The sequence below is a fragment of the Symphalangus syndactylus genome, chromosome 24, assembly GCF_028878055.3.
Source record: "Symphalangus syndactylus isolate Jambi chromosome 24, NHGRI_mSymSyn1-v2.1_pri, whole genome shotgun sequence".
In the NCBI taxonomy this organism is placed as follows: Eukaryota; Metazoa; Chordata; class Mammalia; order Primates; family Hylobatidae; genus Symphalangus; species Symphalangus syndactylus.
This window is the reverse complement of record NC_072446.2, coordinates 52,466,337-52,537,413: the sequence shown is the minus strand read 5'-3', so window position 1 is coordinate 52,537,413 and position 71,077 is coordinate 52,466,337. Positions and strand designations below refer to the sequence as shown.

At 44.4% G+C, this 71,077-nt stretch overlaps 2 protein-coding genes across 3 annotated transcripts; one reads left to right on the top strand and one right to left on the bottom strand.

The window, feature by feature from the left end:
* Positions 1 to 14,080: 14,080 nt before the first annotated feature.
* LOC129474148 (cystatin-13-like) lies at positions 14,081 to 37,402 on the top strand. Of its 2 annotated transcripts, none has more exons than XM_055265104.2 (4): positions 14,081 to 14,514; positions 15,779 to 16,132; positions 29,641 to 29,751; positions 37,070 to 37,402. In XM_055265104.2, exons 2-4 carry the CDS (start codon positions 15,905 to 15,907, stop codon positions 37,151 to 37,153), a joined length of 423 nt encoding a protein of 140 aa, XP_055121079.1. In that variant the 5' UTR covers positions 14,081 to 14,514; positions 15,779 to 15,904; the 3' UTR covers positions 37,154 to 37,402. The 2 variants fall into 2 exon arrangements, with proteins under 2 accessions (XP_055121079.1, XP_055121078.1); XM_055265103.2 differs by having other exon boundaries at positions 15,776 to 16,132.
* A 5,512-nt stretch (positions 37,403 to 42,914) lies between these two features.
* On the bottom strand, positions 42,915 to 46,447 carry CST9L (cystatin 9 like). The gene is made up of 3 exons (XM_055265109.2): positions 46,201 to 46,447; positions 44,493 to 44,606; positions 42,915 to 43,233 (listed from the first exon to the last, which is right to left on the bottom strand). The coding sequence occupies exons 1-3, from the start codon at positions 46,438 to 46,440 to the stop codon at positions 43,144 to 43,146; spliced, it is 444 nt and encodes a 147-aa protein (XP_055121084.1). The 5' UTR covers positions 46,441 to 46,447; the 3' UTR covers positions 42,915 to 43,143.
* Positions 46,448 to 71,077: the final 24,630 nt, after the last annotated feature.

Genomic DNA, 71,077 nt, shown 5'->3' with positions numbered 1-71,077 from the left:
TGGCTCACTGCAACCTCCGCCTCCCAGGTTCAAGCAATTCTCCTGCCTCAGCCTCCCGAGTAGCTAGGACTACAAGTGCCTGCCACCATGCCTGGCTAATTTTTTTGTATTTTTAGTAAAGATGGGGTTTCACCGTATCAGCCAGGATGGTCTGGATCTCCTGACCTCGTGATCTGCCCACCTCAGCCTCCCAAAGTGCTGGGGTTACAGGCGTGAGCCACTGTGCCCAGCCGCAAGAAGTATTCTTGATTGAGGCTTCTAAATGGACAAAGATATATGGAACAACTGCTAATTTTAAAAAGTAGGAGAGGAAAAAAAAAATCACACACCAGCCAAGGGCTGCTTTTACCGTGAAAACCCAACCCACTTTTGAAGAACGAGAAAGAGTGGGGTTGAGCATGGGGCCACACGTCGTCTGATTTGCCCCGATTCTGGCTCATTCCCTGAGGAACGCCCTTACTGAGGTGGATCCGGTGGAAAATGAGATGTCCTCCCTTAGACTTGCTGCACAGATGTTGGACGTGGATCAGCAGCATCGGTGGCACTGAGAACTTGCTAGCAATGCTGAATCTTGTGCCCCATCCTGGACGCACTGACTCAAAGTCTGCATTTTAATGAGATCCCAGGCGGTTTGTGTGCAGAATTAAAGCTTGAGAAGAACTGCCCTCAAGTCTTAAAAATTTCTGCTGAATGTCAATGGTAAACCACCTAATTCTGTACATTAACATGCAGAACGATCGACATGTTAAGAATATTTAATACATTAAAGTATTTAAATCGCCTAGATTTTTTTTTTTTTTTTTTTTTTACAAAGATCCTGTATACCATTTTGCTCCTAAATAGCTTCCAAATGGTTTTTAGTTGTTGCTGTAAGTAGAAATTTTCCCCGGTTGCTGGTAGTTTGTACTGGAGAATGTTGTGAATCTGATTACATTATAACATTTTGCCACTTTTCTTACTTCCTGGAATAATTTAAGTGAAATATTCATTGACTCCTTTGACGGTAAATCAAGGGGCTTAGGGCTTACTGGGAAACAAGATGGACACACCAGGAAACACAGCATGCCTATGCGAGGACACCAACTCAGACATGGTGAGGATGGGTGCTGTGAGGGTCCTAGACTCCTCCTTCAGGTGCAGGCTTGCCTGTAGGTGTGTGGACAGTGACAGAGGTCCACAGCTTCACTTTCCTTTGGGACTTACCAGTTTTATAGAAAAGCATGGTTTGAAGAAGCCCCATTCCCCATTCCTGAAGCTTATGAGGATTCCATAGTTCTAGGATTTTAGAACTTTCTATACCCCATGTTCTGACTTTCAAGACACCTCCTCCTTTTGTCTATGCTATATTCTTCAGAAATCCCTGATAATCTGCACTAAAAGAGCATCATGGTATCACACAGATATTTTTTTTCTGTAAGACAACACATAATAGTGTAGCAAAAAATTAAAAAATAAAAGATAATTTACAAATCTTACATGCTAAAGTTCTGACTATGTATCATATATAGCCAGGGAAATGGTCCCTTCATAATGCCTGAGTCTTACCTCTGGTTTTTCTTTCCTTTCTCTTTCAGTGCCATCAGTGCAGGGTCCCAAGAGTTCTCAGCCACATCAGCTCCAAGAAGAACTTGCTTTATTGAGGATTTAGGGGAGCTGTCTCATTGACAATGAGAAGTTATCCTCCCCCTGGCCCCGATGTGGCCCGTTAAGGTTTGGGGTGCCCTGGCTCTTTGAGCTTTCATCTATGGTCTAAACCTTGAGCACCATAAACATTAGGTTGGCAGTTCTTGGAGCTTGCGTAAGTGCATGCACATGCCTTGTTCACACATGTCCCAGTATTTTTACTTACCCTGTTGAGGGAGTTTATTCTTTCCTTTGAATACATTTCACTCCCACCTGTAGGAAACTCCCAATTGGTCTTTCTACTTTTGTATCTTTAGGTGAATTAAAAATTTCATTTTTAATAGATATTTCATATTTGTGCTACATCCTTCTGAACTCCAGAATCATATATATGCATATGTGTATATGTGTGTAGATACATATTTAGATTATATATGTTTTATACATATCTATAATAAACTCGATGTTCATTTCCACTCTGGTGTTAGGCTGCATGGTTCTCACTGACAGGCAGCTCTGGGTCCTGGGAGTCTGCCATTGTTGGACTCCATTAACAGGCTCCCTAGCCTTTCCACTGATGGCTGCATTTGGCTAATTTTGGGGAACGGGAGCAGCAGGAAACATGAGGGCAGCTGGAGCAAGTGTTGGGGTATTTCTTCCTGGCTGTTGGAACCCAGTTAACAGAAGCTGCATTGTTCCGCCAGGGGCCAGCACTTCTGCTGGTAAGTCCCTCCCCGCCACTTACAGCAACCCCCAGTGCATGTGGCAGGTAGAGCAATGCTTCCAGAGGTGTGTACATCCTGAGCCCTGAAATCTGTGGATATATTATTCAATCTGGCAAGGGGAAGTTCAGGTTGCAGAGAGAGTTAAGGGTGCTAATAGGCTGACCTTAAAATAGGAAGACTATCTGGATTATCCAGATGGGCCTGAATTCCGTAAAAGACAGTAGAATGATAGAGGAGTCAGAGCTGAAGTCATTCAATATGAGAAGAAATCAACTCACTTCAGGCTTGAAAGATGGAAGAAGGCCGTGAGGCAAGGACTGTGGGCAGCCTCTAGGAGCCAGGGAAGGCAAGGAAATGGGTTCTTTCCTAGAGTGTCTGGAAGAATGAAGCACCCGCCCCACCGCCCCCACACTGCCCAGAGCCCAGTGAGCCCATCCTGACTCTTTCAGAGCTGTAGGATCACAAACTCGTGCTGTCAGCTGCCAAGGTGGTGGTATTTTGTTCAGCAGCCATGGGAAACTAACACACTGGGCTTGGCAACCACTGCGTTCTTCACCCGTGGGCTCTAGGGATGGTGCACGTGCCCCTTTCACTGACTGTGGGTCCTTTACCCTCCCTTGTTGATTTTCCTTGGCAAATATCCTTCTGTTCCCTTTCCTCAGATACCCTGTGGAATTTGTCTCCAATTTCCTGGCAGGATCGGGAACGAGATGCACAACTAAGGGGGGAAGGGTCAAAACGACCTCATCCCCCTCCAGCGTCCTCTAGCTCAGTCAGTGCCCACTGTACACTTATTGTCACAAAACCACAGCCAGATAATTCCCTATTTCTTCTCATCATCAAAGGGCCATAAAATAGATTTAAAGCATAACACACTATATCTGTCATTACTTGGTGCATTTTGCTCACTCTCAAAATTAGCTGATTTTTTCTTCATAGACCAAAGAGAAGTAACAAAAATAAACTTGTGCCGAGTTCACAAGCTTCAGCTGGATGTGCTTGGGCTGGGTCAACTCAGCGCCATCGACCTCCCACAGGGTGAATGGGAGCCCCTCTTCAGGCCCACCTAAGCATCTGCTCTTTCCCATGGAGGGACTGGTGTCGGGCCTCCAGAAGGGGAGAGGCAACTTTAGTGTCTGGACAGCCTCCTGTGCGGACCTGGCAGCACTGCTGGTGGTGGTGATGGCTGACAGTGCCTTTGTGCTCCCATCCTGCCCAGAGCTGTTAGATGCTCTCCACACAAGGCCTTCCACCCTCCCTTGTTCCTACACCCCGACGCCAATCACACAGGAAACATCCCCATCCTGGGTTCGGTACCCCCTTTTCAGAAACTACACACACACACACACACACACAACATTGTCCCTCCTGAGTCAGGGCTGCTCCCCAGTGACTGGCAGCCTCCCATCTCCCTGGCTGAATACTGGCAGGCTCAGCCCAAGCTGTGGGAAGACCAGTGACTAAGGCAGCCATGTGGAACGAAGGACAGAGGGAATGACCAGGGCAACGGGGCATGATCAAAGGAGCCATGTGGTCTGAGTAACTGCCCACAGCTGTGGGGCCAGGTTTGGGTAGTGGGAGGCGAAGAGGCTGAGGAGTGCAGAGAAACACTCTCCCCTCAGTATTCTATCCATCTTTTCAGGCAGGCAGTGTCTGGCTACCTGGTGGTCAATCCCAGCTAATAGCTTTCTTTCTTAGCCATGTTTTAGCACAAGGAAAACAAGTTTCAACATCTTGGCTGGGCCATGGGAGCCAGACTGGCCAGTGGGAAGTGAGGTCAGAGCAAGGCTGGCTCTGCAGTAATCTCACAGACCCTGCATCTGAGTTCCAGGTCACTGACCCGGAAAAGGGCAGAGGTGTAGCCACAGGCCAGCTCGGAAGGCAGCTGCAGTTTCAGCTCTGCCATGTTCTGGCTTTAAGCCTTCACCATGCAGCTCAGCCCTCAGTGGCTCACCTGCAGCTTGGGAGGAAAGCCTGCCTCCATCCTCTGACAGGGCTGCTGGCATCCTGGGAGTGGGCAGCATGGGCAGGCGGAGCAGCTTCAGTGGCCTTGGTATGGGAGGGCAGTGGCCTTTCTCCATCTAGGCTATGGATGTATTTGGACACTTTTGTGAGTCACTAACGGGGTCAAGCTGGGGGCCTGGGACAGATGGAAGAGCAGCAAGGTGCCCATCCTTGCCTCTGTTGCCCCCTCCCATGGGCTGGCTGCAGACTTCCTTTCACCAGAGTTGAGAAATGTTGCTTCTCAGGTCCATTTTGTTCCTGAGCTGACCCAGAGTTTGATTGTTGCAACTTCAAAATAGGCCAGGGACAAAGAGAGACTGCAACTCTCTTTTCCAAAGAACAGAGGGTTCTCAGATTGCGGTATAGGGAGGGCTCGAGTTCGGGAGCCCCCAGGTGTTGCCTAAACATGGGGAGCATCTGTGGCTCCCATGCTTCCATGGATGTGAAGATGTGTGTGAGTCCGGGGGCCTCTCTGAGGAAGACAACCATGGGAGGGTAAAGATGCTTCTCCCTTTCCTCCCCAGGGCCCTCATCCCGTTTCAGTGATCTTGCCACCAGAGACACTGCAGTGATGGGCCTCCAGGACTTTCACACAGCAGGCTCGCCCCAGCAGGTGCACATGTGCAGGCGACCGGCATCCTCTGCTTCCAGAACCCTGCCTGCGCTTCCCTCCAGGAGCCTCAGGGCTCGCACCTGGGCCCTTGCAGGAATAGGTGCACATGGGAAGTGTGTCCTGTGCCTGCTGAAGCTCACTCAGCCTCACCTTGCAAGTAGGAAAAGCACAGGACATGGAGACGCTGCTCACTGCAAAGGAGGAACGTGACCCTGTGGTGGGACCAGCTTTAATTGCTAAATGTTACAGCAAACTTCGACTACAAGACAAAACCCAGTGCCAGGCTGCAGTCAGAGAATTGCTCAAAGTCCCCCCATGCTTCTCTCTGACAAAGGGAGATGTGATGAAGAGAGAAGTTTCTACAGGGTCTTTCCTAATTCGGCAATCCCTGAAGCAAGACTTGAGGGCCCTACTGTAAGGAGAATCACTGAATCAGACCATCCTGTCTGTTCCATAGAGATAGCTGAGTGCCAGAGAGGCTAGACAACTTTCCCAAACACGAGCTACAGCCCAGGGGTGCTGGCCATAGGCCAGTGCCCATGCTCACAGTGAGCCTGGCTGCGCTGGGTGTTGTCCCCAGCTTAACGTCTGGCTTGGGAAGTGGCCAGTAAATGATGGGTCTATGAAAGAAGGGGTGGTGGAACTGTTTTCTCTCCCAGGCTCATTTGCTTTGAAAGGGAACTAATCCAAATGTGACAGAGCTCTCCAGGTATGGACTTGGCAGCCTCTTGGGAGATCTGCCTCTCAGGAGACCCCTAATCCTACAGATGGAGAAGGGCTTTAGGTGGTTTCTGGAGAAATTTCGGGGAGGTCAGAGGGAAGGGACTGAGGCCTGGAGACAGACAGAGAAATCAATCAATCAATCAATCAATTAATCACTAAACAACTTATTTCAGTAGCTTCATCTGGGCCCTCCAGCCCGAGGTGGCTCCAGAAGTTCTGCAGAGAAGGGGCTCTCCCACAGCAATCCTGGGAGAAGTTGGAGGTCTTGTCTTGATCTGCTTTTCCACAGTGTGTATAAAAGTGAGAGAGATACAACTGTTCACATGCAGAAGTAGAGGCTCTGCTGATGTGTGCAACCTGGGGAGGGAGGGAGCCCAGGCCCTTGCTCATACCATGAGCCCGCCACGCTTCTGACATGCACCAGTTTCAGTGGAATTCGCTTCCCTATGTTCAACTTGTGATGCAGGTTGTGAAGCTTCCCTCACACCCACCACCCACTGTGTGTTTTGTTCCTTCTCCCAAGCCCTGCCTACTAGGTCAAAATCGATATGTGCTGGCAAATCTGGTGATGATGGTGGCTGTCATTCTGTATAACAGTCCTGCTGTTCCTGATTCCAACAGAAGCCTGCTCTCTCCAGCCCAAGGCCCAAGGCAGGACTGCCTTCTTCCATCCTCAGAGCCAGCAATGCAGCATCCTCACATCTCAGCCTCCCTCTCTTCTCTTCCTTCTGTCCCACTTTCTATAACCCTGTGACCTCCCTCTTTCCTGTACAAGAACTTTTGTGCTTGTATTGGTCCCATCTAGATAATCCCAGATAATCTCCCCATTTCAAGATCCTTAAGAGTAATATTTCTTAATGCATGAGTTAAACTAATAGAAAAGAACTGGAATGGAGAACTTCCAGTTTACTAGAAGAGGAAGAGAAAATCAATTCTCCAAACATCAGTAAAGGGAAAAAAATGATAGAAATCATGATTACAAGAAAAGAAAATAAATGAGTTGTGAATGGATTAAAAGAAAATACTAGTGACCACAAAAATGTGAGTGGATTAAATTTCCCTACTAAAAGACAGGTAATTTCATATTTGTTAAGAAACCAAGGTCCAGTAATAGAATGTTTATAAATGATAACTGTAGAATGAAATGACCATAAAAGATTATATGTAAGTAAATTGATGAAAATAGGTCTCAGGAACTAAAATAAAATGCTGTTCTGAAACGTTTTAGAAAATGCATTAGGGCCCAAAAATGAAAGAACTGATATAAACATTAGAAAAGAGGAGGTAAAACATCTCTTTGCATATAGTTGCTCACCTGGAGGACTTAAGACTCAGGTGAAAAGGCTGCCTGGTCAGTGGACCCCCAGGAGCAACCTGAGCAGGTGGCACCCCTACCTTTTATGCTCGGTGGAACCCGGCACTGACCACTATGTTTAGAACAGCCCAGCCCCACGGTAGGCCTCAGAAAATATTTCTTGACATACTAAATAAAGCCACCATTTAATGTCATAAAGAATGATTCATGTGGAAGATGTAATAATTCTGAACCCAAATGCACCCCAAACTATATAGATGCCTTAAAACAGAGCAAAAGTGGACAGAATCATCACCAGGTGACAGGAAGGCAGCCCCAGTGACAGCAGGCATCTTTGCATGCACCTCTCCCAGTAAGTGAGAGCTGGCAGATGCCAATCAGGAAGGACTGGAACAGGAGGGGCACACAGGCAACACCCTCATCACGGGGATGCCCGTGGAGTCCCTATCTGACCCCAGGGGGGTTGAGGAACAAGGATGGATTTCCTAGGAGGCTCCAGCCCATAATTAGGAATTGACTGTGCAATGAAGAAATCCACCTGGGCAGGGGAGGAGGAGGAAGGGGGAGGAAGAGCACAGCCCAGGGAGGAGGAACACGCAGAGCCTCAGAAGCCCAGGGTGTGGGAGGGTGGGGGGTGCCTCCGGTGTAGGAGGCATTCCTTCCTTCCCCCTCTGTCCCCCAAGGCCAGTTTGCTGGCTTCACCTGACCCCTTGCCTGGCCTCAAAGGCAAACTTTTGTTACTACTTTGTCCTCCATTTGGCTTATACTTTTCTTCTTGTTTCTTTCTCTTCTCTCATTTCCTTTTCTGTATCCCTCTCATCTCTCTCCACTGGGCTTGTTGTGGGAATGAACTACAGTCCTGTGCTGCACAGGGACGCTTCCATCAGCGACAGCCCACATATACAACGTTGGGCCCAAGATATAGTGCCGTGTTTCCATTGTACCTTTTCTGTGTTCAGAGATGTTTAGACATAGAAACACTTACCATTGTGTTACAATTGTCTGCAGCATCCAGCAGTTACAAGCTGTACAGGTTGGCAGCCTAGGAGCAATAGGCCATACCATACAGCCTAGGTGTGGAGTAGGCTTTATCATCTAGGTTTGTGTAAGTCACTCTATGATGTTCACACAATGACAAAATCACCTAGTGACACATTTCTCAGATATAGCACTGTTGTTAAGCAAAGCATGACTGTATATGTCAATCATTAGCTCTATGTACTGGTTTTTTTTTTGGTTCCTCATTTTAGGAATCTAATGAACTACATATACTGCTCCTGTATTCTCTCCGTCTCCCTCTTCCTCCTTCTTTCTCTCTCTTTCTCTCTCTCTCTCTCTCTCTCACACACACACACATATACAAATGAACAATTCTTAACAGGACTGGGGTAGCTTGTTGCATTTGCATGCTTGTTGACTATTTGATTTTCTGGAATTTCTCCCAAGCAAGACATTGGGTATGTACAAGGAGCTATACACAGAATAAGAATTTTGCTGTTGATAATAATAGCAAATGATGCAGATAACACATATGCTCAGAATAGGGACTAGGTGAAATCAGTTATGGAACATTATTCAGCATTACAGGTAAAAATGGAACTCTTTATATAATGGCGGTTGGAGGGTGGCAATAACAGGTCAATGAGCAAGTAAGAGTATTTCTGGTATTCCCAAGAGCCAACAGAATGCGAACTGGGGAAGTGGGCTGCAGACTGGCTGGCAACCAGAGGCAGGGTATGGGCCACCTGATACAAGTGCAACTTGCAGGTACTTGACACTCCATTTAGCCAAAATTCAACCCTTCACATTTCCTGCCCAAATCTGCTTCTCCTCCACTCCCTGTTTCAGCACATCCCACCACTACCTGCTGCTGAAGCCATTTATTGTCTGTGGGTCACCTTTGACTCCTCCTTCTCCAGCCCGTGTTAACTCAATCAGCTCCATAGCTCCAGGCATGGCTCATTTTCCCTTTTGCCTGTTAATGCTGTCAGGCCTCTGAGCCCAAGCTAAGCCATCATATCCCCTGTGACCTGCACGTATACATTCAGATGGCCTGCAGCAACTGAAGATCCACAGAAGAAGTGAAAATAGTCAGTTCCTGCCTTAACTGATGACATTCCACCATTGTGATTTGTTCCTGCCCCACCCTAACTGATCAATTGACTTTGTGACAACACACTCTCCCTGCCCTTGCGATAACGTACTTTGTGATATTCCCCCCGCTTGTGAATGTTCTTTGTTGTACTTTGTACAATACACCCTCCCTACCCTTGAGAAGGTACTTTGTAATATTCTCCCCACCCTTGAGAATATATTTCGTAAGATCCACCCCCACCCACAAAAAATTGCTCCTAACTCCACTGCCTATCTCAAACCTGTAAGAACTAATGATAATCCCACCACCCTTTGCCAACTCTCTTTTCGGACTCAGCCCGCCTGCACCCAGGTGATTACAAAGCTTTATTGCTCACACAAAGCCTGTTTGGTGGTCTCTTCACATGGACGTGCATGACAAATCCCCCAGCTGAAGTCACCTTTGCTCACATTGCAATATTCCAATAGCCTTAAACCCAGCTCTACCACCTTGGCCAAGATTAAGTCAATCATCTCTCATCATACAGAGAATTATACTGAAAAAAATAAAAATCTTGCCATGCCAAACCTGTGTGTTTAAACATCTGTTTTCTTGGTTTTCAATATTTTAGGTCAAATGTTGGGCAAAGTATACAGTCTTGAGAAAAAAAACAAATGAGGATTCTGACAACAGAAGGTGGCACACAGGCATGGGGTGGTGAGGGCGACAATAGGGCTGTGCTGACATCCTCATCCTGAAGAGAGAAGTGCCAGGAACTCTTGGGAAATGTTGATCAATTAGTCAAAACAGTGAGAGGCAGAGGAAAGAATAATAAGCTACTGTGTGAATGAACCTCTCATCTTCTATATCCAGGACTCCACATCCTTTAGGATCCCTGGTAAGTGTAATTGGGAGGTAAGGAGTGGGATGGGCACTTGCTTTTCATCATCTTCAGGCCTCTCTGCATTTGACTTTTCCTATAGGAATTCGACCTTTTTAAAAATAACTTTGTTTTTGAACAGAGTGAGTACTACAGGAATAATTCACTTAGAAAGTGGAATTCCTGCATAACATCATGCCTCAGGCACAAAGCTGCAAATGGTTGGAAATACCCAGATCTCCTTTCTTTGACCTTAAGAAATCACTGTTTGCATTCTTAACAAATGCAAATTCTTCTCTACTTAATGTTTTACAACTAGCTTAGAGCATTTTATATATGACAGATCTCTTTCAGTGGACGCACATATTTTGGTTGATGTTTTAAATCTGATTTCACAAATATTAAACATTTTATTTAAAATTTACTATTGGGCTGGGTGTGGTAGTTCATGTCTGTAATCCCAGCACTTTGAGAGGCTGAGGCTGAAGGATAGCTCGAGGCCAGGTGTTTGAGACCAGCCTGGGCAACATAGCGAGACTTCATCGCTATGAAAATAAATAAATAGATAAATCTATTATTCATACATATTTGGGCTGTTTCTCTGATTTTCTTTTCTTTTACTCTTAGAAACTATGTTGCAGTGAATAATTTTTCAGCCAACTTTGTGCACGTAGGCAAATATTTCTGTGGGATAAAAATCCTAGATGTGGAACATTGTGTTGATGAATATGTAATTTTTAAATGTTTAACAGATTGCTAAATTGCTACTAAGAAGGGCTATTGAATTCCCACTTTGCCAGTGTGGCATGAAGGCCACATATCAATCCAGCATTGTTGTTGTGTTTAACTTTTTTCCAATGTGTAAGAAAATAGTGACATTTCCTTGTTGGGTTAAATTTTTATTTTTGAAGAGCTTAACCATATTTTCACATGTGTAGCAGAGACATTTATATTTATTTTCCTGTGATTTGTGTTCACGACTTCTCCCCAGATTTTTTACTGGATTGTTTGTCTTTTTAAAAAATTTTCTTGCCGGACCTGGTGGCTCATGCCTGTAATCCCAGCACTTTGGGAGGCCGAGGCAGGCCGATCACCTGAAGTCAGGAGTTCGAGACCAGCCTGACGAACACGGAGAAACCCATTCTCTACTAAAAATACAAAATTAACCAAGCATGGTAGCACATGCCTGTAATCCCAGCTACTCAGGAGGCTGAGGCAGGACAATCGCTTGAACCTGGGAGAGTGGTGAGCTGAGATCGTGCCATTGCACTCCAGCCTAGGCAACAAGAGCAAAACTCCGTCTCAAAAAAAAAAAAAAAAAAAATTTCCTGTAAGAGCCCTTCGATATTATGAAAATTAAAATTTTCAGTGTCACACTTGTCAAATTCTTACCATTTGTCTCACTCCACACCCACTAGCATGACTATAATAAAAAAGACAGGTAACAAGTGTTGGCAAGGATATAGAGAAACTGCTGATGGGAATGCAAGATGGTGCAATTGCTTTTGGAAAACCATTTGGTAGTTTCTCAAAAAGTTGAACATACAGTTATTATATGACCCAATAATTCTACTTTTAGGTATATGCCCAAGAGATAGAAAAACATATGTCCACATGAAAGTCTGAACAGGAATGATCGTAACAGTATTTATTAAAAACAGCCAAAAAGCCAAAACAATAGCCAAAATAACCCTACTTCTCATTAATTAATGAGTGGATAAATAAAATATGGTATATGCATACAACAGGTTATTATTTGTAATAAAAATAAATGAAGTAGTGATACATGCTACAGCCTGGAGGAACCTTGGAAACATGCTAAGTGAGAGGAACCAGACACAGGAGATAGAACAGAGCGATTCTGTTTATGTGCAATGCCTAGAAGAGGGACATCTGTGGAGAAAGCGCGTTAGTGGCTCCCTAGGGCTGAAAGGGGATGGAGAAATTGGCATATAAAGGCTAAAAAGTTTGAGGTTTCTTTTGAGGGTAACAAAAATGTTGTAAAATTTATTGTGGTTTGGATATAAAATTCTATGAATATACTAAAGTCATTGACTTGTATGTTTAAATGGGTGAATCCTACAGTGTGTGAATTACCTCTGAATAAATCCATTATAAAACCACCTCCTCATTATCAGGGAGCCCAGTCGTGGTGTAGATGATGGCGGTCCCAGCCACTCCCGGCCTGCACCTCCTGGGACCTTCCTAGCTGGGTCACTTCCTAAAATCCTCATTATCCTGAGTCATGAGCAAAGTAAAATGCTTTCTATGAGGCAGTTGTTCCTGGAGCAACCAGTGCCTGTGGTCCTGATGACCCCGCCATAGACAGAACGTGTTTGGTGATGTGAACATTGACAGGGAGGAGGAGCTATGCCAAGAGGAGAGGAGGGCTGCCTCCTGTCCCTATGCCAAGGGAGCCCGTGCACAGGCCCTGGGACCTCTAAGAGGCCCCACTCCAGCCCTGAAGGAGCCCATGAGAGTTCTGGTTGCCCTGTGGGCTTGTGGGTCCACACCCACCACAGCGCTCAACAAACACTGCCTCCGTCCGTTGTCTTTTACCAGGCCCCTTCCCCTGTGGAATGCTCAGTGGAGAACGCAGGCATCTCTCGGCTCTGTGTTGTGCAACCTCCCATGGACACTTGTGTTCTGCTTTGGACACAGGTTGTGTGGATCAGCGTGGCAGTTGGAGTGAGGCATCGCCACAGGCCAACTGTTTTCAGACAACTGATGTGTGGCCAAGAGGGGAAATGGATTCCTTTTGGGTAGATTATCTGCTTGAATTCTTGGCTCATTTTGAGCCAAGATGACTGAGGAAATTGTCTTTTTCTGTTGGCTTTTAAAGAGCTGTTTCCATAAAACGGAATTTAGCCCTTTACCAAATATGTTCTAAATGACTTATTGTGTGTTCCCTTTCCTTTCTGGTCTTTGTGGTGTGTGTGTACGGTGTGTGTGTTTGTGCGCATATGCACACTGTACAAAATGTATAGCCAGATTTATTATTCTTTACTGTTGGCCTCTGCGTGTTGTACCAGCTTAGAAAGGGCTCCCTAGGCCGGGCGCGGTGGCTCAAGCCTGTAATCCCAGCACTTTGGGAGGCCGAGGCGGGCGGATCACGAGGTCAGGAGATCGAGACCATCCTGGCTAACATGGTGAAACCCCGTCTCTACTAAAAATACAAAAAATTAGCCGGGCGTGTTGGCGGGCGCCTGTAGTCCCAGCTACTCGGGAGGCTGAGGCAGGAGAATGGCGTGAACCCGGGAGCCGGAGCTTGCAGTGAGCCGAGATCGCGCCACTGCACTCCAGCCTGGGCAACAGAGCGAGACTCCGTCTCAAAAAAAAAAAAAAAAAAAAAAAGAAAGGGCTCCCTAATCAATTGGGCAATTCAGTTTCAAACACTTGAAACTTTAACCCAGGGATTCTCAGGGCTGACTTTCTGTTTAGAATTGGACCTCAGGTCTGATGTACTTTGGGCTGATCTGTATTTTATCTTGTAAAGAGAAATATTAATTTCCAAACTTGTGAGTTCTTGGGAGCTCCCCACTGTCGCCGAGGCAGGCCCTAAATGCAGAGTAGGATGAAGTTCTGCTCCTCTATGGAACCTGGCTTGAGCAGACAGGTGTCAGGTCCTGAGATCACAAACAGGGGAGAGAACTGTGTCCCAAGTGAGCAGAATCAGGAATGCTTTCCTGGGACATGTGTCAAGTTGGAGGAAGACAGGGCTGATAGGTGGGAAGGATCTGTGCTGGCTTTTCTGGACTATATTGTTCACTCCACAGAGGTAGCTTAGGCCGGCATGGCCATTGCCAGCTGACACCTTCTACCTGACGTGTCTGGTGGCAACTCTTGTCAGCTGGTGGCCCCTTAGCTCCTGGCCAGGCACATTCCCAAAGGCCTGTTGGTCCCAAAGTCCTTTAGCCTGGTTCTTTGATGGTTCCTTCTGATTCTAGGGCCATGACATCACACAATGGGGCTCTGAACGTCATGGCCGTCAAGGTGCTGTCACGTGTACCTAGCACAGTCCAGAGGACAGAAGTTTAGAAAGTCAGCAGGTGTGGAAAAAAGGTGAGGGACTTCTGTGAACTGGCAGCCCTTGGTGAGCCCATGGCCTTCTGAGGGCCAGTGGTCAGAGGCACCCTTCACTTGAGCAGCATCAGAGGGCCTGGGCTGACCTCACAAAGGGGCCATGGGTGTGACTACCTGGATGGGGAGTGAAGCCAGAGGGCAGAAGTGCCCTGGAGTGCAGACCCCAGCAGATACTCTGACCAAGCACAGGAGCATGAACTGAGCTTGCTGGGGACAGAGAACAGCCAAGGGGCAGCCGGCAGTCAGCTCAAGTCCTCACAAAGGAGGGCAATACCACCTGTGGGCCAGGACAGTCGGCTCGAGGGCCAGCAGCCAGGAACGTGGTGAAGAACTTGGACCTGAGGTGGGCCCATGGTGTAGCTGTGGTGTGCTTGCCAGAGTGGCCTCCAAGCCCACCCTGAAAGGTGATCCAGAGACCATAGAACAGAAAGGCTTCCTTCTCAGAGTGAGCTGCTGGAAGCCCACCTGTGTCAGGTCAGTGTAAAATAAGGAGCGAGAAGAGGGTGGAACAGGTCAATGTGCTTAAAACACAGAGAAATGGGGTGACAGTGAAGAGACCATCTGCCTGGTCCTGAGTCCTCCATGTTCACACCCCCCATCTCTCTCAGCTGCACCAGCTCCCCATTAATGGTAGGGTTGGGGGACCATGGTGGACGTTTGGGCAAGAGTCCTAGAGATGGAAGGTGCTTGTCAGTCACACACACTGGTTTATGGACAGATGCAGGCAGGGCTGCCCCAGCCAGCTGATGAGCCTCCTGCACAGCTGAGGACTTGATTTGCATTTCTAGAGGAGAGCATGTAGGGTGCCAGAATGATGTCACCTGAGGGTGGCCAGATTAAGACCTCATGAATCTTCTGGCTGTGTGTATCTCGTGTATATTTAGTGCCTGATGGATATCAGGTGTCTCTTAGTTTTGCCAACACGTTCTGTGTTCAGCTTAGATATACACTACCTCCACATATCTTTCATTAACACAACTTATGATTTCTGCCTACGTCTCTATTTGCCCACTCTCTATACACATCTTAACTGGTTTGCCTGTTTTACAAACTACATGCTCATTTATATTCTATAGTAGAATTGGATATCCTCAAAAGCAAGTGTACATTCCAAGCAGTTATCTACATATGTGTATCTCTTAGATTGGGATAGGTTACAAGTTGGGGGAAGGGCAGACCCTGAGTTAAAGAGCGGATCCTTCCATCAAGTATGCTTAAGCGCTGTCTTGACCTCTTGATGAGCCTCATTTTCCTCCTGTATAAAGGGGTTACTCATAAAACAGCCCCATGGGGGATGGCAATGATTACATAAGACACATGAAGTGTTTATGGAATTCTCTCAACCCTATCCTTCTGAGGTTTTAATGGAGGCTCCACTTCACAGGCATGGTTGATTAACTGGTCATTGATTAACTTAATCTTTGGCCCCTCTTTCCTCCCTGGAGGTGGAGGGTGGGGCTGAAAGTTCCAATCCTCTAATCACACTGCAACCAGCCTCTATCCTGAGGCTATCTGGGATCCCACCAGGATTCAACTCATTAGCATACATTCAGGTGTGGTTAAAAAGGGCGTGTTAGAAATAACCAAGATGATGCTGTGACATCTCAACCACTCAGGTGATTGTAAGGGTTTTAGGTGCTTCTTGATAGAAACCTGGGGTGAAGACCAAATGTCTATTTCTAATTCTACTACAATATCACCACTGTGTTAACAGAAGTTCCTTCCTTTCAATCAGCAGTGCCAAGAGGAGCTGGGGTGCCAGTATCTGTGCATCTTCAGAGGCAGCAGGGGCCAGCGTGCCACATCTGGCCCCCGTCCTGAAAGGATAGATGGTACTTGGCCTGTGACCCTTGGCTGAGGCGCCATGGTCAGGCTCTGCCAGGCCCTGCTGCTTCTAGTGGCCACTGTGGCCCTTGCATCCAGAGGAGTCCAAGCCTGGGGCTCAACGAAGGTGGTGAGGACATTCCAAGATATCCCTCAAAACTATGTCTATGTGCAGCAGGCACTCTGGTTTGCCATGAAGGAGTATAACAAGGCCAGCAGAGACAAGTTCAGCTTTAGGGTGCTGAAGGTTCTGAAGAGCCAGGAGCAGGTGGGTGGGGTGCTTGTTCCTTGCCCTTTCACTCCCCTCCCTCAGTGTCAACAAACAGAGTCAAACTTGGTAAAATATTTAAAGGTGTTTATTCTGAGCCAAATGTGAGCAACCAAGGCCTGTGATACAGCCCCAGACGGTCCTGAGAATATGTTCCCAAGGTGGTTTATAGTTTAATATTGTACATTTTAGGGGGATAGAAGTTACAGGCATACATCATTCAATACACGTAGGTGTACGTTGGTTTGGTTTAGAAAGGCAGGACAACTTGAAGTGGGGGCTTCCAGGTCATAGGTGGATTCAAAGATTTTCTGATGGTCAATTGGTTGAAAGAGTTAAGTTGTTACCTTAAGACCTGGAATCAGCTGGGCGTGGTGACTCACTCCTGTACTCCCAGCACTGTGGGAGGCCGAGGCAGGCAGATCATCTGAGGTCGGGAGTTTGAGACCAGCCTGAACGACATGGAGAAACTTCATCTCTACTAAAAAAGAATACAAAATTAGCTGGGTGTGGAGGTGCATGCCTGTAATCAGAGCTACTTGGGAGGCTGAGGCAGGAAAATTGCTTGAACCAGGGAGGCAGAGGTTGTGGTGAGCCGAGATCATGCCATTGCACTCAGCCTGGGCAACAAGAGCAAAACTCTGTCTCAAACAAACAAACAAACAAACCTGGAATCAATAGAAGGGAATGTCTGGGTAAAGATCAGGGGTTGTGGAGACCAAAGTTAACCATGCAGATGAAGCCTCCAGGTAGCAGGCTTCAGACAGAACAGATGGTAAATGTCTCTTATCAGGCCTTAAAAAGTGCCAAACTTTTAGTAAATTCTCTCCTGGATCAGGAAAGGGAAGAGTATTCTCTACGGAATGCAAATTTACCCCTATAAGAGCTGGCTTTGCAGGGTCATTTCAAAATTCATCAAAGAAATATATTTTGGGGTAAAATGCTTCTTTCAGGACCTGCTATCTGTCTTGGGATGCTATAGTAAAGTTGGAATTTGGTATCTTATTGCTACAAAGATCTGTTTTGTCAGTCCGAAGACCTCTGTTTTAATGTTAAAGCTGGTCAGTTGTTTCTGAATTCCAAAGGGAGGGGGGTATAATGAGGCATGTCTGACCCCCCTTCCCATCATGGCCTGAACTAGTGTTTCAGTTTTACTTTGAAATGCCCTTGACTGAGAGGGGGCCCATTCAGTCACTTGAGAGGTCTTAGAATTTTATTTTTGGTTTACATCAGTCTGAACAGAGCCCATTATCTGTGGATGGCTATTGAAACTAGGAATGGAAGACACAACTAGGAGATGCCTTTAGCCACAATATATTTATTTTACTTTAGGAATTTTTGAAGGAAAACAAATTATATTTCATTCTTTGTTATACTGGGATGGAGATGAAACATAAAATATCTATTAAAATCACTTAAAAGTGGTTATAGTCACATCAAAAAGTAAAGATAAGAGCCCAGAAGGCAATTTGAAGGGAGCAAGTTTGGACCATTTGTGCATCATCAATGTGGGCCATGGCAAGGATGGGTTACGACATGTTGAGCGAGTGCAGCTGATGCTGGGAAAGGAGCCTGGACAGAAGGGAGGCTCCTCTTTACAGGAAAATGCCAACTCAAAAATGTGAAAGAAATGGCCTAACTAGAAAATTATGCCATCTTCTAATTGTATCTTCTCACCACTACCACGGTGATAACTATTTCAGGCAAAGGTCATCAATGAATCCTACAATCACTGGGTGAGAGTGTTTGGTGTGAACCGTTGCAGGGATTGCTTATTAGTTACAAGGGGAAAAGACACCCTTCTAATCAGGAAATTTGATAAACACCTTTCTTACCAAATGCTCACCACCAACACAGAGACAAATTGGCATCACATACTTCTGACATGATGTGCGCAGAGGGGATGCCAGCACCTGTATATGGTATTCTTGCCCAGAATGCATACTTCAAATGTAATCAGAGGATAAATTAGACAAATCCATAATTCAGCACATTCTATAAGACTATTTAAAATACCAATATCATGAGAAACAGGGGAAAATGCTAGAAAACTGTTTCCCAACAAAGGAGACTTACGAAGCATGATAACAAAATGCAGCAGTTGGTCCTGTGTTATCTGAGTGTCAACTAGAGATTCAGTCTGGTTTATAAATTTGAAAAGGAGAGCTTTGTTTCTCTAAAGGGTTGCAGCCTGCAGGGTGGCCATTCTGACAGGCTAGGAATTCTGACGGAAGCTGGAAAGAGGCACTTTGAGGGGAGAAGCATAAGACAGGAATCTGTGCTGAATGGGTTGGCTAAGTAAACATATTTAATAAGCTATAGGAGGAGTCATGAAGATTCATGAAAGAAAAATGTATGCATCCACCATTGAGCTTCATGCTTCTTCATGGGTTACATCTTCAAAAAATGATGGTATTAGCATTATCCAAAGGTGGATTTTCAGCCCTCTGATGGCAAAAGGTGAAGTAGAGTCACAAAAACCCACACTGTGCATCCTCCACACGTCAGACAAAACCAGTCCAGAGATGGTGGCCAGTTTTCAGGAAGGGATGCCATGTGAAGCTGGTGAGCTGTGACATCAAAATGCAAAGATGGAAGAGGGAGTCTGGTCTTGGCCTCAGATGATTCACTAATGGCCATAAAAAAATGAGTCGTTTATTTCTTGTTTTCCAGTGTTGGTTTCTGCTTACTCCTCAGGAAATAATACAAATTAAAGGTTAGTGAGGAGAGGACACACGGAGGTATGTCTGACATCCCATTCCATCATGGCCGGGAATTCAGTTTTTAAGATTTCTCTGAGGTCCCCTTGGCCTAGAGGATGTCTGTTCGGTCCATTGGAAATTTAGGGTTTTATTTTTATTTCTCAATAAAAGAAAAGAAAAAAATTATAAAGGATGTTATTGGGACAATTGATGAGATTTTAATCTGGGCTATATAATAGAAGAGAACCTTGTACCTGTGTTAAATTTCCTGAGACAGGTGATTGTCCTGTGGCTTGGCAGGCGCCCAAGACAGGACATGGTGGCACACCATGAAGGCCCAGGAATGAGATCAGTCTGCTGGAGTCTGAGGAGTGAGAGGGTGGCAGAGGTGGAAGGCGACACGGAGCTTGGGTCATGGCAGTGATGACAGGAAGTGCCACGCAGAGATGCCTCTTTGTGCTCCTCCTTCTCAAGCTCATCTCTCTGCTGCCTTCCCTTTGACCTTTCCTGTTCATGTTTCCAGGCTGCCAGGCCACCTGCCCTACTTTCCTGTGTTCTTATCTGATCAGGAGAGAAGGTTCACTGAGAGGCTACATGCCCGACAGTGCTGGGACTTTAGGCCCCTTATGCATCTTGCCATGCTCTGTGGGACCTTGGCTCCCTCTGGTTCTTTCTGTAGGTCTGGTTATGTTGCTTGTGTTGCTTGAGTAGAGGACACCTGTGACCAGGAATGTGCCACCAATGAGCGAAATTAAAACCTTAGAACACAGGCAGCCGGCTGCCTCTCAGGCATATTTAACACATGTTCTCAGTAAGTTCCTGCCCCCATCCAGAACTATTCCACTTTCTTGGGTTTCTCCGTATCTAAGCTTTCCTACTTACACCAATAAAATAGTGTTTTTGCTTTATAGGCAGGTGTTTAATAATACAGTACACCAAATACCTGGATATATAGAAAATTATATACCATATTGTACTGTTTCTTGTTTTTGTTTTTTTTTTTTCTGTGAATGAATGTTTTATTTTTCAGTTTGCTGTGAGCTTTTGAATGCAGGCAATAATTCAAAAGAATCAGGCAGAAACAGATTCAATAAGAGACTACAACACAAGTATTTAAAATTCCTTGACCTTACAGCTACATACTGCTGCAAAAGAGTACAGAAAGAGATTTTTTTTAATGTATCATCCCCCAAACAACACATGACAAAAGCAAAAAGAAAAATTCTTCATAACAACTCAGCTTAAACTTAATAATATACACATATTTTATGTGAAGAGACCACCAAACATTACATCTTTCTTTTTTTTTATGAAAAGAAAACAGCCATATCTTATTGGGAGATTTAAGTTAAGAATACACAGATTTGTATCAGGAGTTGGCCAAGTGTAGCCTGCTGCAGGCTTTTAAACAGAGTAGTTACAGAGACAGCTTGGCCTGCAAAGCCTGCAATCTTTACCATCAGGCCCTTTAAGGAAAAGTTTATAGATGCTGTTCTTTTCTTTTCTTTTCTTTTCTTTTCTTTTCTTTTCTTTTCTTTTCTTTTCTTTTCTTTTGGATATTTGAAGCAATTTTATTAATTTTTTCTTGACATATTAAATGTTTCTATTTATTTTTAAGGTATACAACATGATGTTTTGCTCTATACATTGTGAAATGACTACTAAAATCAAGCTAATTGACATACCCATCACCTTACATAGTTACCTTTTTTTGTTTGTGTATGGTAGGAATACTGGAAATCTACTCTTAGAGCAAGTTTCAAGCATATGATACACTTTTAATAACTGACGTCATCATGCGGGACTATCTCTTGGTAGGCGGAGTTCTGCTGCAGAGTTTGTACAATGTGAGTGCTGGCGCAAGGAGCATCCCATCCCCAGCAGCCTGGAGCCACACGGCAATGAGAGAATTCCAGTTTACTTGGCACTAGGGCTGGTTGCTTTCTGCAGGTGCACTCAGGTCTCATAGCTCATTAAGTTAGAACTACCTTCTTCTACACTACAGAGGAGGAAACAGTCACAGAAAGGTTTAGTAACTTGCCCAGAGCCACACAGCTAGTAAGTAGAAGAGCCAAGATTTAAAGCCAGGCTGAGCCAGGCGTGGTGGCTCACACCTGTAATCTCAGACTTTGAGAGGCTGAGGTGAGCGGATTGCCTGAGCCTGGGATCAGCTTGGGCAGCATGGCGAGACTTCATCTGTAAATTAAAAAAAAAAAAAAAAAGAAAAGAACAAAGAAAAAGAAAATTAGCTGGGTGTGCCTGTAGTCCCAGATACTCCGGAGGCTGAGGTTGGAAGATTGCTTGAGCCCAGGAGTTCGAGGTTGCAGTGAGCTGCAGTTGTGCCACTGCACTCCAGCCTGAGCAATAGAACTATACCCTGTCTCAAAAAAAAAAATAAAGGAAAATAAATAAAAATAAACTCAGGCTGCTGTGCTCTTCTTCATCAGCACTCGTCTCTGAACAATGCCCAGTGAAGCGAAGGTGGTGGGAAAAAGTGCAGCCGCAGGGGAGGGGAGGAGAGGGGCCTTCAGATGGCCAGGAGTCAGAAGGGCCTGTCTGTGTAAAGACTGAGGCGCTCCTCAGCAGCCAGGACCCCACCTGCCTCCTATTTCCTGAGCAAGTGTGGGTCAAGATAGGATTAGTGCTTGCTTGGTAGCTGCTAAGTATGAATTAGAGCTGTTAGCTTTTTGGGTTTTGTTTGTTTGTTTGTTTTTTGTTTTTTTTTTGAGACGGGATCTCGTTCTTTCCCCCAGGCTGGAGTGCAGTGACGCAATCTTGGCTCACTACAAGCTCTGCCTCCCAGGTTCACGCCATTCTCCTGCCTCAGCCTCCCGAGTAGCTGGGACTACAAGCGCCCACCACCGCCCCCCTACCACCACTTGGCTAATTTTTTTGTATTGTTTTTAGTAGAGATGGGGTTTCACCGTGTTAGCTAGGATGGTCTCGATCTCCTGACCTTGTGATCCACCCATCTTGGCCTCCCAAAGTGCTGGGATTGCAGGCGTGAGCCACCGCGCCCGGCCTAGAGCTGTTAGTTTTTTATTGTAATTTCAACTTAGACCTATGACTCAAATATACAGCAATGGTTTGCAACTAGGGGTGGCTTTTGCTCCTTAAGGGAGTTTTGGCAATGCCTGGAGGGATTATTTTGTTGTTATGACCAGAGGGGGCTGCTCCTGACATCTAGTGAGTGGAGGCTCAGGATTCTACTAACCATCCTGCAAGGCACAGGGCAGCCCCCAAACAAAGAGGGATCCAGCCCAAAATATCAATAGCACTGAGATTAGGAAACTGGATATACAGTCGCCAGAAAGTTCTAAGAGTACAACTGAAAGTTGTTTAAAAAAATGAAAGCAAACCCTCAATTTCTTGCATTTCCAGTCTGGCTTGTCATTCTTGAGGGCACCACTACAAGCAGCGTGCTCTGTCCTTCTAGATATTTTCTATGTACTTACATATGCATCTGAAATATTTAAAAGCATATTTTATAGTCATAAAATCATGCTTTCTATGCTATTCTCTACTTTTTTTTGCCACTTGAAACATGTCTTGAAAAAGCTACATAAATACACTTAGATCCACCTCGTAGTTGTATTTCATGAGATGATGTGCCATAATTTTTTTTCGCCCATCTCCTAATGGACCATGAGGTTTGTTGATAGGAAAAGTGAAACAATGAATATTCCTTTGTATGTGTTGCTATGATATTGTGAGGTTAAAATCAGGTGTCAACTGGATTGAAGGATGCCTGGATGGCTGGTTAAGTCTTGTTTTCGGGTGTGTCTGTGAGGGTGCTGCCAGAGGAGATGGATGTTTCAGTCGGTGGACTGGGAGAGGAAAACCCATCCTCAGTGTGGGTGGGCACCATCCAATCAGCTGCCAGTGAGGCTAGGACAGAGTAGGCCAGGTGGGAGAGGAGGATGGCTTTGCTTGCTGAGGCTTCCGGCTCTTTTCTTCCTGGATTGGATGCCTGCTTCTCCTGTCCTTGGATATCTGACTCCAGGTTCTTCAGCCTTTGGACTCTGGGACTTGCACCAGTGGGTCCCTGGGACCTCTCGGGCCTTTGGCTGCACTGCCAGCTTCCCTGGTTTTGAGGCTTTTGGACTTGGACTGAGCCACTGCTGGCTTCTCTCTGCTTGCAGACACCCTACTATGGGATTTTTGCCTTGTAATCGTGTCAGCCAATTCTCCCTAGTAAACTCCTTTTATATACAAACTTATTCTATTAGTTCTGTCCCTCTGGAGAATGCTGACTAATACCGATAGTATCCTGAATTTGAATTCATTGGTTAAAGAGTCCATTTGCAAAATAATGGCAAATTGCCCCTTAAAAGGGCTAAATTACATTAGACTTTTGGCAATGCTGCAGGTCTCAGTACCTCTTGCCTCTCATTTTCACCAGCTGTGGTCTCATTTTGTGTTTCAGATGTTTGCCAGTCTGATGGAGGCAAAAATAACACTTTTTAATTCCCCTATCGAGTGAGGAAATGTCTTTCATTGAATTTATCTACAATATATGTTTACTTCTAAGAATTGTTTCTGTTTTTCTTTTGCATTGCTTGTCTTGCTCTTTCAGAATCATAGATGTGCTTTATGTACTATTCATATTAAACTATGGTTCTCATATATTTCACTCACGTCCATATGAAGAGACCACCCAACAGGCTTTGTGTGAGCAACAAGGCTGTTTATTTCACCTGGGCGCAGGCAGGCTGAGTCTGAAAAGAGAGTCAGCGAGGGGAGATGGGGTGGGGCCATTTTATAAGATTTGGGTAGGTAAAGGAATATTACAGTCAAAGTGGGGTTGTTCTCTGGCAGGCAGGAGTGGGGGTCACAAGGTGCTCAGTGGGGGAGCTTTTTGAGCCAGGGTGAGCCAGGAAAAGGAATGTCACAATTCAGTTAAGGCAAGGACCGGCCATTTTCACTTCTTTTGTGGTGGAATGTCATCAGTTGAGGCAGGAACAGGCCATTTAAATATCACTTCTTTTGTGATTCTTCAGTTACTTCAGGCCATCTGGATGCATACGTGCAGGTCACAGGGCATATGATGGCTTAGCTTGGGCTCAGAGGCCTGACAATATATACTGCCAATATTTTGTGCTTTCCTGTCTGTTGCTTGTAGTTTAATTTTGCTTACAGTGTCTTTAAGATATTTTTTAAAAAATACTGACACATTAACATTTATTATTTCTTCCCATATGTTGTTTGGAGTTTATATATTGCTTAAGAAGTCGTTTTCTGTTCTTGAGTATAACAGCTACAATTGTTATAAATAAAGTTTTGGTGCTGCAAAAGAAATAGCACTTAAATATAAAATTTTCTATTTTTCTTCTCAGTAAGGCAATTTACTTCTATAGAAGGGTGCATCCTCACAGATGGAGCAATGGTGAGCTCACACCTGGACAAAGGAAGGGAAAGGGTTCTTATTCCTGATGCACGTGGCCCCTGCTGCTGTGTTGTTCCCTTATTGGCTAGGGTTAGATCACACAGGCTAAACTAATTCTGATTGGCTAATTTAAAGAGAGTGATGGGGTGAGTGGTTTGGCGGGGAAAATAGTCATGGCAGAGAAGGAAATCAGAATGAATCAGGGTGGAGAATGAGTCAGGGCAGAGCAGGTAATCGGAATGAGTCAGGGTGGAGCAGGTGATCGAAAAAGGTTGCTTTATGAGGAAGTTAAGTTTAAAAGTAGAAGGCAAAGAGTTGAACGTACTGACATATTGATTCTTTGAAGAGAAATTTAGAACTCATATCTAACACAATTCTTCTAAGACATTTATAATTTTAGCTCAGTAATCTATCTTGGAATTATTTTTATTTATGGTGTGGAGTTAAAGTTATCCAGTTAAAGTTACTGGATCTAACTTTAACTTTTTAAAATAGTAAATTTCCCTAACCGTCTCTATAAAAGGCCTCTGTGTTTTGAAAAGCCAGCTCACCATAGACTAAGTATCCAAATATAGTTGAGTCTGTTGCAGGATCGTTGTTGATTCTCTTTCCTTGATTATTTTATTTGTTCCTGGGTGGGTATTGTAGAGTTGCTATTGAGTAGGAAAAGTCCTTTACATTATTCTTTTAAAAATATTTAAAAAATAGGCTGGGCGCGGTGGCTCACGCTTGTAATCCCAGCACTTTGGGAGGCCGAGGCGGGCGGATCACGAGGTCAGGAGATCGAGACCACAGTGAAACCCCGTCTCTACTAAAAATACAAAAAATTAGCTGGGCGTGGTGGCGGGCACCTGTAGTCCCAGCTACTCGGAGAGGCTGAGGCAGGAGAATGGCGTGAACCTGGGAGGCGGAGCTTGCAGTGAGCTGAGACTGCGCCACTGCACTCCAGCCTGGGCGACAGAGCGAGACTCCGTCTCAAAAAAAAAAAAAAAAAAAACAAAACAAAACAAAAATATTTAAAAAATAAGAATTCCCATTTATTCCTTAAAACCTTTTCATTGTGAAACCAACACAAACACAGAAAAGTTCATAATGCATAGATGTCAAGCAGAATGAATCACTTTAAAATGAATGCTCATGAAATGATTCCTCGTATAGTCTGGAGAGAACATCTCAGGCTCCCTGGAGTTATGCATGCCACTCTTCCCTGCTCTGCCCTGGAAGAACCCGTGAACACTGCCTAAGTGTACAGCCCTCGACACCACAGTTTTACCTGCTCCTTGAACTTCATAGGCGTGAGATCTCACATGATGTGTTATTTTGGTTTGGCTCGTGTCTTTCAATATTATGTTTGTGCATTTCATTCATGTTGTGGCATGTAGCAATAATATATTCCTTTTATTTTTTTCAAAATCAAGTGTTTTATTTTTAAAAAAATTTATTGTGTATATTTAAAGTATACAACATGATATTTTCATATACCTGTAGATAATGAAATGGTTACTACAGCTGAGTGAATTAACATATCCATTATTACACGTTGTTACCTTTTTATGGGGATCAAGATCCCCAAAATCCACACTTTTAGAAAAATCCCAAATACAATACAGTAATCTTGACTTTGTCCTCATGTTGTACATTAGAACTCTAGACTTGTTTGTTCTACATATCTGTGACTTTTTATCCTTTGACCTATGTCTCCCCATTTCTTCCCTGACCCACTTCACTTTTTATGTTAAGTAAGAAACCAGATACAGAAAGAAAAATACTACATGATCTCATTTATGTGTGGAATCTTAAAGAAAAAAAAGTATGTTCGTTCTTACTGCTGCAGAAAATTTCGTTATATAAGCACACTACCATGTATTTATCCTGCTATTGTTGATATGTATTGGGGTTGTTTTCCGTCTTTGACTGTATGAGTAGTGACGCTATGCTTACACAGGCATACCTTGTTTATACTGTGCCTTGTGGATTCAGTTCCGTAATACAATCCATTGCATTGTATTCCATGCAATACAGTGAATATCACACTAAAGTGAGTCACACACATAATTTGGAATCCCACTGCCAATAAAGTTATGTTTACACTATAATGGAGTCTATTAAGTGTACAATAGCACTAAATCTAAAAATATATACCTTAGTTAAAAATATTGTATTGTTAACCATGCAAATGATACCTAAACCTTAGGCCAATTGTAATCTTTTGCTGGTGAGGGATCTTGCCTTGATGTTGGTGGCTGCTGACTGAGCAGGGTGGTGGCTGCTGAAGGTTGAGGGGACTGTGGCAATTTCTTAAAATAAGACAACAGTGAACTTTGCCACATTGATTGACTTACTCTCATGAAAGCTTTCCTGTAGCATGTGATGGTGTTTGATAACATTTTACCCACAGTAGACTTTTTTAAAAAATTGGAGTCAACCCTCTCAAACCTGGCAGCTGCTTTATCAACTCAACTTGTGTAATAGTCTAAATCCTTTGTTGTCATGTCAGCAATGTTCACAGCACCTTCACCAGAAATCAATTCCATCTCAAGAAACCATTTTCTTTGCTCATCTCTAAGAAACAACTCCTCATCTATTCACATCTTATTATGAGACGGCAGCAATTCAGTCACATTTTCAGTTCCACTTCTAATTTTAGTCGTCTTGCTATTTCTACCACAACTGCAATTACTTCCTCCACTGAAGTCTTGAGTCCCTCAAAGTCATTCATGGCGGTTGGATCACATTCTTCCAAATTTCTGTTAATGTTGATATTTTGAACTCCTCCCATGAATCACACATGTTCTGAATGGCGTGTAGAATGGTGAATCCTTTCCAGGTTTTCAACTTACTTTGCCCAGATCCATCAGAGGAATCACTGTTTATGGAAGTTACAGCCTTATGAAATGTTTTCCTTAAACAACAACACTTGAAAGTTGAAATTACTCCTACAGAATGGATGTTGTATTAGCTGACATAGAAACAATATAAATCCTTGTATATTTCCACTAGAGCTCTTGGGTGACCAGGTGCATTGTCAATGAGCAGCAATACTTTGAAGGGAATTGTGCATGTGCTTTTTTTTTTTTTTTTTTTTTTTTGAGCATTATGTCTCAGTAGTAGGCTTAATATATTCAGTAAACTGTGCTGTAGACAAAAATGTTTTCATCCAGGATTTGTTGTTTTATTATATGTAGAGTAGATTTAGCATAATTCTTAAGTGCTTTAGGATTTTCAGAATACTAAATGAACATTGGCTTCAATTTAAAGTCACCAGCTGCATTAGCCTCTAACAAGAGAGTTAACCTGTTGTTTGAAGCTTTGAAGACAGACATTGACTTCTCTCTAGCTATGAAAGTACTAGATGGCGTCTTCTTCTAACAGAAGTCTGATCGATCTACATTGAAAATCTCTTGTTTGTGTAGCCACCTCCATCAATGATCTTAGCTGCATCTTCGGGATAACTTGCTGTAGCTTCTTCATGAGTACTTTGCTGCTTTACCTTGTACTTTTACGTTATGGAAGTGGGTTCTTTTGTTAAACCTCATGAACCAGTCTATGCTAAATTCCAACTTTTCTTCTGCAGCTTCCTTACCTCCCTCAGCCTTCACAGAATTAAAGACAGTTAGGGCCTTGCTCTGGACTAGACTTTTGCTTAAGGGAAAGTTGTGGTTAGTTTGATCTTTCATCCAGACCATTAAAACTTTCTCTATATCACCAATAAGGCTGTTTTGCTGTCTTATCATTTATGTGTTCACTAGAGTAGCACCTTTAATTTTTTTCAAAAACTCTTTCTTTTGCATTCATAGCTTTGTTAACTGTTTGGTGCAACAGTTCTAGCTTTCAGCCTGTCTTAGATATCAACATGTCTTCCTCACTAAGCTTAATCATTTCTAGCTTTTCATTTAAAGTGAGATATGTGTGACTCTTCTTTTCACATTACAATGAGGCAACAGTAGGGTTGTTAGTTGGCCTTATTTCAGTATTACTGTGTTTTAGGGAATAGGGAGGCCTAAGGAGAGGAGAGAGATGGGGAATGGCCAGTCTGTGGAGCAATAGGAACACACATCTTTATAGATTTAAGTTCACTGACTTATATGGTCATGGTTCTTGGTGCTCCAAAACAATTACATAGTAACATCGAAGACTGCTGATCACAAATTACCATAATAGATGTAATAATAATGAAAAAGTTTGAAATATTTTGAAACTTGCCAAAATGTGACACAGAGACAGGAAATGCACACGTGCATGTTGGAAAAATGGTACTGATAGATGCTTGACTCAACATTGCCATAAACCTTCAATTTGTAAAGAACACGGTACCTATGAAGCATGATAATTCAAAGTACAATAAAATGAGGTGTGCCTGTATTTGTACATGTGTGTGCCTTTGAAGTTAGGTATACATCCAAAAGTGAAATTGCTGGATCCAAGGGTGTGCACTTCTCTCTCTGACCTCTAACCCAAGATTTAAAGGGCTCATGTGAATAGGTCAGGTCAACCAAGTCAATCTCCCTGTTTTAATTCAGCGCTCCCCTAGAGGATAGCCTAATCACAGAAGTAAAATCCATCCCATTCATAGTCCTAGGGATCCCACAGGGCACACACAATAGGGAGCAGGACTCCTGGGGGCATCTTAGAATTCTGCATACCACATTCCCTTTGTTCAATGCCTAGGAAACTTTTCTAGAATTTCTAAAAAATTTTGTTAATATTTTGTCAGTTGTCTCTGATCCTTCTGGGACCAGTTATTGTGTTTAAACTTGATCATTCTCTTTAATATGTTCTCTCCCCCAAGTCTTTTAAACCTTGTTTTCTTGTTCATTTTTAAATAAAGTCCACTTTTGCCATTGAGCTGCTCCATTTCCCCAAGAGGCTGTCTTTGAACAGAAGGGCTGCTAGGGGCTTTGTGCAGGTAGAATGCCCTGAGAGACAGAAATTTGGGAGGAATCCGCATTTCAATAAGGTGCGGATACTAAGATTCGCAAAGAATAGGAGACTTTAGAGAGAATCAATACAAATACACACTAAGCAAGTTCTAGTTCTAGGTCATAGTTTTATTTCCTCAATATCTATTGATCAGGCGTGAAGATGCTACAAGCTCTGCTGTTTCCCAAGCTCTAATAAGCAAACCATTAACTTCCCCAGGCAAATAATTTTGGGGGGAATCGTTTTCTTGCTTTATTTTGGAGACAGTTACTAAACTTTAAAATTAAATACTATGATGAGAGAGAGAGAGAGACAGAAATATCAAGGTAAGAAAACTTCCAAATTACCCCAAAACTTCTGGACAGAAAACAGTTGAAGAGGGGGAAGGCAAAAAGACATTCTTTGCCTTGAGTACTCAATGACATGTTTATTTACCAGACATGACAATTGATATTATATATTCTTTAATGATATATGATTTTTACATTACTCATTGACAGGTGACAGATAGTTTGGAGTACTATATTGAGGTCAAAATTGCCCGAACAATTTGCAAGAAAGTTTCAGAAGATGAAAACTGTGCATTTCAAGAGGATCCCAAAATGCAAAAGGTATGTGGCTGAGACAAGGAGAACCCTTTGCTCTGGTAAGATTTGTGTACCAGATCATATTCAGGACTGTGGATGACCAGGTTCTAGACACAGAGCATCATTTCTATTATCTGTTGCTGATGCCAACCTTCCCTTCCCGAATGTTATGGGATCTTTGGGGTGTTGCTTTTCTGGCTGGAAACCTCTATGGCTGGTGGCACCTTTGCCCAAGTTCTTGTCCTGTTTCTGGGAAGAATGAGGTACACAGACAAGCAGAGGGTGAGCAAGACAAAGAGGAGCTTCCTTAAGTGTTAGAACAGCTCAGAGGAAACCCCGTGGTGGGTAGCTCCTCTCTGTAGGCAGTTCATCCAGAGTGTTCAGCTCTCAGGAGAGAGGGTAGCTCCTCTCTGCAGCTGGTCATCTGGTAGACTTCCCAGATCTCAGCAGAGAGAATAGCTCCTTTCTGCAGCTGGTTGTCTGTCCTCTGCTCTGAGTCTGGGGGTTTCTATGGTCTTCAGAGGGGGAAGTGTGTGCTGATTGGTCTATGGTCAGCCATGGGTGGGCCGAGCAATAAGTACAAGTTCCCCCTCTGGTCTGCAGGACTGGCAGCCCAGCCCAGAGGCCTCAGGCCTTCCCCGGCCTGAAGGTGGGGCTTCACCCGGGACCCACCCCCTTCTGCCCAGGAGCCTGTCTGCCTTCCACCACCCTTCACGGCCCAGATTGTTCATGCCAGTGCTGAGCTGTCCTCAGCACCCCCCTCAGCCTCCCTCCCATGCTTCTCGGTGCCCAAAGACTGGAGGGGGCCGAAGCAACAGGGGGCCAGAGTATTACAGCTGCCCTGAGCGTGCGTGCACCCGACTGGATTGCGACAACTCCGGGGTTCTGCCCCAGCCTTGCTCCATGATCAGAGCAGGCGCCAGGAGCGGGGAGAGGCCAGGCAGTGTAAGCAGGCATCCCAAGCCTGTGGGGGGCAGGGAGAACTTCCCAGGCCCTCAAGAGCACAGAGATGCCCAGGTCTACCCCCGGACCTGGGCAGCTGCAGCTGAACCCAGGGGCTCCTGCCTCCCACAGCTCAGAAGTTGCATGGCTCCTGCTTATCCCGGAGTCCTGGAACCACTTTCCTGCTGCAGCTGGCATTTTGGCAGTGGCCACTTTCCATGTGCCACTGCTGCCATCACCGCCAACACACCGACACACACACCAACACACACACACACACACACACACACACAGAGTTAGTGGCTTAAAGTAAAATGAACCCATTATTTCTCGCTATTCTGCAACCTGGGCTATATTCTACTGGGGCAGGAATATTCTAGATAGCTGCTTTACTCATCTGTCTGGCACCTCCACTGGGATGGCTGAAACAATGGGGGGCTGGCTAGGCATCCTTCTCATTCTGCTCAGGGACTCCCCGTGGGGCAAACTTGTAGGGTGATCAGTCACCCTGGTTTGTCAAAGGCTGTAGGCTTTCCTGGGATGTAGGCCTTTCAGTACTAAAACCAGGGAAATTTTGGCAAACCAAGATGTGTTGGTCATCCTACACTTGGACATTCTCACAACATGGTGCTTCCAAGAGAGTCAAAATTCTTAATTAGCTCCTAAGAGGAAGAAGCAGAAGCTGCCATCAGAACTGATAGAGAAGAAAGTGATGGCTGCCATCTTGGTGCACTGTCAACTCCGGCACCCTTTGCTGAGGGGTCCTAGCCCAGTAAAAGGTACAGCATGACCTTCCTCCACCTTAGTCCTTGAAAGACCATTCCTCTCCTGCTGGAATTCCACAAGCCTGTGATTGCTTTGAAGCAGGGGATGTTGGAAACAACGCTTCTTGGCTGATTCTGATACCAGTGGGCTAGGGCAGGTCCCCAGATGCCAGCGGGACCTTGACCCTGGACGGTGTCCAGGCTCTTGACACCTTCATGAGAAGGAATTCAAGGACAAGTTTGAAAATAGTGAAAATACAGAGATTTGTTGCAAAGCAAAAAGAACACACTCAAGACGTGGGGAGTGTGGGTATGTACTTGACAGAGAGAGTCATGTGCAAGAGTGTTTGGTGCTCCTACCTTTACGGGTTTCTTTAACCAAAGGCTGGAATATTCATGAAAATTCCTGGAAAAAGATGGAGATTTCTTGGACGAGTGTGCCACCCATTTTTACACCAAATATGGGTGTTCCCAGAGCTCCATGGTGCTGATGGGTGTGTATTTAGTATGTTAATGAGGACATAATGAAGTCCTAGGTGAAACTTAGGTCAAATCCAGTGCCATATTGGGTCCAGTCAGTCTTACCAGCTTGGTTCACACCCTGGTTTTCAGGGTATCATCAGCCCCTAGCTTCTGCAGCTATTTCAACAGTTTCCTTTTGCTAGTCATGCAAAACTGCTGACTGGAATGTTCTATTCTCCTGCAACCACCCTGTAGTATTCCTGTCTCAATTCCACTAGTCCAGCTGCTGCATGGAAGTCCTACAAGGCTCTGGGACAGTCCCAAGACTCCAGCCCAATGGCCCTGCATGCTCCCCATAGTCTCAGAGGTCCAGGCTGCTGCTGCTTTAGGCCAAGATGGGGGACAGCCCCAGCCAGGCCAGGGTGTTGTCAGATGGAGACTGTCACAAAAGCAAGTTCATCACAGAGGAGCCAGGCTTAATAAAAAAGTCTCTTACTCTCCTCATTGTTGATTAAACAGGGATACATTTCAGATTTAAATTTAGTATTTTGAAATGTATATAAATATTTTCTAAAGGTATATTCTCATAAAAATATATGGGATAACAATAAGGTCATGCCCCTTGGACTGCTGGATGATGCCCCATTCTGCCCCCTGCCAAGGAGTTTCCATTGGGATCATTTGTGTGGACAGCCTTAAGATAATTTCACTATAAACTTACAAAAATGACACAGTCTTTTTTCTCTTTCCCTTTTTATTTAAATAACTGCTGTCATATTGTATGTTTTTTGATATAACTTCCTCTTTTTCACATTTGTCTTGGTAATCTTCTCATTGAAATTATTTCCAAATTTTTTCTTTCATAAATGAAACTACATTGAAAACCCTTACATATGCATATTTCTGTGCCCTGTGTATTTTTTCATCTATTTACTAAATAACTAAAGTAGGCACAAGACATGGATAGGCGGAAATAGTGGCAGATAAGTCATTGGCAAAAACTGCTCAGACATAATGCCAATTAAAAATATCCTCATATTTAGGCCAGAAGTGGTGGCTTACACCTGTAATCCCAACACTTTGGGAAGCGGATCACACCTGAGGTTAGGAGTTCAAGACCAGCCTGGTCAAGAGGCTGAAACCCTGTCTCTACTAAAAATACAAAAATTAGCTGTGCATAGTGGCATATGAATGTAGTCTCAGCTACTCAGGAGGCTGAGGCAGAAGAATCTCTTGAACTTGGGAAGCAGAGGTTGTAGTGAGCCAAGATCACGCCGCTGCACTCCAGCCTGGGCCACAGAGCGAGACTCCATCTCAAAAAAAAAAAAAAAAACCTCATATTTTAATGAAGAGCAGATATCATAGCAGAATGCCAAGTGCAAGCAGGTGGCTAAATCTAGAGAATGAATTCTTATAAAAGATTAGAAATAATTTTAAATTAAGTAATATTTCAAAAATTCAAGAAAGTACTAAGAATGATATATCAAATGCCCATCTGCCTACCACACAAATTTTACAACTATTATCATTTTATTACATTAATTTTAGATATCTATTTTTTAAAATTTATTTTTATTTATTTTTAAAAATAAATTTTATTGCGTATATTTAAAATATATCACATGGTATTACGTGATTCATATAGATAGTAAGATGGTTACCATAGTGAAGTAAAATAACATATCCATAATCTCACATAATTATGCATTGTTTTTGTGACACGAACAATTAAATCTAGTCATCTAGCAGAAATTCCAAATATAGTATAATTTAATTAACTCGTGATGCACATTAAACCTCATCCTATATCTGCTAATTTGTAGCTTCTAGCCTACATCTCCCAATCCCCCACAACCCGCTCTGTGGGTAACCATTACTTTATTCTCTCTCTGTATATTTGGCTCTCTTTTTTTTTTTTTTTTTTTTTCAGATTCTACGTATAAGTGTGATCATGCAATATATTTATTTCTGTGTCTGGCTTGTTTCATTAGTACAACGTCCTCCAGGTTCATCCATGTGGCCAATGACAGGATCCCCTTCTTCTTTAAGGCTGAATAATATTTCACTGTGTGTGTGTACTGCATCTTCTTTATCCATCCATCTGTTGATGGGCACTTAGGTTGTTTCCACATGCTGGGTATCGTGAATAGTGTTGCAACGAACACAGGAGTGCAAATATCTTTATGAAGTGATGATTTTATTTCCAGAGGGAATGCTGAGTCATATGGTAATTCTATTTTTAATTTCTTCAGGAACCTCCATACTGTTTTTCATAATGGCTGCGCCAGTTTACATTCCCAGAAATAGTGTACAAGGGCTCTCTCCTCTCCACACCCTCACCAACATTCATTATCTCTTGACTTTTTGGTAATAGACATCCTAATGGGTATTATTATTTATTTTAAAAAGTAAAATGTTACACATCTATTATGCTCCCCCCTCAAAGATAACCACTCTTCTATCATTGGTGGGTAACATTTCTACCTATGTTTAAAAACTTTTGCCTATGTAAAAGAATTTTGTGTGTTTTTCAAAATTTACATAAATTTTGGAACTTTCTGTTTTGTTTTGTTTTTTATTTATAGGACTTGCTTTTTAATATCCTTCTTTTTGGGAGCAATAAGGCAGCTCCTGTTGAGGCCACAGCCTTAGGTGGAGGAACACAGCCAACCTGCTGTGACTCCCTGACCTCATTCTCCTCCTGCTTCCCACTTTTCTGATTTTATCCCTCCTTGGCCAAACTCAACTGGAAGCCAGAAGGGGCCCACTGACACTGTCCATGGTGGTCATAGAGCAAGGGTGCCCACTGGCATGGTCCAGAGACGTCAGAGGATAAGGATGCCCATTGGAGCAACCCACAGAGGTCAGAGGGCAAATGTGCCCATTGGAGCAGCCCATGGAGGTCAGAGGGTAATGGTGCACATTGGTGTAGTCCGTGGAGGACAGAGGGTAAGGGTGCCATTGGAGCAGCCCATAGAGGTCAGTAGGTGAGGGGCCCACTGGTGTAGTCCATGGAGTTCAGAGGGTAAAGGTGCCGATTGTAGCTGCCCATGGAGATCAGAGGGTAAGGGTGCCCACTGGAGCTGCCCATGGAGGTTGGAGGTCAAAGGGCAAGGGTGCCCATGGGAGTTGCCCATGGAGGTCAGAGGGCAAGGGTGCCCACTGGAGCAGATCATGGAGTCAGTCTTCCAAGACAAGCCAGGTAGAGACAGGAGGAGTGCAGACCTCGGGGGACAAATGGAGAAAATTTAGCACAGGGGCGGGGTGGAGATGTGAGAGCCATATGAGTCCATTATTAGTCTATTGAGATACCTCAAATGAGAGATGATGTTGGTTAGGTTGGGGAGGTGCTCAGATTCTGGGTCTATGAAAGTTTGTTTAGAATTTGCTGATTGATTAGCCATGGAACGTGAGCGGAGGAAGATCAGGATGGCTTCGGGTTTGAGAAGTTGGGAGGTGGTTTGCTGTCTTTGTTTTCTCTTATGATTGCATCCTCTATCTTGAGTACATGGCACTCAATAAACTTTTTTCCACTTGCCCACATCTATTTATCATGTGGAGACTTTTATCTGTCTCTGTCCTTGCATGGGATCCTTTCCTGTTTCATAAAGCTTTTATAGATTGGACTCTATCTGTTTTCTTCATTTATTTATTGGTATTTAGAAAGGAAGAAAGTGTGGATATCTGGGATCTTTGGAAAATAAATTTTAAAACAATATTAAATAGTTATTGGCCTGATTCATGCAATGTAAAAAATTTAGAAATTTTCAAAAATATTAAGCTTTTTCAAATCAACTATTAATACCCTTATCTAAATCTTACCACTGTAAATATATTTGTATATATTTTAGTTTAAAAATATTTTTTTTTTTTTGTAATTGAGACCATGATGAATACTGTTTCATGATCTAGAATGTTATTCAATAATAAAACCTAAGCATTTCCAAAACTGTAAAATTATTAGAGACCATCATGTAATGAAACCATTTGATATTATTTTATGATGCTTCCATATATTATTTAGCTAATTCCTGAGAATTGACTATTTAAGATTTTCCCTAATTTTTAGCTACTATGGACAGTGCTATAATGAATAGTCTTATTTCTATGTGTGTATATATCTGATTATTGTTTCCTTATAGGCAAGGTTCTCAGAAATTGAATTAGTCATCCAATATTTTTTCACCTCTTAAAAATTTTAATATACATTGCTAAAATATCCTCTAGGGTTGATCTTGATAATTGGGTTATTCAGGTCCTCTGTTTCCTGATTGTCTTCTGTCTACCTTGGCTGGTCCGGAAGTTAAGCAATTACTTAGTCAACTCTCTGGCAAACCCGATGCCCACTCTCTCTCTTTGCACCACTGGCACACACAGGCTCCCCCGTTCCTGGATCCCCCTCTCGCCCAGGTGCAGAAGCCTGGACTCAGTTCTGCAAGGTGCTGTCTGGATTGCTGGTGGCATGTCCTATTTTCTCCCCAAAACTGTTCCTACACCTTTATATCTTATACAACTTCTTCTCTACTTGATGCTGTCATTCAAGTTTACATTGACTTCATGGAAGTATTCTTACTTTATATTTTTATTCTAAATGAAGATTTTAGGAGAGAGAGGAGGGAAAGAGTGTTCTCATTCCCATGCATGGATCCTGAAACCCACATGTTCTTCAGGACTCTGGGATGAGAGCTACTTGTTTCCTACCAGCCCTACAGCTGCAAGCTTTCCTCCTTGGTTGCTGGCACATTTTTATTTCCCCAAGGGGTGCAGGACCTGGTAATATTCTTGCAATGTTGCATTCCCTGGGTAGGACTGTCTGTGCAGCCTGGGGTCTCTGTGGGCTACAGGGAGTCCATGTGGCTGGATGAGAGTCAGGGCTGGAGATGGGGATTTTCCAATAATAACCCATCCTTGGGCTCTGACCCTTGCTCTCCTGGAGTGAATGAAGCCACACCCATGATGGCTCAGATCACAGCAGGTGAACTGATGAGGACTCCTCTGGTGATGGGGCTGGATCCTCTGTTGTCTGATGAGGCGTGGCTGACTCAGACAGATTAGCCCTGCTGAATCCAGCAGATTAGCCCTGCTGAATCTAACTCCTGCCTGGAAATAGGAACTTCTGCTTTTGTTTTTTTCCTTTTAAAATAGAAACTGACTATTCTTTTTGTCTCTTTCAGGTGGTTTTTTGTACTTTTATTGTTGCATCTAAACCATGGAAATTTGAACTCACCATGCTGAAGAAACAATGCAAAGATATGTAGTTATCTTCTAGCGTGTTCTGCCACACTCATTTCCATTTTAAAGAAGACACTTGCAAGAACTAGAACAACACAGTTAACACATTGACTTCATTTGTTTGGCCTTTTTGCATTTTTGTGTGTTCTTCATGGGCTGATGTTGAAAATCCATGATGTGTTTTGACAGCATTGCACAGCCTATTCTAGCTGGATACTTCACCTACTAGCTGGGAAAATCTGCTACCAATAAATGGAAGTGGTTTCTATACCTCACCCAACTCTGAGTACAAATTACTTTTCATGGACAAATCTTTCTAGATAACCAGAAGACCCAGCCCTCAATTGCTTCAAGCATGCTGGCACTTTCTGTAAGGCTCTGAGAGTCTGGCTGCCTTGAGAGTTTCCGTGCATGGATTTCTACAGAAATCTCCCTTCCCAGGACTTTTTGGAAGACACAGCCTGTTAGCTCAGAAACAGTTAGTTTTAACCAGATCCAACCAGAGAGACAGTTGGGCCGTTTAGAGATTTTCATTGGTTTTGAATTGAAGCAGAAAAGTTAATGATGCAGGGAGAGAAGACTGCATTCGTGTGTGTGTGTGTGTGTGTGTGTGTGTATGCATGCGTGTGTATGTCTGTGCATAAGTGTGTGCTCACAATTAGATGTATCAGTTAGTTAATGCTGCATGACAAGTCACCTGGTCACTTAACAGCTCAAGCAATTGATTTATATGTCTCATGGTGTCTGTGAGTCAGGCATCTCTGGATGGCCTGGCTGGGCAGCTCTGGTTGTCACGTCTCATTGGGTTACACTCTGATATTGACTCTGCTGCCATTATTTGAAGGTTTGGTGGACTCTGGAGAATCCCTTCCAAGGTAGCTCACTCCCATGGCTGCAGGTTGATAATGGTTATTTACTGAGGTCTCTGTTCTCCACGTGGCTTCTCCACAAGACTGCATGTGAGCTTGGTATCCTGGTTGACTTGCTCCAGACACAGTGTTCCCAGAGACCAAGATGGAAGCCACTGTATCCTTTGTAAACTAGACTCAACCCGGAACAGCCCTGGCTCAGTGTGGACTACACAAGGACATAAAGATAGGAGATTAGGGTCACTGGAAGCCATCCGGGAGGCCAGCCACTACAGTGTGTACACATGTGTGCATGTGTGTGCACGCATGTGTATGGTCAGGTGATACCATGACCATAAAGAGGCACTTTCTGAAATCCTGATGCTTAGACAGCAGCACCAATGTGCAGGCTGGGGCCAGGAGACAATATTGTTTAATAGCCAGTAATAATACAGGGTCAGGTTCTAACTTAGACACATGACAGCAGGATGGTGACGCTCAGAGGCCACCTGCATGACAGCTCTCCTTGAGGGCTGTTCTCTGACAGGGCTGACTGCAACTTTCTGAGCCTCTCTGCCTGAGGGCTTTCTCTGCCAATGAAGGGCAGGCTGGAGTGCCAGTGGGTAATACCCCTGAGAGGAGCCCTCAGCCAATGATAGAAGTTGGAGGATAAACATCCTGGCCTTTTGTCCCCTGGGATATAACACCAAGTTGTGTCTACCCAGTCACTGAGGAGTGCCCTGCAAGACTGAGTCCTAGCTATCCATATTGCTAATCTCACTATCTGTGTTGCTTCTGCCCCTTACCATTTCCACTTTTCAACTGCCTTTCTGGAATCACTTCTAAATAAGCCACTTATACTTGAATTTTTTGTCTCGAAGTCAGCTTCTGGAGGAGCCAACCTGATAGTGGAACCCAGATCTACTGTAAGTGGCACCCTGAGACCCCCAGGGGCTTGCCTGGCTGAGATCAGACATCAGGACACCCTTCACCTTGACAATGGAAAAACCAAATTCTGCCAAAATATTTAAAGAGGTTTATTCTGAGCCATATGAGTGACCAAGAAAGGGAAACAGTCTCAGGAGGTCCTGAGAAAGTGTGCCTGAGGTGGTCCAGTTACAGGTTGGTTTGAAACATGTCATGGAGCCAGGAGTTGCAGGTAAAATTATAAATCAATACATGGAAGGTATATATTGGTTTGGTCCCCAAACGTGGGACATCTCAAGGCATTGGCATTGGGTTTAGGGATTCTTTAGTTGGAAATTGGTAGAAAAAGTTAAGCTTTGTCTAAAACATGGAGTCAATAGAAAGGGGGTCTACTATCTGTCAGGTGATGCCATGCCAGCGTCAGGTTGGAAAGCAAGTCACAATGTACTGGGTCAGAAAGGACCTTTTTGATGAAATTTTATGGTTTGTAAGGCATGATTCCTCAGGTCCTTAAACAGGAATTTCAGAAAGAAAGAAAAAAAGATAAGAGTTCAGTCCTCAACCTGCACTCTGTAACATCTGCCAGCAGTTGAGCTCTTGGGTGGGTTGGGGGCAGGTGAAGTGGCGTTCTTCATGGCCTCACCCAACCCTGGGCCTCCTTCTTTCCGTGTGCTGGCAAGGTTGTGGGGACACTGTCAGAACAGTTCTTGTTCCATTCTCTCCCCACCTCAGGAATGGGATCCCTATGCTGTTAGCTGCAGCACCTGAGGACACATCTCTCTCATCCACCCCTGCCTTCATCCCCAAGCTCTGTGGGTATGCAGCCTGTCCTTCTGGGGCACTTGGTCTCCCTTGCTTCTTGGCCTGAGCTGGCCAGCCTTACATGGTCTCATGAGCAGCCCATGGACAAAGGTGTTCTTTGCTGAGCCCTGACAGTGTGATTGAACATTGGAGGGACCTGGGTCTTCACACGTCCCTGGCTGCTTGTTTCCATCATACTCATAACACCTGTTGTCTTGGGGCCAACCAAACCCTACTGCCCACATCTAAGGTCAGTTTTGTTAGTGTGATCCGTGCATAGGTTCAGGTTTAGCTCTTCAAACATCTGGCCTCTGTTGACCCATTGAGTCAGAGTCAGGATGAAGAATTAAGATCAAGACAGTTCCACTGACTCATGGAATTTTTGAGTTTATTGACTAACAGCAGCATTTTTGTGTGAGCATGAAAGGAAGTGGAGTGTGTGGATACACGGGCTCCTGAGTCACCTCTAAAATTGTCTCCTTCTCTACCAAGGCTATGTTAGCCTTGGCCACACCAGGATGGACACAGACATATATAAAAGGGCTTCATGCAGTGTAGCTTGCCGTTCCACCTTCTGCCACATGAGGACACGGCAGGGACGTTCTCACAAGATGCTGGCACCTCGATCTTGGGCTTCCCAGCCTTTAGAGCTATGAAAAATAAATTTCTGTTTCCTGTAAATTACCCAGCTTGTGTTATTCTGTTATAGCAGCACAAACAGAAGAGGACAGTTCCTTTCCTGGGCTCAGCAGAGGCCAGGGAAGAACCGGAACTCCAACTCACAGGAGGTATGTGGACATGAGGGACTCTGGGTCTTGGGACCTGAAGTGGAGATTTGGAGTGAGTGGGAGTTGTCCTGAGACCACATACAGGCCAGGACTGACAGCTGGGATGTTTCCTTGTGTATGTATCCTGGCAGTTCCCTGCCCTCCCCAGGCTCCACCCCATCCTCCCTTCTTCTGTCTCAAGGAGAGAGTTTTGGAGAGTCTGCAAAAACCTCCTCACATTTTCCTCGTCACTCCGTGTTCATTACTATGGTCAATCTCCCCAGGGCTGTGTCCCAGCCCTGACCCCCTGGGATAAATGAGAAAGTGTCCAGATGTCCCCCAGCAGATGGGAAAGTGACCACAATGTAGAATAAAGTAGTGTATATGTAGCACATTTTGGAACTAATTTATACTTAGTGTTTTCTTCTACTGCCACTTTTGATTTCAGCTGTAACCATATGAGGACAGCCAAGCAGAGGTTGCCATCTTTATATAAATGACTCAGGGACAGCAGATGAGAGATTAGGAGCTGAGGAGTGCAGGGTTTAATAAGAACTCACATTTCTGGGGAATGAGGAAGCTAGTGACACTACACTACAATCTGTGCCCCTTTTCCTTCCTGGGGTTGGGGCCCAGGGATGCTACTGACCAGATGTTCTCAGCATGTCTCTGGCCTTAGCCTCTGGCACAAAATTTGCTCAGGGGCCCACCTCATGGCTACATGCAACATCTATGAACCCAATTTCCTGATTCTTCACCACATATATTCCTGAAGAAGGAGAAGTATAGGTATCTCCAGGAGCAAGCGCAGACATGCAAGGCAAGCTAGGAGAGGTCTTTCCAAAGGAACAGGGCCCTCAATGCGAGACCTGTCCTCTAATTAGGCCTGTGCACATGGGTCATGCCATGCATGATGTAGAGTCTGGAAATACAATAGAAATCAACACGTCCCAGAAATTGTGGGTGTCCATTTCTTGGGGGTGCAGAAAACTGTTAAAGACCCACACATGTAGTCTGAGTCAGGCAGGAATTACTGCATCCTCCCAGGGGCCAGTGCCTTAGAGTGGGCTCCTCTCCCCTTGCTCCATGAGGGACCGCTGTGCTCCAAAAGGGTCCTGAGCCAGGACTCCCCATCACCTCAGTGGGCTCACTCCCCATGAGAGCTTGTCCTGGGAACTGCCTCAGAAATGGTTCTCAAGTAGAATGAGTGGGGTGGATTGTTTGGAAGACACTTGTTGGAATCACTGTGGATAAAGCACCTCCTCTGAGCTTCCTTCTGCTGACAGAGTCAGAGTCAAGAGAAGGACCAAGCATGGGAGCAGAGAGGGGAGGTGGTGGGAGGGTCTCAAAGGAAAATCTGTTCAAGTCTGGAAAAAGGCAGGGCAGGGCTGTGTGGGTTCTAGAGACCCACCCACCAGATGGCACAAAGTGCAGCAGCTGTGCCTACCTCAGTGCTGGCAGGCCGCAGGGAGGTCTCCGGGCCTGGCTCTCCCCTCTGCTTTGCCTGAACACCCACAGTCTAGGAGCCACCCTCCCAGCACGTCTATGGAGGGCACGTCCCAAGACAATGGTCTAAATGCACCACAGGTCTTGTGTTGTGTCCCGCCCAGGCTGACCCTGAAATGCAGACTGGTAGGTGCAGGTAGTTGATTTGGAGGTGATCCCAGGAGGCACATGAGAGAAAGAGAGACAGAGAAGGGGAAATGCAATGTGTCTGTTATCAATGGGTTCCACTGGGGCCAGGGGCATTTATCCCTCTGGGGAGCTCTGAGAACCATGTGGCACACACCTCTGAATCAGGTGCTAGGAGGCTGGGAGACTGGGACATTCACCTGCCTCCCTCCTGAAGATGGAGTGTGACTCTCAGACTTGAACTCAGTGGTTGGCAACCATGGCCCGAGGACCAAATGCAGCCCAGTCTGCTTGTCTCCATGTGTAAACAAAGTCTTGTTGGGACATGACTGCTCTTATTTGTTCATGCATTGCCTATGGCTGCTTTCAACATACAAAGGCAGTGCTGGGTAGTTGAGAAAGTGACTATACGGCCTACAAAGATCAAAATACTTACTCCTTAAATCTTTACAGAAAATACATGCTAAAGCCTGGTCTGGGAGATGTGGACAGGATGTCCATAGCTGCTGGCTATTCTCAGCTAACACACTAGGTATACATGCCCCCTGAGCATTAGTGCCAATGTCACATTTGTTGTGTGGGATCTCGAGTCCCTGTCCTGCTCCATGTGCACATCCGGTGCCCTGGGAGGCCACCCTCACTGCCCCTCTGCAGCCTGCAAGGGGCCCTGAGATGGCAGCTCAGACGCACCTTAGCTGTGCCTCTGGAAGCAGCTCAGGAGGCCCAACAGGAGAGAAAAACTTACCTCTGAGAACCCAGGAGGCTGCCCTGCTGAAAATAACACCATCAACTGCTCAGGCCCCTCCCTCCAGAATCATGGCACACAAAGCTTCTTAAAATGCTAATTGTTAAGATGTATACTACATGATGAACTTAGACAATGAAGAATTTCTAAAATACCTGAGCATGAACTCCTAACACATGGAAAGTAAGAACACACAAGCACAGAGCTGCTCAGGCACTGAAGGGCCATGTTGAGGAACTGCCGACGTGCTGGAAAGGAGAGGACAGCATGTGGCCAGGCCCGTGGCTAGGACCCACTCAGGAATGCCCGCCTGAGCATGTCTTGTTCCAGAGGTCAAACCGTGTCCTCCAGGGCTCTATTCCGATGGTGAAGAAGCAGGTGCGGGTCTGAGGGAGCAAGCACAGGAAGGGACAGTGGCTGGGGGCTCAGGACGCAGAAACTTGTGGCTTCTGCTATCAACACAGGTTCCACCTCAGTCTTGCCCATTCCCAGGGCTGGGCTCTGGCCCCTAAGTGTGGCCCTCCAGCTTGAGTTCTGGGCTGTTCCAGACTTTCAGGGTGATCTGTGGCTCCCACTTGACCAAAGAACACCTGTATTAGCACCCTCCTCCCCAGCCAGCAGCCTCCAGGGGAAACCCAGGCTGTCCAGTGTTTTTCATTCTCCAAGAACAGCATGGCACACTCCATTCCAGAGGGAGCTGCTCTCAGATTTAAACAATTACTTAACCTGTTACCTAATCCTCTGATAAGGGGATGGAGTAATGCTAGATGTGTCATGCACAGTGTCAGGGTTCATTATGTCCTTGTCCCCACAGCAGGCACTGCAGCTCAGCAGGAGCCAGGACAGGACCAGGGAGGTAGGGCAGTGGGGTCCCTCCTCAGCCTCCACCTGCCTCAGGCTCTGGGTCAGGCGAGGGGGACCCTGAGAACTGCACACTCAGAGAGAGGTGATGTCGGATCCCCACCAGGCTCTTTCTTTTCTTTTTTTTTTTTTTTTTTGAGACGGAGTCTCGCTCTGTCACCCAGGCTGGAGTGCAGTGGCGCGATCTCGGCTCACTGTAAGCTCCGCCTCCCGGGTTCACGCCATTTTCCTGCCTCAGCCTCTCCAAGTAGCTGGGACTACAGGCGCCCGCCACCACGCCCGGCTAATTTTTTTTGTATTTTTAGTAGAAACGGGGTTTCACCATGGTCTCGATCTCCTGACCTCGTGATCCGCCCCCCTCGGCCTCCCAAATTGCTGGGATTACAAGCGTGAGCCACCGTGCCCGGCCCTCACCAGGCTCTTTCTTCAAAAGGCAGGGGAAGGCTGGGGAGGAAGACCAGAGAGGGGACAGCCTCTACTTAGGCCTAGGAGACTAGGACCCCAGGGGGTGAGAGCAGTCTGAAGGCCATGTTCTCTGGGTACAGGCAGATGCAGTGGCATGACATGGCAGAGTCAGGAAACTCAAATTGGCCAGGAGCCTGCAAGTGGACCTCTGGCTGCCTGCCCCTCTGTGCTCCCCACTAAGGCACAAGCAGGGTAGCCTAGTAGAGGCTGCTGCAGGCTCACTCCTCTAAGTCCCTTTGTCATTTGCACCTGTGCCCACACCACACCCCATGCGACATCCACAGCTGTGTCCAGGGGGGAAGCTGGTGTCTTGTCTTACATTGTTCAGCTCTGGGCTCTCTTGAAAAGGGCAGTTGTCAATGTCGTCTTCAAACTTCCCACACGTGGTTCTGCCCAGTTGCAGATTCATGGAGAATGTCATCTTATCGTAACCCTGTTGAATAAAAAAGATTAAAGTGGACAGACTCTTTGAGTTGCTCATAGGTAACTCCTTGTGAAAATGCGACCTTGTAGGAAGAGGCCGCAACACTCTCCTCCACTAGGGAGCTTGCGCATGGGCCTGGCATTAGCTCACTGGAGGTAAAAACCCAGGAGACCTTCTCTAGACTGAGGAGTTAAGAGCAAACAGCAAATATGTGTGGTGGGTCCTGGGACAGACACAGGCTGTCATACCCTATTAATGCATCCTCTATCTCCAGCTTCACTTCCCTGTCTCCCATGATGAGACCCGGCTTCACTCTCAGCGGGCATGTGAGCCTGCAGCTGCATTTTCAGAGGACACACGCTGCATGCTTGGGAAGGTGTTAGCTCTCCATCAGTTTTCAGGGTAACCTCAGCCCTGGGGCAGGGGGAGCCTCATCTAGAGTGTGCTGTCAAACCTTCCACCTGACCTCCAGCAAGAGGAATGCAAGAATGCCACCCAGCGCTCCCACTACACACAGGCACACACTCTTGGGACAATGGCTTTAAGAAACACCATCTGCCCTATTGCAAGGTGCACTCTGAAGTTCTCCTTGCTCTCCTTCCCACTCCATTCTATGTCATTCCACTCCATAGACTCCCTCCCCATCCATGCATTCCTCCCAGCCCCTAAACTGACTCTGGGATTACCACATCCAGGAAGCCATGTGAAAGGCTCCACATCAGAGGGCCGGGGGCAGAGAGCCAGCCAGGACCTTGCACAGAGTCTTTCCAGAGCTTAAGCTCTGTGCAGTACTGGGGTCCCTCTACCGTTCTTTCAAGCTCTTGGTGCCGACAAACGAAGAGCAATGCTTCTTCTCCCTCTAAACCGGAAGTTCTCCACTAGGAGGGCATTTTAATTGTTCATGCCTGCAGCCCAGGCGAACTGCACATTCCTGAATCATTTAGTGATTCCATTAAAAGGAGAACATTTTAGGATTAAGGACCATGGACTGAAGAAGAGTGTAACATGACATTCAACTCATTAAGTGTAGATGCAGCAAGGAGCCCAGAGCAGGTGGAAATCAGAGAAGAACTGACCTCACAGCAGCCTCTTGGGGCTGATGGTGCTTCTTTTTTACTTCTGAATTATCAGCTCTCTTTGTCTCTCTGTCTCTCTTTCTGCCTCTTTCTGCTTGTCTCTGTCTCTCTCTTCCCTTTCTTTTACTCTGATTATCTCTTTTCCTAATTATCTCTTTTTTAATTTCTTTGAAATGTTTCTCAGTTTCTGTCTATGGACATTTTTTGTGTGACCCATTTCCTCACCTGATGCATCATTTTATCAGTTTTCCTTATTTTCAGGTCATTCTTCAGTTAAGTGATGCCATAAAAATCATGGAGGTTGAATAATGTATCTAGTATTGAGTAGATCTGGATTCAAAAAAATTATAATGTATATCTTTCATAAAGACAAAAACCAAATTTCTGAGGTTGTATTTTATACAAGTTTAGACTACAAATGGTGAACCAAGAGTCCTGATTAAGCCCTGCCCCACATGCTCCCACCCCTGCCCATCACTCAGCAGTCTGTGCTGGACACTAAGGCAGAAGAAGATGTGGTCACCAACCTGCTCCTTCCAGGAATCCAGGACACGCACCAGCTTGTAGGCATACCAGTCATTGCTCTGCTGGTTGAATATGTATACAGCAAACTCCAGGGTGGGAGGGAGATAAACAGCGATTTGTTTTTGGTCATTCCACTCCTCTTCCTCTTGGAAATGCCAAGCATAGGTAACCAGGAGCCAGAAGCTGAAGAGAAGCAGCAGTGGCACCCAGGACAGAGCCCTGCCCCGTGGCAGACTCCACATGGGGCAGGGCACAGGAAGCATCCCTGCCTCCAGCCTTCCCAGCCTGGACTCCCACAGGAACCTACTGCACACAGTTCTGGCCCTTAAACTCTTGAGCTCAGGCAGAAACTCCTCCCTCCAGGCCTCATCTCTGGCATTGTAATCTGTCCCTCCCAAATGTGGCTTCACCTCCTCCAGACAAAGCTGTTTCAATCATCTCTTGTTCAGGGAGAAGTAACAGCAACCATGGGGGTGGGTTAGAAAGATCAGGGATCCCAGTGGGCAACAGCAGGGCATGAGGTCCAGCCACCACTGCTCCCTAGTGCCTCAGTGGGCTAGAGGAGAGCACCCACTTCCTCGGGTGTCCCAGGGTCAGTTCCTCAAATAAGAATAGAAGTACAAGAGGTGTGAGTGGAAGGTGATCCCTGGACATGCCAGTGGGGTGGGGAAACAAAACCAGATGGGTCAAGGACTAAAAGGAGGAGCTGCCAGGAGCAAAAGCGCTGGGAGTGAACAGAAGGCATGGCTGCCCAGGGACTCATAGGAAGGCTCCAGAGCACCTGCCTGAGTATCAGCAACTTGATGCTGTGGGGCTCTGGGGCTGAGGGTGAAGACTGCTCTTGGGCATCCTTCATGGCTGCTTTAAAGCTTAGGACCTGCTGCACTGGCAGAACAACCTCCCGACAAAGAACCTGGGAAAGATTAGTATAGGTACTTGCAGCTGGATTCAGCCACTGGAGATACAAGTTTGGCAAATTTGGGGGATGGTCCTAGGAACCCCACACCCCTAGAAGTCAGGGATGGGAGGGGGTGCTGGGGACAGAAACGATGCCATGCATTCAGTACCAGGTCACTTTCTCCTGAGCATAGCTGGACATAGATGTGACCTGTGCTCAGCTCTGACCTTGGAGGTGGCGGCCATGAAGGACGATATGCCCAAGCTGAGGATACTCCCAAGAGCTGGTGCATACCCTTCCTTCCCAGGCCTGCAGGATGGAGGGAGCATCCAGGTGGGACTCTGAGTCTGTGGATGGTACTCACAGATGTGGGTCTCAGCAGAGTTGCCTGCAGCACAGCCCTCACTCTCTGGCTGACCCTCTCAGCCCTGAGTCATGAATGACAAATGCCATTTCATGGTTCCACCCCCTGAGATCCTTGTTGTACCTTCCAGTAGCTGGCAGAACTTGATGAATTCACCTGAGTTCTCCCAGAGATGCAGAGAGTTGGGGGTAGGGGTGGAGGGGTGGTCCTAGCCTTGGAGACCTGAGACCCAGTCCAGCTGGGCCAGGAGCTGATTCTGCACCTTCACTCTTCCCTGAGCTTTCTGGGCCTCACTTGTCCACTCCTCAGATGGGCATAGCATTGTCCATCCAGCCTCCAGAGGCTTGTTGCTTACTGGACAAATTGCCCTCATGGAGTCAAAGTGCTGTGATAATTGCAAAGCTGTGTGCTTAGATTGGCAATTGTTCTGCACTGGCAATTCCTTTCCTTATCTCTGCTGAGGGTACGTGGGGACCTTGCACATTTGACATTTCTCCCCAGTGTTCAGACCTGGACCACAGCCTGGGGAAGGAATAAAGGCAGGGCTCAGCACTGCCACCGAGGCTGACAGCAAAGTGCAGGCTCTGGGAGGTATTCTCACCACTGTGATGACTAAATGCACCTGCGTATCTCTCCAGAGGGGAGCACAGATGAAGGAGGCCAAGGCACATGAAATTCCTGCAGAAAGCAGCCCAGAGGGAGGGCGTGCAGGGGCCCTGGAGACAGGCACAGTCTGGCTTCCTTCCCGTGCTCTCTCCAGAGCCCCACCTGGGTCCTCCCTCGCACTCTCCTCACCCACCTGGAGCACACTACCCATCTGCTCCATGTACTGTGCATCTTCTTGATCTTCATATAGAGTCCATTTTTCTTTCTGAGTCACAGAATCATCGTTTGTCCAAGTCAGATTTCTCCCCATTGTGGGAACAGGTGAATAAACTCAACCCCGCTCCCCAACAAGAGTATCGTGGCCAAGTACAGGAATCTGTAGTTCACATTTACAGGCCTTTGTCCAATTCTTTCACACACATCACTAGTCAAAGAGCAAGGAAAAGAATCTTCTTATTGCAATAGTGACTTGGTACATGATTTGATCTTGGGCTGAGAGCATGCACAGCAATGCAAATGCAGGTTATATGATCATAAAGAAAAAAATCTATCAAGAAGCCATAATAGTGATGAACCTGCATACAAATACCACTGTGGGCTTGGAGTATACAACAGAACAAATGACAATGTTGCAGGGGATATGGCACTTCCACAACCATGTTGGGAGGGTTTAATATGTCTCCTGGAAGCTGGCTTACGGAAGCCTACATGTTATAAAGGATACAGCAGAGTTGACAGATACAGTTAACTAGTCTACTTCAGTAGTTGCCTGTAAATTTCTTTACCTAATATAAAGTGTAAGATATGTTTAAATTGTGGCAAAATAAACATAACATTTACAATCTTACCAATTTTAAGTGTACAGTTCACTATTGTTTAAATATATTTACATTACCGTGCATAGAATATAATTTTTAAAGGAATGATCTGTTAATTATGAAATTAAAGTGTTAATTATGAAATTAAAGTGTTAATTGTATTACAGGGATATTGGCAAAACAACCCTTAAGGCATAGCTGGTGGGGTTTGGGTGCACTGTACTTACTGAGGATGATGTAATTGGCTGCTCCCTAATGTGTAAGTTCTCACCCCAACATCCCCTGAAGCTCTGTCCCACTGCCTGGCTCTCATGGGTCGCCAGGCTCTTTCTTCACAAGAAACCTGATTCCTTGATGGCAGGAGCTTTGAGTCTTCATCATGGGCCTCTGTGCTGCCTCTGTGCTGAACATTGACAGGGGAGAGGGCTAGCATTAGCAGGACAGCCCCATCCCATGGTGCTCTCCAGCTCCCATGGAGTTCTGGAACAGAACAAGTTCTGTGGAGGATGGTGCCAGGATGTGTGGCTTGAGGGAATCTGGAGGCAGGAGCCCCCAGCCAAGCAGTCTGTACCTCCCTGAGGGCAGCCTCACAGCCCAGAGATGTGCCACCATCTACTGGCCTAGGGTCCGAGCTGGCGATGAAAATGACCCCCACAAAGGTGTTTGGAAGATGAGTGGTTGCTGGGTGCAGTGGCTCACTCCTATAATTCCAGCACTTTGGGAGGCCCACGGGGGAGGGTCGCTTGAGCTCAGGAGCTCAAGACCAACATGGACAACATAAAAAAAAATCCATTTCTACAAAATAGAAAAAAATTAGCTGGGCATGCTGGTGTGTGCCTGTAGTCCCAGTTATTTGGGAGGCTGAGGCGGGAGGATCGCTAGACCCCAAGAGATGGAGATGGAGGCTGCAGTGAGCCATGATCACACCAGTGCACTTCAGCCTGGGCAAAAGAATGAGACCCTGTCTCAAAAAAAAAAAAAAAAAAGATGAGTGGTTACTAATACACATTGCCCCCCCTCTCCTTTTTTTTTGTAATTTAACATTCGATTTTAGATTCAGGAGGGTACATGTGCAGGTTTGTTACTTGGGTATATTGTGTGATGATGAGGTTTGAGGTATGATCGATCCTGTCACCCAGGTAGTGAGCATAGTACCCAATAGTTAATTTTTTAACCCTCGCCCCCCCTCCCTCCCCACCCTACTAGTTTCTAGTATTTATCTTTAGCTCCCACCTATAAGTGAGAATATACTGTACATGGTTTTCTGTTTCTATATTAATTCACTTAGCATAATGGCCACTAGCTTCATCCATGTTCCTGCAAGGAATATAATTTTGTTCTTTTTTCATGGCTGTGTAGTATTCCATGGTGTGTATATACCACGTTTTCTTTATCAAATACACTGTTGATGGGCAATTTGGTTGATTCCATGTCTTTGCTATGGTAAATAGTGCTGCAATGAACAAAGAGTGTATGTGTCTTCTTGGTAGAATGATTTATTTTCCTTTGGGTATATACCCAGTAATGGGATTGCTGGGTCGAATGGTCATTCTATATTTAGTTCTTTGAGAAATCTCCAATTGCTCTCCACAGTGGCTGAACTAACTTACATTCCCACCAACAGTGTGTAAATGTTCCCTTTTCTCTGCAGCCTCGCCAACATCTGTTATTTTTTGACTTTTAAATATTAATCATAGCCACTCTGACTAGTGTGAGACGGTATCTCATTTTGTTTTCTTTTTTAACTTTTATTTTAGGTTCAGGGGTACATGGACAGGTTTGTTTTATAGGTAATTTGCCTGTTAGGGGGTTTGGTGTACAGTCTGTTTCATCACGAAAGTGATAAGCACAGTACCTGATAGGTATTTTTTTTATCTTCACTCTTCCATGGCCTTCCACCCTCCACCCTCAAGTAGGCCCTTATTCCTTTCTTTGTGTTGATGTGTACTCAGTTCACACTCATAGGGGAGAACATGTAGTATTTGGTTTTCTGTTCCTGTGTTAGTTTGCTTAGGATAATGGCCTCCAGCTCCATCCATGTTGCTACAAAGGACATGATCTTATTCTTTTTTATGGCTGGGTAGTATTATTTACTATGTATGTACCATATTGTCTTTATTCAGTCTACTGTTCATGGACATTTAGGTTGATTCCCTGTCTTTGCTATTGTGAATAGTGTTGTGATGAACATACACGTGCATATGTCTTTATGGTAGAATGATTTATATTCCTTTGTCTGTATACCCAATAAGAAGGTTTCTGGGTTGAATGGTAATTCTGCTTTGAGTTCTTTGAGAATTCACCAAATTGCTTTCCACAATGGCTGAATTAATTTACATCCCTACCAGCAGTGTATAAGTGCTCTCTTTTTTCTACAACCTTGCCAGCATCTGTTTTTTTTTTTTTATTTATTTTTATTTTTTGGTAATAGCCATTCTGACTGGTGTGAGATGGTATCTCATTGTGTTTTTGATTTGCATTTCTCTAATGATTAGAGATGTTGAGCATTTTTTCATATGCTTGTTGGCCACATATATGTCTTCTTTAGAAAAGTGTCTCTTCATGGCCTTTGCCCACTTTTTAATGGAGTTATACATTCTTTTTTCTTGTAAATTTGTTTAAGTTCCTTGTAGACGCTGGCTATTAGGCCTTTGTCCAATGCATAGTTTGCAAAAATTTTCTCCCATTCTGTAGGCTGTGTGTTTACTCTGTTGACAGTTTCTTTTGCGGGGCAGAAGCTCTTCAGTTTAATTAGATCCTGTTTGTCAATTTTTGCTTTTGTTACCTATGCTTTTGGTGTCTTCATCATGAAATCTTTGCCAGTTCCTGTGTCCAGAATGGCATTGCCAATGTTGTCTTTCAGGGTTTTTATAGTTTTGAGTTTTACATGTAAGTCTTTAATCCGTCTTGAGTCGATTTTTATATATGGTGTAAGGAAGGGGTCTAGATTCAATCTTCTGCATATGGCTAACTAGTTATCCCAACACCTTTTATTGAATAGGGGGTCCTTTTTCCATTACTTGTTTTTTTTTCAGCTTTGTTGAAGATCAGATGACTGGAGGTGTGTGACCCTACTTCTAGGCTCTCTATTCTGTTCCAATGGTCTATGTGTCTGTTCTTGTACCAGTACTATGCTGTTTTGGTTACTGTAGCCCTGTAGCATAGTTTGACATTGGGTAACACGATGCCTCCAGCTTTGTTCTTTTTGCTTAAAATTGCCTTGGCTATTCGGGCTCTGTTTTGGTTTCAGATTAATTTTAAAATAGTTTTTTCTAGTTCTGAGAAGTATGTCTTTGGTAGTTTGTTGGGAATAGCATTGAATCTGTAAATTACTTTGGGCAGTTTGGCCATTTTATTAATATTGATTCTTCTTATTCATGAGCATGGAATTTTTTTTCATTTGTTTGGGTCATCTCTCATTTCTTTGAGAATTGTTTTGTAGTTCTCATTGTAGAGATCTACAATGTAGATCTTAGCTGTATTCCTAGGTATTTTATTCTTTTTGTGGCAATTGTGAATGGGATTGTCTTCCTGATTTGGCTCCTGGCTTAGCTCTTGTTGGTGTACAGAAATGCTAGTGATTTTTGTACATTGATTTTGTATCCTGAAACTTTGCTAAAGTTGTTTATTAGCTGAAGGAGCTTTTGGACTATGGGGTTGTCTAGATATAAAATCATGTCATCTGCAAACAGGGATGGTTTGCCTTCCTCTCTTCCTATTTGGATGCCGTTTATTTCTTTCTCTTGCCTGATTGCTCTGGCCAGAACTTCCCATATTATGTTGAACAGGAGGGAGAGAGAGGGAATCCTTGTCTTATGCTGGTTTTCAAGGGGAATGCTTCCAGCTTTTGCCCATTCAGTATGATGTTGGCTGTGGGTTTGTCATATATTGCTTTTATTATCTTAAGGTATGTTCCTTCAATACCTGTTTTATTGAGAGTTTTTAACATGAATGGATGTTGAGTTCTATTGAAAGCCTCTTTTGCATATATTAAGATAATCATTTGGGTTTATATATTTTTTGTTCTGTTTATGTGATGAATTACATTCACCAATTTGTGTATGTTGAATCAAACTTGATTCCAGGGATAAAGGCTACTTAAGTGTGATGGACTAGCTTTTCGATGTACTGCCAGATTTGGTTTGCTAGTATTTTGTTGAGGATTTTCGCATCTATGTTCATCAAAGATAGTGGCCTGAATTTTTCTTTTTTTGTTGTGTTTCTGCCAGGTTTTGTTATCAGAATGATGCTCATAGAATGAGTTAGAGATGCTCATAGAATGAGTTAGAGAGGAGGCTCTCTTCTTCAATGTTTTGGAATAGTTTCAGTGGAAATGATACCAGCTCTTCTTTATACATCTGGTAGAATTCAGCTGTGAATCTGTTTGGTCCCAGGCTTTTCCTCATTGGTAGGCTTTTCATTACTGATGCAAGTTTGGAACTTGTTATTGGTCTGTTCAGGGATTCAATTTCTTCCTGGTTTGATATTGTGAGATTGTATGTTTCCAGAAATTTATTCATTTCTTCTAGGTTTTCTGGTTTGTGTATATAGAGGTGTTTGTAGTAGTCTCTGAGGGCTTCTTGTATTACTGTGGAGTTGTAGGTAATATCCTCTTTGTCATTTCTGATTGTGTAATTCACATCTCAATTTCATTCAGTTTAGCTCAGATTTTGGTTATTTTTTGTTTTCTGCTAGCTATGGGATTGGTTTGCTCTTGTTTTTCTAGTTCCTCTAGGTGTGATGTTAGCTTGCTAATTTGACATCTTTATAACTTTTTGATTAGGATGTTTAGTGCTATAAACTTTCCTCTTAACACTGCTTTAGCTGTGTCCCAGAGATTCTAGTATGTTGTATCTTTGTTCTCACTAGTTTCAAAGAATTTCTTGATTTCTGCCTTAATTTCATTGTTTACCCAAAAGTCATTCAGGAGCAGGTTGTTTAATTTTCATCTAATTGTATGGTTTTGAGTGATCTTCTTAGTAATGATTTCTATTTTTACTGCACTGTGGTCTGAGAGTGTGGTTGGTATGATTTTGGTTTTTTCAATATGTTGAGAATTGTTTTATGGCAATTGTGTGGTCAATTTTAGAGTATATCCATGTGCAGATGAGAAAAATGTATGTTCTGGTTTTCTGGGGTGGAGAGTTCTATAGATATCTGTTAAGTCTATTTGGTTGACGGTTGAGTTCAGGTTCAGAATATCTCTATTAGTTTTCTGCCTCAATGATCTGTATAATGCTGTCAAATGGGTTTTGAAGTCTCCCACTATCATTGTGTGGTTATGTAAGTCTTTTTGTATGTCTCTAATAACTTGTCTTATAAATTTGCTCCTGTGTTGGGTACATATATATTTAGGATAGTTAGGTCTTCTTGTCGAATTTAATCCTTTAACATGATGTAATGCCCTTCTTGTTTTTTTTTTTTCTTTTTTTGAATGTTGCTGCTTTAAAGTTTGTTTTGTCTAAAATTAGACTAGTAACCCCTCCTTTCTTCTGATTTCTGTTTGCTTGATAGATTTTTCTTCAACCCTTTATTTTCAGCCTATTGGTGTTATTGCATGTGAGATAGGTCTCTAGAAGACAGCCTACCATTGGATATTGCTTTTTTATCCAATTTGCTACTCTGTGCCTTTTAATTGGGGCATTTAGCACATTGATATTCAAAGTTAATATTTATATGTGTGGATGTGATCCTGTAATTATGTTGTTAGCTGTTTATCATGCAGATATGATTGCGTATTTGCTTTATAGTGACAATGGCCTATGTACTTAGGTGTGTTTTTGTGGTGTCTGGTAATGGTCTTTCCTTTCCATATTTAGCACTATCTTAAGGAACTCTTGTCAGGTAGATCTAGTGGTAATGAATTCCCTTAGCATTTGTTTTTGTGAAAAGGATCTTATTTTTCTTTAACTTATGAAGCTTTGTTTGGCTCAATATGAAATTCTTGGTTGAAATCTGTTTTTTTTTTGTTTTAAGTGCTGAATATAGGCCCCCATCTCTTCTGGCTGGTAGGGTTTCTGCTGAATGGTCCACTGTTAGCCTGACGACGTGTTCTTTGTAGGTGACCTACCCCTTCTCTCTTGTTTTATGAATTTGGGTGCTTCTGTTTTGGGTGCATACATATTTAGGATAGTTATGTCTTCTTGTTGAATTGTCTTGTATGGTATCTCGCAAAGGTTGCTTTTAACACTTTTTTCTTTCTCTTTGACCTTGGAGAATCTGATGACTCTATGTCTTGGGTTTGGTCGTCTTGTATAGTATCTTGCAAGGGTTCTCTGCATTTCCTGAATTTGAATTTTGGCCTCTCTAGTGAGGTTGGGAAATCTTTCATTGTTGACATTCTGAAATATGTTTTTCAAGTTGCTTGCTTTCTCTTCTTCTCTTTCAGGGATGCTAATGGGTCTTAAATTTGGTCTCTATATATTCCCATATTCCTTGGAGGTTTTATTCATTATTTTTTTATTCTCTTTTCTTTATTTTTGTGTACTTGATTTAATTTGGAGAACCAGTCTTCAAGTTCTAATATTCTTTCATCAGCTTGGTCTGTTCTGCTGTTAATGGTTGTGATTGTATTCTGAAATTCTTGAAGTGAGTTTTTCAGCTCTATTAGATCAGTTTTGTTCTTTCTTAAACTGGCCATTTGGTTTTTCAGCCTCTGGATCATTTTATTGTATTCCTTAGATTGCTTGGATTAGGTTTCCACTTTCTCCTGAATCTTGAAGATTTTCATTCCTATCCATATTCTGAATTCTAAGTGTGTCATTTCAGTCATTTCAGGCTGGTTAAGAACCATCACTGGGGAACAAGTGCAATCCTTTGGAATTAATAAGGCATTCTGGCCTTTTGAGTTGCCAGAGTTCTTGCACTGGTTCTTTATCTTTTCTGTGGGCTGATGTTCCTTCAGTCTTTGAAGTTGCTGTCCTTTAGATGGGGTGTTTTACTCTTATCTTTTTTGATGCCTTTGTTTGATTGTGTTATAAGGTGGGTTCAGTCACCTGGTTTCATTTCTCAGCACTCCTGGGCTGCATATGCTAATCTGGGTGGCTAGTACCAGGTCCCTGACTTTGTTTTCTAACCCCTTGATGTTAGAAAACTGCTGTGCTGGAGGGGCTGAGGTGTTCCCAGTCTGTTGGCCACAACAGTCCAATGAATAGTGCTGGCCAAAGCTCTTTGTTGGGGTGGTGGCAACAGGATCCATGCTCACTTGTGTGTGCCAGCAGCTGCAGCAGCATGGCAGGGTGCACATGTATCAGCTGAAATACAGCACTGGGGGGATCAGGGTGGCAGCATTCCTGCATACATTCAGGGGCATGGTAAGGGTGGGGAGCTGGTGAAAGTAGGATTGCTGGCTTCTGTGCACACGCTTGCACCAGTAGTGGCAGCGGCGTGGCAAGGGCAGGGCTGCCAACATCTGTGTGCTTGTTTGTGCCATTGGTGGCAGTTTGACAGGGTGCCCGTGCATCAGCAGTGGTGTGCCATTGGGGTGTGTATACATGGCAGCAGTGGCGTGGCAGGGTGTGTGCACATCAGTGCACAGGCAGGAGATTGGAGGGAAAATCTGCCCATAGGTGCTGGCAAAGCAATGAAAAGATCAAAGTGAGCAGAAGCCATCAAAGTGGTGGGGGAATGCTGTAGCAGAAGGAGGTTGCAAGTGGGTGGAGACCAGTCTGCTGAAGCTCTCCAATGGTCAGGTGCAGCCTACCAGTGAAGGAGTTACGATGAGGGCCCCGGGGGAGCACTCTGGTTGGGCATCAGAGCTGCAAGCAGGCATAGCCAGACTGGCCCCATCTCATGGACAAGACCACCTTGCTCTGTCTGGGTCTGACCGTCACCTTAAGACTAATGTCTGCTAGAGGAGCATGACTAGCCTTGGAGGATGGGGACCCCTGGCTGTATTCCTCTACAGATGTTCCCCTACCAAGCTCTCTCAGCTCCACATAGGCTGGAGTTCTGCCCCTGCCACCTCTCTAAGTAGTTACTGTCTCTGCCAAGTCCCTGCCATGTCAAGTGTCCGTGGGTGGCTTGGGGTTTCCCACTGCTAGGATTCTTGTCTCCCATGGTGGGAGTGGGCCACTCCTCACCTGTTCAATTCACCCCCTCCTGAGCAGTGGGGAAGCATTTCTCAACTTTTCCCCATTCAGTATAATGTTGACTGTGGGTTTGTGATCGATAGCTCTTATTACCTTGTCCCATCTAGGCCGATTGTGCCTAGATGCTGAATTTTGTCAAATGTGTTTTTCTGCATCTACTGAGATGATCATATGATTTTCATTTGTAATTCTGTTTATGTGGTGTATCACATTTATTGACCTGTGTATGTTAAATCATCCCTGCATCCCTGGTATTTCCTTGTAGAGATCTTTCACCTATAGAACCTCCTCATAGCATAAATATGGAACTAAGGAGTGGTAACCCGCTTATTATGGGTATTATCTTTTTGATATGCCACTGGATTTGGTTAGCTAGTATTTTGTTGAGGATTTTGCAACTATGTTCATCAGAGATATTGGTCTGTAGTTTTGTTTTTTTGTTATGTCCTTTCCTGGTTTTGGTATTAGGGTGATACTGGCTTTACAGAATGATTTAGGAAGGATTGCCACTTTCTCTTTCTTTTGGAATAGTTTCCATAAGATTGGTACCAATTATTCTTTGAATGTCTGATAGAATTCAGCTGTGAATCCATCTGGTCCTGAATTTTTTTTTTTCATTGGCAATTATTTTTATTACTGTTTCTATCTCGCTACTTGTTATTGGTCTGTTCAAAGTTTCCATTTCTTCCTGATTTAATCTAGGAGGATTGTATATTTCCGGGAATTTATCCATCTCCTCTAGATTTTCTAGTTTGTGTGCATAAAGGTGTTCATATTAGCCTTGAATGATCTTTTGTATTTCTGTATAGTGGTTGTAATAGCTCTCATTTTATTTCTAATTGAGCTTTTTGGATCTTCTCATCTTTTCTTGGTTAATGTTGTTAATGGCTCATCAATTTTATCTTTTCAAACAAGCAGCTTTTTGTGTCATTTATCTTTTGTATTTTTTGTTTGCTTCAATTTCATTTAGTTCTACTCTGATCTTTGTTATTTATTTTCTTCTTCTGGGTTTGGGTTTGGTTTGTTCTTGTTTCTCTAGTTCCTTGAGGTGTGACCTTAGATTGTTTATTTGTGCTCTTTCAGGCTTTTTGATGTAGGCATTTAATGGTATGAACTTTTCTCTTAGCACCACTTTTGCTGTATCCCAGAGGTTTTGATAAATTGTGTCACTATTATTCAGTTCAAAGAATTTTAAAATTTCCATCTTGATTTCATCATTTACCTAATGAAGTGCAGATTATTTAATTTACATATATTTGTATAGTTTTGAGAGTTTCTTTTGGATTTACTTTCCAGTTATATTCCACTGTGATCTGAGAGGACACTTGATATAATTTTGATTTTCTTAAATTTATTAATACTTGTTTTGTGACCTAGCATGTGTTCTGTCTTGGAGAATGTTCCATGTGTTGATGAAGAGAATGTATATTCTGAAGTTGTTGGATAGAGTGTTCTGTTAAAATCTGTTAGCTTCATTTGTTGGAAGGTATAGTTTAAGCCCATTTTCTCTTTGTTGACTTTCTGGCTTGATGACCTGTCTAGTGCTGTCAGTGGAGTACTGGAGTTCCCCACTTTTATTGTGTTGCTGTCTATCTCATTTCTTAGGTCTAGTAGTAATTGTTTAATAATTTGGGAACTCCCATGTTAGATACATATATATTTAGGATTGTGATACTTTCTGTTGGATTAATCCTTTTATCATTATATAATGTCCTTCTTTGCCTTTTTCCACTATTCTTGCTTTCAAGTCTGTTTTGTTTGGTACAAGAATAGCTATTCCTGCTCACTTTTGGTTTTCATTTGCATGTAATATCTTCTTCCACCCCTTTACCTTAAGTTTGTTTGAGTCCTTATGTGTTAGGTGAGTCTCTTGAAGACAGCAGGTACTCAGTTGGTGGATTTTTATTCATTCTGCCATTCTGTATCTTTTAAGTGGAACATTTAGTTCATTTACATTCAGTGTGGTATTGAGATGTGAGGTCCTATTCTGTTCATTATGCTAGCTATTGCCTAAGTACCTTGATTTTTTTATTGTGTTATTTTTTATAGGCCCTCTGAGATTTATGCTATAATCAGGTTCTATTTTGGTGTATTTCAAGTTTTTGATTCAAGATTTAGAATATCTTTTAGCATTTCTTGTAGTACTGGCTTGGTAGTGGCAAATTCTCTCAGCATTTGTTTATCCAAAAAAGATTTTATTTCTCCTTCATTTGTGAAGCTTAGTTTTATTGGATACAAAATTCTTGGCTGACAATTATTTTGTTTCAGGAGGCTAAAGATAGGACCCCAGTGCCTTCTGGCATGTAAGGTTTCTGCTGAGAAATCTACTGTTAATCTGATAGGTTTTCCTTTATTGGTTACCTGATGCTTTTGTGTCACAGTTCTTAAGATTATTTCCTTCATCTCAACTTTAGAAAACCTGACGACTATGTGCTAGGTGATAAGCTTTTTGTGATGATTTTTTCAGGTGTTATTTTATCTTCTTGTATTTGGATGTCTAGATCTCTAGCAAGGGCAGGTAAGTTTTTTTCACATAGTCTCTCAAATAAGTTTCCTAGACTTTTAGATTTCTCCTCCTCTTCAGGAACGCCAATAGTTTTTAGGTTTGACCATTTAACATAATCCAAAGTTTCTTGAAGCCTTGTTCTTTAAATTTTTTTTCTTTGTCCTTGTCTGATTGGGTTAATTTGAAAGCTCTGTCTTTGAGCTCTTAAGTTCTTTTTATTATTTTTTATTTATATATATTTTGTATTTTTCCATAAGTTATTGGGGTACAAGTGATATTTGGTTACATGAGTAAGTTCTTTAGTGGTGATTTGTGAGATATTGGTGTACCCATCACCTGAGCAGTAAACACTGCACCATATTTGCAGTGTTTTACCCTTCATCCCCTTCTCACTCTTCCCCCCAAGTCCCCAAAGTCCATTGTATCATTCTTATGCCTTTGTGTCCTCATAGCTGAGCTGCCACATATCTGTGAGAACATACGATGTTGGGTTTTCCATTTCTGAGTTACTTTACTTAGAATAAATAGTCTCCAATCTCATCCAGGTCACTGCAAATGCTGTTAATTTATTCTTCTTTATTGCTGAGTAATATTCTATTGTATATATATACCACAGTTTCTTTATCCACTCATTGATTGATGGGCATTTGGGTTGGTTCCACTATTTTGTAATTGTGCATTTTGCTGCTATAAACATGCGTGTGCAAGTATCTTTTTTGAATAATGAATTTCCTAGGTGTTATTTGTGCTTCTTGTATTTGGATGTCTAGGTTTCTAGCAAGGCCAGGGAAGTTTTTCTCAATTATTCCCCAAAATGTGTTTTCCAAGTTTTTAGAATTCTCTTCTTCTTCAGGAACATCAATTATTCTTAGGTTTGGTCATTTAACATGATCCCAGACTTCTTGGAGTGTTTGTTTATATTTTCTTATTCTTTTGTCTTTGTCTTTATTGGATTGGGTTAATTCTAAGACCTTTTTCTTCAAGCTCTGAATTTCTTTTTCCTACTAGTTTAATTCTGTTGATGAGACTTTCCAGAGCATTTCACATTTCTAAAAGCATGTCCAAAGTTTCCAAAATCTTTTGTTGTTTTTTCTTTAAACTATCTATTTTCTTGAATATTTCTCCCTTGACTTCTTGTATTGTTTTTTGTATTTCCTTGCATTGGGCTTCTCTTTTCTCTGGTGCCTTTCCAATTAGCTTAATAACTGAGTTCCAGAATTCTTTTTCAGATAAATCATGGATTTCTTTTTAGTTTGGATCCATTGCTGGTGAACTAGTGTTATTTTGGGGGGAGTGTTAAAGAGCCTTGTTTTGTCATATTACCAGGGTTGGTTTTCCGATTTCTTCTCATTTGGGTAGGCTCTGTCAGAGGGAAGGTCTAGGGTTGATGGCTGTTGTCCAGATTATTTCGTCCTACCGGGTGTTCACTTGATGTAGCACTCCCCTCTTTTCCCATAAAAGAAGGGAGTGTTTGTTCCTGTGAGCTGAACTGCAGTGTTTGTTGTCTCTCTTCTAGGTCTAGCCACCCAGCGAGTCTACCAAGCTCTGGGCTGGTACTGGGGGTTGCCTACACAGAATCCTGTGATGTGAACTGTCTGTGGGTCTTTCAGCCGTGGATATCAGCACCTGATCTGGTAGAAGTGATGGGGGTGGGGGTGGGGGTACATGGGACTGTGTGAGGGTTCTTAAATTTACTGGTTTAATGCTCTATTTTTGTGCTGATTGGCCATCTGCAGAGAGGTGGCGCTTTCCGGAAAGCATCAGCTATAGTAGTGTGGAGAGGGACCAGCGGTGGGCAGGGCCCTAGAACTCCCAAGAGTATAGGCCCTTTGTCTTCCTCTAGCAGGGTGGGTAGGGAAGGGCCATCAGGTGGGGGCGGGGCTAGGCGTGTCTGAGCTCAGACTCTCCTTGGGCGGGTCTTGCTGCAGCTGCTGTTGGGGATGGGGGTTAGATTCCCAGGTCACTGGAGTTGTGTAGCTAGGAGGATTATGGCTGCCTTTGCTGAGTCAAGCAGGTTGTCAGGGAAGTGGGGGAAAGCTGGCAGTCACAGGCCTCACCCAGCTCCCATGCAAACAGAAGGGCTGGTCTCACTCCCACTGTAACCCCCACAACAGCCCCAAGTCTGTTTCTAGGTGGTGGGCAAAATGAGCTTGGGAACTTGCCCCGGGCTACTCACCTCCAGGCTGTGAAAGAAAAGGGCTTGGTCTTTCCTTTGACTGCGGAGTCTACACACCGGATTTGCATCCTTTCCTAAGTTCTGGCCAGGAGGCTTCTCACCCATTCAAATTGTTACACAGTTCAGCTAGAGATTTCCTACTCCCTGTGGAGTCTTGCCCCACCACTCTTCTGGCAGTCCTCCCAATGGATCCCTGTGGTGCCAGGTAGGAATGGCCTACTTGGGGGACCCAGCAAGCTCCCAGGGCCTTTCTGCTTCTTCCTCTACCCCTGTATTTCACTCTGCTCTCTAAATTGACTCAGCTCCAGTTAAGGTAGGAAACTTATCCCACCAACAGACCTTCAGTTTCTCCACTGGGGGTGTGAGCTCAAGAGAGGAGGGTCTCCCTTTCCCACTTTTGCAGTTGGGGCACTCATAGTATTTGAGGTGTCTCCTGGGTCCTGCAGGAGCAATTTGCTTCTTTGAGAGGGTCTGTGGATCCTCTTGGGATTGCTGGATTGTTCTTGCAGTCAATCTGAGCTAGAATTCACAGTGTGAGCTTCCACACGCTGCTCTATTCAGAGCTGTAATCTAGTCCCATCTCCTGTCTGCCATGATGATCCACCACAGATTTTGTTTTAGCTGTTTAAATAAATTTATTAGGTTTATAAGTAACTATGGATAGATCTCAAAATCAGGATTTGGTTTTTCTTATTTATTTATTATGCTTTAAGTCCTGTGATACATGTGCAGAACATACAGTTTTGTTACACAGGTATACATGTACCATGGTGGTTTGCTGCACCCGTCAACTCGTCATCTAGGTTTTAAACCCTACATGCATTAGGTATTTGTCCTAATGTTCTCCCTCCCCTTGCCCCCCACCCCCCGACTGGCCCTGGTGTGTGATGTTCCTCTCCCTGTGTCCATGTGTTCTCATTGTTCAATTCCTACTTGTGAGTGAGAACATGCACCACAACCAATTTTTTTACTGTTGAGTTTTGAGAGTTTATTACATATACTAGACACTAGTTATTTGATGGATATATGATTTGCAAATATTTTCTCCCACTCTGTAGTTTGTCTTTCCATCCTCCTCACATGGGCTTTCACTGAGCAAAAGCTTTTAATTTTGATAAGAAATAATTTATCAATTTATTATTTTATGTATCATGATTGGCGGTTTAGTCTAAAATGTATTTTCTGTGCATGGTGTTTTCATATGCATATTAATTTATATTCTGTGTTTCTAGAGGTCTGCCCTTTTTCATTACTAATATTTTTATTTCTTTATCTCTTTTTCCTTCCCTCTCTCTCTTCTTTCCTGACTCTCTCTCTTCTTTCCTGACTCTCTCTTGCTCTCAGGGGTAAGTTTTTCTCCCCTGTTGGGCCTCCTGAGTTGCTTCCAGAGGCACAGCTAAGGCGCGTTTGAGCTGCCATCTCAGGGCCCCTTGCAGGCTGCAGAGGGGCAGTGAGGGTGGCTTCCCAGCGCACCGGATGTGCACATGGAGCAGGACAGGGACTCGGGATTCCACACAGCCCATGTGACATTGGCACTAATGCTCAGGGTGCATGTATACCTAATGTGTTAGCTGAGAATAGCCAGCAGCTATGGACATCCTGTTCACATCTCCCAGACCAGTCTTCGGCATACATTCTCTGTAGAAATTTAAAGAGTAACCATTTTGGTCTTTGTAGGCTTACAGTCACTTTATCAGCTACCCAGCACTGCCTTTGTATGTTGAAAGCAGCCATAGACAGTGCATAAATAAGGAAAGAAGAGAGAGAGGGAAGGGTGTGGTGTCTAATTAAGGAGTCTTGGTTTATCATTTGTAGTCCATAACAAAGTAAAATTTGAGGTCTATAGTATAGTAAGGTATAATGTCTAGTTTAGTAATTTTAAGTTTTTAGAAAACATTTTACTTTGAAACATCTAAGAACTTATTCAAATCTAATTAATAGTGCTTAAAACATTTTTTCAGTCTTCATCTTTTCTATGACATTATTCAACTGAAGAATGACATCAAAATAAGGACTACTAAAGAGTTGAAGCTACTGAGTTAAAAAAATATGTGGACTAAAAATGTCCATAAAACAAGATTGAGAAGTACTTCAAATTTTATGTCAAAGACATAAAATAACAACAGATAATTAGAAAAATGGGAAAACTGGAGACAGAGTGAGAGAGAGAGAGAGAAAAAGAGAGAGAGAGAGAGAAAGAGATGCAGATTCAGAAGCAATAAGGAACCCCCATCAGTCCTGAGAGGCTGCTGTATGGTCAGTTCCTCTTCTCTGATTTCCACCTGCTCTGAGCTCCTTGGTGGGTCTGCACTTAATGAACTGAAGGGGTTTTTACACTCTTTCTCAGACCACAGCGTTTAATCCTAAATGATTTCCTTTTAATCGAGTCACTACAGGATGCAATCAGGAATGCACTGTTTATCTGAGCTGCAGGTATGTACAATGAAAATGATCTCCCAATGGAGCACTTTTGGTTAGGAGGGAGAAGTGGGATTGCTCTTCCTCCTTCAGCACTAAGATCCTGCAAGAAGGGCAGAGGGACCCCAACCCCTCACAGAGCTTATGCCTCTGGAAAGACTCTGTGCAAGGCCCTGGCTGGTTCTCTGCCCCCTGCTCTCTGGGCTGGAGCCTTCCACATGGCTTCCTGAATCTGGCAGTCCCTGAGTCAGTGTGGGCTTTGATAGGAATGTATTATGAGGAAAGAGGATATGGAATGGAAAGAAATAGAATTGAGTGGAAAGAAGAGCAAGGAACATTTCAAAGTGCTTTTTGCAATGGGGCAGATATTATTTCTTGAAGCCATTGTCCCAAGGGTGTGTGCCTGTGTGTAGTGGGAGCACTGTGTGTCATTCTACTTGCTGGAGGTCAGGTGGAAGGCTTGACAATATGCTGTAGATGAGGCTCCCTCTGTCCCAGGGCTGAGGTTACCCTGAAAACTCTTGGAGATCCAACACCCTCCCAGGCACTTGGCGCCATCCTCTGGGAATGCAGTTGCAGGATCAGATGCCTGCTGAGAGTGAAGCTGGGTCTCATCGAGGGAGAGGTGGAGGTGAAGCTGGAGACAGAGGATGCATTAGTGGGGTCTGACTCAGCCTGTGTCTGCCCCAAGACCCACCATGCACACCTGCTCTTTGCTGTTAATTCCTTAATCTGGAGAAGGTTCCCCGGATTTTACCTCCAGTGAACTGATGCCAGGCCCATGAGTGAGCTCCCTAATGCAGTACCATGTTTGGGCCTCTCCCTACAATGACAGCATCTTCACTTTCAGGTATTTAGGTGCAGAAAGAGGGGCATGTTCACTGTAATCTCTCTGTGTGCATTAGATAGCATCCAAGACAGTATTCTCAATAGAGCTACTGCTGGGGAGAACTAGGTGTGGGAAATTTGAAGACGACATTGACAACTGCCCTTTCCAAGAAAGCACAGAGCTGAACGATGTAAGACAGGACACCAGCTTCTCTCCTGGATAAAGCTGTGGATGCCACATAAGGTGTGATGTGGGCACAGGTGCAGCTGACAAAGAGACTTAGAGGAGTGAGCCTGCAGCAGCCTCTACCAGGCTACCCTGCTTGTGCCTTAGTGGGGAGTGCAGAGGGGCAGGCAGCCACGGGTCCACTTGCAGGCTCCTGGCCAATCTGAGTTTCCTGACTCTGCCCTGTCATGCCACTGCAGCGGCCTGTACCCAGGGCACGTGGCCTTCAGACTGCTCTTGTCTGCCTGGGGTCCCAGTCTCGTAAGCCTGAGCAGAGGCTGTTTCCTCTCTGGTCTTCCTCCCCAGCCTTCATCTGCCTTCTGAAGAAAGAGCGTGGTGGGGATCCAATATCACCTCTCTCTCAGTGTGCACTTCTCAGGGTTCCCCTCCTCTAATCCAGAGCCTGAGGCAGGTGGAGGCTGAGGAGGGGCCCCACTGCCCTCCCTCCCTCATCCTGTCCTGGCCCCTGCTGAGCTGCAATGCCTGCTCCAGAGGACAGGGACAGGGGACAAGGGGAAGCCCAGCTCTGGGGACAGCCTACCTAGGACAGGTGGACCCCCTCATCAAAGGATTAACTAATAGGTTAAACATTGGCCTACATCTGAGAGCAGCTCTGGGGAGACAAAGTGATTTTTGGTGCTCTTGGGGGTATGAATCACATAGGCCAGCCTGTGGAGTCCCAGGAGGCCACTGTCTGGGAAGTGAGTCCTAACATAGGTTACCTTGAGTGAAGAGGGAGCCCTAGATCTGGAAGCAGCTAAGAAATGTCCGAAGAGTGAGGCTGGATGGCCCCACATGAGGACGAGAGCCGCATTCATCAACCGACAGCTTGAGAATTGTGCAAGATGGATATTGATCCTTTGCTCAGAGTGGGAGCCATGAGCTTCCTGAGCCCCCGTCCCCAATGCCTCGCCTATGCTTTCCCTCCCAGATGCTCACCTGCTTTTTCACTTTTAGGACCCAGCCCTGGGTAATGCAGTGTGAGCTCCTGAACAAGACCTGCTCAGAGGGGTTCCCCTGATTGCTTCTCACCCACAGGCCCAGGCTCAGGCTGCCCTCACCTCTGTGGACACTGGCAATTCTCCAAAGATGGCTCTGCTGTAGCCGACCAGCTCCATACTTGTTTGTTCTTTTCAATTTACAATTCCCTTGGATTCATGACTGGGCATGCAGATGCTGTCAAAGGAAATTCCACACTTCTCCAGGTTCCTCATGTAGAATATAGGTCATTAAACATCAGCATTTCCAGAAGCTTTGTGTGCTAGTGTTCTGGAGAGAGGGGCCTGGGCAGTTGATGGTGTTATTCTCAGCAGGGCAGCCTCCTGGGCTCTCAGGGGTAAGTTTTTCTCCCCTGTTGGGCCTCCTGAGTTGCTTCCAGAGGCACAGCTAAGGTGCGTTTGAGCTGCCATCTCAGGGCCCCTTGCAGGCTGCAGAGGGGCAGTGAGGGTGGCTTCCCAGCGCACCGGATGTGCACATGGAGCAGGACAGGGACTCGGGATTCCACACAGCCCATGTGACATTGGCACTAATGCTCAGGGTGCATGTATACCTAATGTGTTAGCTGAGAATAGCCAGCAGCTATGGACATCCTGTCCACATCTCCCAGACCAGTCTTCGGCATACATTCTCTGTAAAAATTTAAGGAGTAACCATTTTGGTCTTTGTAGGCTTACAGTCACTTTATCAGCTACCCAGCACTGCCTTTGTATGTTGAAAGCAGCCATAGACAGTGCATAAATAAATAAGAGCAGTCGTGTCCCAGTAAGACTTTGTCTACACATGGAGACAAGCAGACTGGGCTGCTTTTGGCCCTTGGGTCATGGTTGCCAACCCCTGACCTAACAGGCCTTCTGGAGTGCAGCTGCCGCTGGTATCCCAAGTGCCAGTACTTGGGTAGCTCCCCACTCATGCACCTGCGATATGCCCAGCTTGGCTAGTGGCTTTCTCCGTGTAATTGGAGCTCCTCCAGCAGAGCAGGTACACCCCTGTGGTGTGGGAAAGGTCAAGTCTGAGAGTTACACTCCTTCTTCAGGAGGGAGGCAGGTGAATGTTCCAGTCTCCCAGCCTCTGGGCACCCAATTCAGAGGTGCATGTCACATGGTTCTCAGAGCTCCCCAGCAGGATAAACACCCCCAGCCCCAGTGTGACCTGTTGATAACAGACACCTTGAGTTTCCCCTTCTCTGTCTCCCTTTCTCACGTGTGCCTCCTGGGATCACCTCCAAATCAACTACCTGCACCCACCAGTCTGTGTTTCAGGGTCAGCCTGAGGGGACCCAACACAAGACCTGTGGTGCGTTTGGACCATCGTTCTTGCGGTCCTGCCGCAGGGGTTATTCAGGGATGCACCGAGAAGTAGTGAGAAGAATGAGGAAAGGAAGACACAGAAAAGCGGAATTAGGAGGGACGGTTCCCTGATAGGGAAACGCCGACAGCTCTGGTTTATTCAGTGTTTTTATACATGCCAGGGGTCAAAAGTTTACACTATAACTATTTTTGTCTTCCTTTGATGTGGCCTCTGCAGTCTGTCCTATGCTAACTATTAACTATGAAAAGCCATTCACAGCGCTTCACTGATCTGGTAAGAACAGGAAGGTACCCATAACAGGATCTTTGGTGGGGTCCTTGCCATGCCACCTACGATCTCCGGTGGGGTCCTTGCCATGCCACCTACTTTCCTGTCTGCAGGCTTTGCCAATGCATGGGAATGTGAATTTGGCTCCCCACACATCGTCTTGGGACTTGTCCTCCATAGACGTGCTGGGAGGGTGGCCCCTAGATCATGGGCGTTCTGGCAAAGCAGAGGGAAGAGCCATGCCTGGAGACCTCCCTGTGGCCTGCCAGCACTGAGGTAGGCACAGCTGCTGCACTTTGTCCCATCTGGTCTCTGGAACCCACACAGCCCTGCCCTGCCTTGCTCCAGACTTGAGCAGATTTTCCTTTGAGACCCTCCCACCATGTCCCCTGTCTGCTCCCACCCTTTGTCCTTCTCTTGACCCTGACTCCGTCAGCAGAAGGAAGCTCAGAGGAGGCGCTTTATCCACAGTGATTCCAACAAGTGTCTTCCAAACAATCCACCCCACTCATTCCATTCGAGAACCATTTCTGAGGCGGCTCCCAGGACAGGGTCTCATGGGGTGTGAGCCCACTGTGGGGGTTGTCCTGGCTCCCTCCCTCATGAAGAGGGAGCAGAGCCCTCCCTCATGAAGCAAGGGGACAGGAGCCCACTCCAAGGCACTGGCCCTTGAGAGGATGCACTAATTCCTGCCTGACTCAGGTTACATGTGTGGGTCTTTAACAGTTTTCTATACCTCCTAGAAGGGAATATTCACGAAATATAGGACTTTTCCTGGCTACAAATATATCTCCAGGGTTCAAAGCAGTGCATGACTTGAACTGCGTGCTTGGATTTTGCATGCAGACAGGGCTAGCATTGAGGAAAGATCTCTCCTCTCTCACACTTACCATCCATTCCTGCTCCTGAAGTTGGCCTCCTGGTCACTTCTCTTTCTGGAATTTTTATAGTGAAGAATCAGGGAATTGCGGCCATGAATGCTGTGTATGGTCACAAGGTGGTTCTGCAAGTAAATCCTGTGCCAGAGGCCAAGGCCAGGGACATGCTGGGAAGTCCTGGTCAGTAGCATCCCTGGGCCTCAGCCCCAGGAAGGAAAAGGGGCATAGATTGTAGTGTACTGTCACAAGTTTCCTCCTTCTCTGGAAATGTGAGTTCTCATCCAGGTCTGCACCCTCCATCTCCTAGTCCCTCATCCTCTGTCTCTGTATCATTTACATGGAGATGACAATTTTTGCTTGGCTGCCTTCAAATGGCTACAGCTGAAATCAAATGAAATAGTAGAAGAAAATACTAAATATAAATCTGTTCGAAAATGTGTTAGATATGCACTTCCTTGTTCTGTACTGCAGCCACTTCCTTGTCTGCTAGGGAGACATCTAGACACTTTCTTCACTTTTCCAGTGTGTCAGGGATGAAACATAGCCCTGGGGACATTATAGGACTGAACACAAAGTAACAACAACGTGGAAAACTTGGGTAGGGACTTCCACACTTCCTGTGCCTCTCTTCTCGAGACAGAGCAAAGGCAGATGAGGTGGATCCTGAGGAGGAAAATTGGCTGTCAGTATATATTCACAGGGACCACATCCTAGCTGTCGGTGGTTCTAGCCCTGTGTCTTGTGTCTGGGTGACTTCCACCAATTCCCAGAAGAGACTAAGAATTTCTGGATAATAACATTAGACACATGAATGAGTAGAATCAAATAGAATTAAAGTTTTACAATAAATAAAGGTTAAGGTCAGTTTGAGGGATAATGTAAGAGGAATCTACCTGCATCAAGAATGGAGAGGGATCCACAGTGGGTAACCAGGTGTGTGGCAGTTGTGGAAAGGGAGAAAGTGGGCTTTGGACTCCTCAGAAAATTACCTACTTCCTTAACTTCTGGGCCAGCCAAGGTGGAGTGAAGTTTATCAAGAACACAGGAATTTGAAAACCCAATTCTCAAAATCAATTGCAAAGTATTAAAACAAAAACTTTAGACAAAATAAATTTAACAGTTCTTTGCTGTTTAAACTTAACAGCAAAGAACAATTCACAAATTGGGTAGCAATCAAAAGTAGAAAGTGTTTAGAGCCCTCTGCTCTAGTAGCATTAGCAGCAAACTTTTGTAAGCTGAACATGGAAGCAAAATACAGAAATTAGCTGATTAGCTGGAGCTAGGCATTCGCTTTGCCTGGGCATGGTGTGGTGGGAGGCCCTAGGCGTTTGCCTCATTTGGGGATCATGTACTGGGAGATGTCTAGTTATATAAGCAATTGGCTGATTTGACTGTTTGGGACTGACTGAGGCTAGGTTTGTTTTTTTAGATGTCAGTTACAAGTAATGCATCCAAGGTAAGCATCAGTTTGCTTACATAAGAACTACAGTACAGAGACAACCTCAAGCTAATGGCCTTCTTATTTGCTTTAACAATCATGAGAGGTTGACCAAAGCTTTGGGCATTAACTCTGCCCTCTGTCATCATTATAATGGACTTAGTTGGTCTCAGTATGGTATTCATAAGACGCCAGGCTAACTGAATAATTCTTTTTGTTGTTCTTCATGTTTTTGTCACTCTAACTGGGGTGATGTTGTTTGACAAACAGTAGGTGGCTCCACACAAACATTTAAGACTCAAGAGAACACAGTGCACCAAGAGGACTAATCTCACCATCAGGAGGGAAATACTGAGACTAAAATATGCTCTGTAACCAAGGCCACCATGACCCAAATCAATTAAAGTCAAATAAATCAAAGAATGAGCCAAAAGAAAAATGTACTTATTTTAAACAAGTGCCTTACTAGTTGATTTCTTGCAACTGAGTTTCTCCTATACCAGACGTATTTATTTAAGTGCAGCAGACAGTGACCGCTATCTCACACCCCCCTCCCTGTTCAGCAAAGAGGTATTCCAAAGCAATACTGTGAACTAAAACAACTTTAGCAAGATAATTTGGAGGAGGCTGTGGCATTATAGCCTTTGCAGTAGAGTCAGCTATATGTTTGCAACATATGTCTCATCACCTCATTTATATTTGTGTCAGTACATGAAAGGAGTATTCTACCACAAGATGCCAATTTAGGGGGATATATGCCTGCTGGCAAATTCTTTGTTATTCTACAAAGCAAATTAAAGGGTGTTCACCAAGGCTTAGTTTCCAGATAGTTATGGAGTAAGAGTGGTACTGTTGAAATCTGCAATGCACAGTTTATTTCTCATTTATCAAAGACTAAATTTGCTCATTCTTATGGTTGACTATTAAATCTTCTACAGATAAAAATATATCCTGGAGGGGCACAACAGACAGTTCCCTGTGGGGTGCTTTGTGTGTTAGTGGCCACCAGAAGATAAGCATGAGTATTACCTATCCAAGGCTATTTTATTGTATTATCAC

Excerpts from the sequence above, each read along its gene's own strand:
- LOC129474148 (XM_055265104.2), top strand. The coding sequence starts at position 15,905 with ATGGTCAGGCTCTGCCAGGCCCTGCTGCTTCTAGTGGCCACTGTGGCC. Across the intron at positions 16,133-29,640 it reads TTCTGAAGAGCCAGGAGCAG|GTGACAGATAGTTTGGAGTA; the intron begins GTGGGTGGGGTG and ends ACTCATTGACAG. Across the intron at positions 29,752-37,069 it reads AGGATCCCAAAATGCAAAAG|GTGGTTTTTTGTACTTTTAT; the intron begins GTATGTGGCTGA and ends TGTCTCTTTCAG.
- CST9L (XM_055265109.2), bottom strand. The coding sequence starts at position 46,440 with ATGTGGAGTCTGCCACGGGGCAGGGCTCTGTCCTGGGTGCCACTGCTG. Across the intron at positions 44,607-46,200 it reads TGGATTCCTGGAAGGAGCAG|GGTTACGATAAGATGACATT; the intron begins GTTGGTGACCAC and ends TTTATTCAACAG. Across the intron at positions 43,234-44,492 it reads AGAGCCCAGAGCTGAACAAT|ACCCGCACCTGCTTCTTCAC; the intron begins GTAAGACAAGAC and ends TTGCTCCCTCAG.